This window comes from Schistocerca nitens, chromosome 1, assembly GCF_023898315.1.
Source record: "Schistocerca nitens isolate TAMUIC-IGC-003100 chromosome 1, iqSchNite1.1, whole genome shotgun sequence".
Lineage (NCBI taxonomy): Eukaryota > Metazoa > Arthropoda > Insecta > Orthoptera > Acrididae > Schistocerca > Schistocerca nitens.
In genome coordinates this window covers 152,232,717-152,304,805 of record NC_064614.1, presented here as the reverse complement: position 1 = coordinate 152,304,805, position 72,089 = coordinate 152,232,717, and the positions used below count along the sequence as shown (strand labels likewise).

The window sequence follows — 72,089 nt, the reverse complement described above, 5'->3', positions numbered from 1 at the left end:
TGGTTAATGTACTTCTGTATCATTTTCTTACAGATTTCTCTGAGTTCTTGCAACCAAAATTTTTCAAAAACCTCTTGAAAACGTTCTTAACTGTTTAGCCTTTAACTGGAATAGCCAAGCAAATTTTTAAAAAATATTGATTACAGTTCATATATATTTTATATTCTTTACATATTTTTGAAATTCCTTACAAGTTGCCTGAATTTCTACTAAATCTGCTTGCCAAAAATGATCTATACAAAGAGTAACATTTCTGTGTTAAAAAATTTTTCTCATTCGTTTTCATACCTTATTAATGATTTCTTCATGAATGCTTTCAATTTTTAACAGAGTTAACGGTTTTAGTTTTGTATACTGTACAAAGTCTTTCAATCTTCAATTTCTTTTCCAATGTTGTTTGAGGATGATGAGTTTCTCTAAATATTTTGCATTTCAAGCATTGGATGTGGTTATCCGTTCATAAAGATTTAATATCACCAAATAAAATTCTTTTTAAATCTACTGGTATAGGCTTTAGAGAATCTTTTAACTGGATAGAAGCTTTGAAACTGAAAAAGTTTTTTTATTGTGTAATTCATTTATCACAAACATATCGCAAAGTGCTTGAACTTGAACTATTTAGCAAGTTTTTCTATGTCCAGGTTACTCAATGCCTTAGGGAAAGCATCAATACTTTTTTTAAATTTTTTTGTTCCAGAACCCTTATATCCCATTGTCATATTGGGTCTTGTTTGTTCTTCTTCTTTATTACGGTACTAGCCACAGCAGCAACTCCTCCAGCCATCAAGCCTGCAGCAGCCAAAAATGGTAGTGCAGCCAGTAGTGAATGAAGAAATTCTGCTGCTTATTTTGTTAGTTCAAAGCCTTCTTTCCTTTTTGTTAGATGTACAGTACCTTTTTCACAACAGGTTTTCCTAGTGTTATGAGTCAATTTCCATCAGTTTAATCATATTTCTTTCTTTCTTGAGTAGCTGTTAAAGAATTATCAGTGCTCAGTAACTGTTTATTACTTATAAACAGAAGTGCAACATCAAATATCCAAGATTGTTATTGCACAGAATTTATTATAATTCCCAGTTTCAGCAAACTACATTGCCATCATCAGATCTTCTGCAGTATGTTTTGATGAAGCTTGATCAATTGTGTATTATACTGTACCATACGATACAGCGATACTTCATGAACATGAGAACAGTAGTATATCAGCAAATCAGGTATAAAATAGCTGTAACATAAAACAAGGAACATGCTGCACTGATTATACAAGCTCATAGTATATCAGCAAATCAAGTATAAAATAGCAGTAATATAAAACAAGGTACATGCTGCACTGATTATACAAGCTCATGTTTGTACATTAGCAGAATAAAGACTCATACAGTAGTGATCTTAGCTGTTTGAAGTTGTACTTCCATTTTTACTTTACTCAAGATTGTACCCTAGCTTCATAATTTCAAGCGTATATAGTGCATTATGGATTTTGATTTTGACTGACTTAGCTGTAGTTTTGCCAATGCATAGAACAGATCAGTCGATGGTGAAATTATGCATATATACAAAATAAAATTTTTATTAAGGTGATAATATTTATCATCAGCATCTTAAGCTGTCCCTAGTTTTTCGTTTTCTGTACATCCTTCCTCTAATTGCTGTTGTTGCAGAAGTATGCATTCTGTCTTTTGCAGCCAGCTGAAGTTGTTTATCATCTTATTGCCTTTTATTCAGGTTTGTATGGTCTATACAGGCAGTACCAAGTTGTTTATAACCTTAATATAATCGATTAAATTCTTGATCTCCTCTGGCTAGTATTTCGAATAGATTGGTTCCAGGACCGCTAAATATACAGCCAGATAGATGCATTATGAATGGAAGTGAGTTGATTAATATGTTTACCAAACCTGTTTCATGTTGTCCTCATTCCCTGTGAATGAGGTTAGTAAAATTATTTAAATGTTCCTAATAAAGTTTTATAAATTAAATTAACTTGAATATTGGTGGTGGTTGGCTACATCTAAATCATGCTCCATTGTACATGAGTTTTAGAATTATTCAACGTCATGGAAAAGATTAGCCTACATACAGCGAAAAAGTAATCGAAAAACAATTTATAACTACACATTGAAACTATTTAGGTTGTTACCATCAAAAAAGGTAATAATATTTGATCTAGAATAAAACTATGTGTTATTTCTTCTCCAGTTTGTTAAGTTTAATTCAATCTCTTCCTGATAAAATTCATATGGAAGGACATACACTCAATGGTGGTAAAATAAGGAGTAAGTAAAATAAAGTACTACATCCACTTAAGATTATTGGCGCCTTTTTTTTAAGATTATAAAGAGGAAGGAGCTATAACTGTAATTTTTATTTGGATTTCGAGTTCAAAGGACTGTGTTCTTAGATGGACCAATTACAATGATGCTGGTGTCAAAATAAAAAATACTTCACCAAAAGAGGGTAAAATTGTTGTTGAGAATATGGAAACTGGAGACCTAGTTGTGAAATATGATCCTGTATATGAACCTGTATTAGAACCAGGAAGACTAAAAAATCCTAAAATACCTGTATCTTTCTATGAATTACAAACTATAGTAGTAAATGGATTGGTAGTCAAAAAAAATTTAGCCAGATATCATCAACTCAGTAGAATTTGACATACAGTATGTTATCTTCGGTTTCATTCAAATTAATTGAAACAATGATCAGTTGATTCCTTCTTGATTATATGATCATTTTAGATTTCAAAATATTTATTTGTAAAAAGAAAAAGCAAATCATTTCAAATAGAATTGTAGAATTTAGATTCACCAAATAACTTTTTGTGATTTTAAATAAGTTATTCATGTGGAAAGAGATTTTGTTATTATTCCATATAATTTCATAACAAGTTATCCTATGTATACAATTAACATGACATGTAGAAAAAATATTGTAGTTGCACAAAAAAATAGGAAGAAATTGTGTGCTACATTTAGTGATATGATACCAAGTGATTCGCTTGCTTTGTAATTATTTATCATAAGAAAAACCTAAGCATGGATGATTACCTGAAAATTTTGTATTTTTTTCTGTACAGCCCTTTTCATGTCAATTGTGTAGGCTTTTAGAATGTTTGAAAGTTATTGGTATTAGTCTGAGTTACTTCAGTTATGTGTTTCAGAAACGTGGTAGTAGCATAGCTCCTGCCTCTGTGAGCCTTGTTGGCAGACTCATTTAAACAGGTACGATTGCCAACAGATATCCCTTGGTTTTGATATCTGCTGTTTCGACGATCTGTATCATTACCAAATAACTAGCGAATCAGATAGTGTAAATAAAAATCTCTTTGCCCCACAGAGCAAGGAATCTGCTTCTAATCTATATCTATGCTCAGCCCATGTAGTGTATGGTAGTATAGTGTGGATGTCATGTTGTTTGTTGACTTGCCATGGCATTCTAGATAGTTGTAACTTAATAAAAATCTTTATACAAGGACCAACATATTTGTTGTAGCATTTTCTAAGGGACTTCGGTAATACACCACTAACTTCTCATTAACCGTGGTCACCATTCACGGTTGTGTAAACTCGATATGATGAGGAATTTGTTAGAAGTTCACAAAAATATTGATTTTTGACAACATACTAGCCATGGGAGAGGAAGAAATGATCAAATAATAGGAGAAAAAGAACTGGGTAAAAAGAATCAAGGAGAAAGCCTCCTGGCTGTTTAGTCATTGCTAACACTTCGTTAAAGGATCATGAAAAGAAGTTGTATACTTGGAAGAGATTTGGAAATACAGGAAATTTAAAGTTATTTACATAACAGTAACACAGATATGTTTAAACCGGATTTTAAACTGCAAAATATATCCAGGTGAAGTTGTGAACTGCTATCATAATTTATTAGTTATGGACTAAATATTAAAACTAAAGAAACTGCAGGAGTTTAGGAAATTAAAGAGATGGGACATGGATAAATTGAAATAAAAACCTGATTTTGCTGTGTTTAAAAAAGGAGTACTAGACAACATTTCACTGAAACAAGGAAAGAAATGCAATAGAAGACAAATGCCGACCTGTGAGACATGGAATACATAAGGCAATGGAGAATCAAGTAACCCAAAACATAGAAGACCGTATAATTCCTTAGGGAACACTCAAGATACTGAAATTAACCAATGAAACAGCAAAGAAACATGTAAAAGTAAATGCAGATGCCTAAAATGTGAGATTGTCAGGCTCTTAGTGGTAGAAAAGGAATGGTTGCAGGAGAAGTGAATGCTGTAGATACATGAATGATTAGGAAAGACAGCAAGGCAATATTAAGCAAAGAAGGCTAAAATGTGGAAGGAATATACAAGGGAAACAACTTGAAGGCAATATAATAGAACATAAAGAGGAAGCATATGAAGATGAGATGGGAGCTATGATACTATGAGAAGACTGACACTGCATTGAAAGACCTAGGGTTTAAGGAAGGTTCCTGGAGTAAATGACATTCCTTCTGAATTACTGAGATCCTCTGGGTCAGCTAAACATGTCAAAACTCTTCCACCTTTCATGCAAGGTGTTTGAGACACGTGAAATACCCTCAGACTTCAAGAAAAATGTAATAAATCAAATTACAAGGACAGCAACTAGTAACAGGTGTGAACAATACCAAACATCAAAATAATAATTGTGGTAACAATATAATGACATGAATTATTTACAGAAGAAGGAAGAAATAGATAAAATCGAATATGAAAGAAGAGCAGTTTTCATTGTGGAGAAATGTAGGAAAGCTCGAGACAGTACATACCCTACAACTTATCTTAGAAGATGTGTTGAAGAAAGTGAACTTTTACAGCATTTTTGGATCTAAAGAAATTTTTTGCAGTGGTTACTGGAGTACACTCCTTGAATTTCTGAAGGTTGCAGGAGTAAATTACAGGGAGCATAAGGGTATCTACGAGGGCCGTTCAGAAAGTAACCTCCAGTTGATTTAAAAAAATACACCAAGTTAAATAAAAATATTTTAATATATACATCTTACAACTACATCTTTGCACTATTTTTCTACATAGTCTCCATAGCGATTGAGGCACTTATCGTATCTCTTCACAAGCTTTGAAATTCCTTCTGCATAAAAATCACCTGCTTGTGCCTGGATCCAGCCTGTGAACTTACGGTAACCCAATCTTGCTGTCACTATCTCGTACAAGAGAGTCTTAGAAATCTGTGGAAAACCAGTAGACAACTCCGACATTGAGAAACGTCGATTTTCACGAACATTTGCATCATCTGTCTGAACGAGTTCGTCAGTCACCAATGATGGTCTACGACTCCTCTCTTCATCATGAACGTTCTCTCGTCCACCTTTAAATAAACGTACCCATTCACGGACAACTCCTTCACTCATAACTCTTGGTCCGTACACGGCACAAAGCTCACGATGAATAGCTGCTGCAGAATATCCTTTGGCTGTAAAAAACGTTATGACAGCACGCACTTCACATTTGGCGGGGTTTTCTATTGCAGCACACATTTCAAACTGCCACAAAAACTAAACTAGCGCAGGTACGACGTTCACTCGACCACGGCTTGATGCCGACCGACCTGTTGAGTGCGCGAACGCACAGATGGCGTCGCTACTCCCCCCACAACCCGCACTGTGACCGATCGGAGGTTACTTTCCGAACCGCCCTCGTATAATATCTACAGGAAGCAGACTGCAGTTATAAGAGTCGAAGTGCATGAAGGGTGACCAATTACCAATTTTTGAGAAAGAAGAGGACAAGATTGTAGCCTATAGTCCATCTGTACAATGAACAGGCAATATAAGACACAAACGAGAACAGTGGATTCAGAACTGAAGTTCAGAGTGATGACAAGCAACATGGAAGTCCAGATGAACAGAATGCATAGTATCTTGAAAAGATGTTAGAAGGCAGGTAGGAGACGAGATACTGGCAGAAGTAAAGCTGTGAGGTCGGGCGTGAGTCGTGCTTGGATGGCTCAGATGATAGAGCACTAGCCCACGAAAGGCAAAGGTCCCATGTTCGAGTCTTGGTCTGGCACACAATTTTGATCTGCCAGGAAGTTTCACGTTAGAAGGTAGTTTAATCTGGCCAAATTACATCAGACGTTGGCAAAGGAACCAGATAAGGAAATATGACACTCAAAGTGGTAGGTGAGGTTAACTATTTGTGCAGCAAAGTAACTGCTGACGCCAAAAGTTACTGAATATAAAATGTAGACAGGTAATAGCACTGAATATAAATTTAAATGATTGCAAGGATCTTCAGAAGGTATTTTATTGGGAAAGTAGCGTGGTATGGAGATAAAGCAAGGGCTTTAAACAGTTCAGACAAAGGGAGAGCAGCTATAAACGAATGTCGATGATTACATGGTGAAAGTCTGTCTATTATCTGCGTGCTATATAACACTCTAATCCTCCTCCTAGTTGTAGGATCCTGATGGTAAGATGCCGTTCTGCCCAATTCTGATGGTTGAAGATTAACAAATCAACAAATGCGGATCAAAGACTGCTTTTATTTTAATAGTTTAATAGTTTATTTTAATAGTTTCCCTTGTGACCATTATTGATTTCCTAAAACATCATGTGGGACTAAGACACTGAGGGCCCTATGTGTAGTACTGCTCATACAAGACAGTGGCTAGAGAATGTAACTGGCGCCTGTGACAAAATATTTTTGCTATTCACATTAGGCGTGAAGCTATTGCTATAAACCCACTAACAGTTCAGATCTGAAGTTTCGTAAGAAAATAATATTGTAATAAGTGACATAACGCTGAAAAACACCATATAGTTGTCTTAATCATTACGTCTTATCTTGATCGATATGCAAATCGTCAGTGAGTCATCGGACAGAAAGATGTCCACCAGGAAGCTGAACAATCCCAGAGGGATTCCTGCAAATAATTCCACCTAATCATTCCATTTCTTCTAGGGTCTTCTCAATCATTATGATTTTTGCTGTTCTACATTTTACATTTTTAGGGGCAAACTAACGATATTCGTATACAAATAAAAATATGTTGTTGTTGTTATTAGTTTGTCAGATACCGTGGTTTAATCATAAGAAGGGTGTAAATTCACATCGCTACATAAAAATGATCGCTTTCACATTCGTATTAATGATATAAGACTATGTTCATTGCACATATAACGAAATATGCATAGGATTTACCTGCTTAAGTAACCTGCCTTAAAAACATAGAGTGGATATCTATCACTGGATGAAGATACAATAGGTTTTGTGTTTTTCCTGCCAATTTTTGTCCTTATGGCACGATAGTTTCTCACTCCTACCAAATTAATTACATCATAATGAGAATTGTAGAAGCTTGCTCTCTCCTCAATGGCATACCATTGGGTATAAATGCAGGGGGGGGGGGTAATTTAAAATACTGCATCCCATCATAAGCTATTACAGATCCAATTTTTAAAGCTATTTACTTTCTAAACCTATAATTGAAATTATAAAATGAAATTACTTCTCTAAATTCATTAACATTTACTTCAAAACTGTAGCACTTTACAGGGACTGCAACTGCTGTGTTCGGATGCAGGCTGAGTTGGCATCCCTTCGCTCCCAGCTTCAGGCAGTGTTGGCTTCGGTCACACAGCTTGAGGCTGTTGCCAATGGGCATCACTGCGGGGGTCCGGATGGGGGTTTGTCGGGGACGGCCAGCTCGTCCCACGCATCCCCCGATCGGACTACGACTGTGGTTGCCCGGGATACTGCCCACATTGAGGCTGATCCCTCACCTGTGGTAGAGCGGGAGGTCGTCTCAAGGTGTGGCAGGGGGCGAAAGACATTCCGGATGGCTGAACGCAAGGCCTCTCCAGTTTGTCTGACGAACCGGTTTCAGGCTCTGTCTCAGGCTGATACTGATCTTCGGCCTGACATGGCTGCTTGCCCTGTTCCAGAGGTTGCCCCTCTGTCTGCAAGATCCAGGCGGTCACAGAGGGTGGGCTTACTGGTAGTTGGGAGCTCCAACGTCAGGCGCGTAATGGGGGCCTTAGGGATATGGCAGCAATAGAGGGCAATAAAACCAATGTGCACTCCGTGTGTGTACCGGGGGGAGTCATTCCAGATGTGGAAAGGGTCCTTCCGGATGCCATGAAGGGTACAAGGTGCACCCATCTGCAGGTGGTCGCTCATGTCGGCACCAATGATGTGTGTCGCTATGGATCGGAGGAAATCCTCTCTGGCTTCCGGCGGCTATCTGATTTGGTGAAGACTGCCAGTCTCGCTAGCGGGATGAAAGCAGAGATCACCATCTGCAGCATCGTCGACAGGACTGACTGCGGACCTTTGGTACAGAGCCGAGTGGAGGGTCTGAATCAGAGGCTGAGACGGTTCTGCGACCGTATGGGCTGCAGATTCCACGACTTGCGCCATAGGGTGGTGGGGTTTCGGGTTCCGCTGGATAGATCAGGAGTCCACTACACGCAACAAGCGGCTACACGGGTAGCAGGGGTTGTGTGGCGTGGGCTGGGCGGTTTTTTAGGTTAGATGGCCTTGGGCAAGTACAGAAAGGGCAACAGCCTCAACGGGTCCGGGGCAAAGTCATAACATGCGGGGACCAAGCAGCAATTGGTATTGTAATTGTAAACTGTCGAAGCTGCGTTGGTAAAGTACCGGAACTTCAAGTGCTGATTGAAAGCACCGAAGCTGAAATCGTTATAGGTACAGAAAGCTGGCTGAAGCCAGAGATAAATTCTGCCGAAATTTTTACAAATTTACAGACGGTGTTTAGAAAGGATAGATTGCATGCAACCGGTGGTGGAGTGTTCGTCGTTGTTAGTAGTAGTTTATCCTGTAGTGAAGTAGAAGTGGATAGTTCCTGTGAATTATTATGGGTGGAGGTTACACTCAACAACCGAGCTAGGTTAATAATTGGCTCCTTTTACCGACCTCCCAACTCAGCAGCATTAGTGGCAGAACAACTGAGAGAAAATTTGGAGTACATTTCACATAAACTTTCTCGGCATGTTATAGTCTTTGGTGGAGATTTCAATTTACCAGATATAGACTGGGACACTCAAATGTTTAGGACGGGTGGTAGGGACAGAGCATCGAGTGACATACTGAGTGCACTATCCGAAAATTACCTCGAGCAATTAAACAGAGAACCGATTCGTGGAGATAACATCTTGGACCTACTGATAACAAACAGACCCGAACTTTTCGACTCTGTATGTGCAGAACAGGGAATCAGTGATCATAAGGCCGTTGCAGCATCCCTGAATATGGAAGTTCATACAAATATAAAAAAAGGGAGGAAGGTTTATCTGTTTAGTAAGAGTAATACAAGGCAGATTTCAGACTACCTACCAGATCAAAACGAAAATTTCTGTTCCGACACTGACAATGTTGAGTGTTCATGGAAAAAGTTCAAGGCAATCGTAAAATGCGTTTTAGACAGGTACGTGCCGAGTAAAACTGCGAGGGACGGGAAAAACCCACCGTGGTACAACAACAAAGTTAGGAAATTACTGCGAAAGCAAAGACAGCTTCACTCCAAGTTTAAACGCAGCCAAATCCTCTCAGACAAACAGAAGCTAAACGATGTCAAAGTTAGCGTAAGGAGGGCTATGCGTGAAGCGTTCAGTGAATTCGAAAGTAAAATTCTATGTACCGACTTGACAGAAAATCCTAGGAAGTTCTGGTCTTACGTTAAATCAATAAGTGGCTCGAAACAGCATATCCAGACACTCCGGGATGATGATGGCATTGAAACAGAGGATGACACGCGTAAAGCTGAAATGCTAAACACCTTTTTCCAAAGCTGTTTCACAGAGGAAGACCGCACTGCAGTTCCTTCTCTAAATCCTAGCACAAACTAAAAAATGGCTGACATCTAAATAAGTGTCAAGGAATAGAAAAGCAACTGGAATCACTCAACAGAGGAAAGTCCACTGGACCTGACGGGATACCAATTCGAGTCTACACAGAGTACACGAAAGAACTTGCGCCCTTTCTAACAGCCGTGTACCGCAAGTCTCTAGAAGAACGGAAGGTTCCAAATGATTGGAAAAGAGCACAGATAGTCCCAGTCTTCAAGAAGGGTCGTCGAGCAGATGCGCAAAACTGTAGACCTATATATCTGACGTCGATCTGTTGTAGAATTTTAGAACATGTTTTTTGCTCGAGTATCATGTCGTTTTTGGAAACCCAGAATCTACTATGTAGGAATCAACATGGATTCCGGAAACAGCAATCGTGTGAGATCCAACTCGCTTTATTTGTTCATGAGACCCAGCAGATATTAGATACAGGCTCCCAGGTAGATGCTATTTTTCTTGACTTCCGGAAGGCGTTCGATACAGTTCCGCACTGTCGCCTGATAAACAAAGTAGGAGCCTACAGAATATCAGACCAGCTGTGTGGCTGGATTGAAGAGTTTTTAGCAAACAGAACACAGCATGTTGTTATCAATGGAGAGACGTCTACAGACGTTAAAGTAACCTCTGGCGTGCCACAGGGGAGTGCCATGGGACCATTGCTTTTCACAACAAATATAAATGACCTAGTAGATAGTGTCGGAAGTTCCATGCGGCTTTTCGCGGATAATGCTGCAGTATACAGAGAAGTTGCAGCATTAGAAAATTGTAGCGAAATGCAGGAAGATCTGCAGCGGATAGGCACTTGGTGCAGGGAGTGGCAACTGACCCTTAACATAGACAAATGTAATGTATTGCGAATACATAGAAAGAAGGATCCTTTATTGTATGATTATATGATAGCGGAACAAACACTGGTAGCAGTTACTTCTGTACAATACCTGGTAGTATGCGTGCAGAACGATTTGAAGGGGAATGATCATATAAAATTAATTGTTGGTAAGGCGGGTACCAGGTTGAGATTCATTGGGAGAGTCCTTAGAAAATGTAGTCCATCAACAAAGGAGGTGGCTTACAAAACACTCGTTCAACCTATACTTGAGTATTGATCATCAGTGTGGGATCCATACCAGATCGGGTTGATGGAGGAGATAGAGAAGAGCCAAAGAAGAGCGGCGCGTTTCGTCACAAGGTTATTTGGTACCCGTGATAGCGTTACGGAGATGTTTAACAGACTCAAGTGGCAGACTCTGCAAAAGAGGCGCTCTGCATCGCGGTGTAGCTTGCTCGCCAGGTTTCGAGAGGGTGCGTTTCTGGATGGGGTATCGAATATATTGCTTCCCCCATACTTATACCTCCCGAGGAGATAATGAAAGTAAAATTAGAGAGATTAGAGCGCGCACGGAGGCTTTCAGACAGTCGTTCTTCCCGTGAACCATACGCAACTGGAACAGGAAAGGGAGGTAATGACAGTGGCACGTAAAGTGCCTTCCGCCACACACCGTTGGGTGGCTTGCGGAGTATAAATGTAGATGTAGATGTAGATGTACCAATAAAGTCATACCAAAACAGGGAAACAGAAAATATTAAACAGCAGGCATTTCAATATATATATATATATATATATATATATATATATATATATATATATATATATATATATATATATATTGCATTTATTTCAAATATTCTGGATTTTGTTCTTGCAACTTGTTCAATTACATAGTTGAAATTTACATTTATTTTTCTTTCACTTGATAAAACTACAAGGTTACTTAATTTGTCTTTGCTCATAGTCGATCTTGGATAGGCCATTATTAGGTTTAATTTGTAAAAACGTCTTCACAAGTAGGCTAGGACACTTCGCTTGTTCATAGTCGATCTTTGGCAGGTCTTTATTAGCTTCAATTTGGAGAAACTTCTTCACAAGTAGCCTATGAAACAGTGGTTGTTAAAAAATGGTTAGTCTTTACAAAAATGTTTGTTAATTCTTTTGCAAATTCCAATTAATTTTTCAACTTAATAGTTCTAAAGTTATCCACCCAAAAATTTTCTCTTCAAGATGTATGTTTTGAGCAATGATAGTTGAAGCATTCAATTCAGAATGTTTGTCACATAAATACTGAATGTTTCGGACAATAAATTAATCTTTTTCTGCGTCCAATATCATTTGAATTTGAAGGAAATCAAATTGTTTATGAAGTATATGCATTTGTAATGTACTTTATTTAAAATTCTGGTGTTAGTTTATCTACCGCCTCAAGCTATTCCCGGCGAGATTCCTGAATTAAGTTTAAACCAGAGTCGGTACTTTTCTCACCAGAGATTTTCTTTCGTCTTCCGATTTTTTTTATGTTGAAATAGCAGATATACTGCATATATCCAAGGGTCTCTCCGCTGCTTTCGTGATTGTTCAGCATGCACATGCAGAGATTCTGCTTTTAACTCCATCTTGTATCACAGGAATGTTTCACATTAATTGGAACATGGTGTTTAGGAAAATCATAACTGTGTGTAGAGCTTGAGAAAAATGTGTGCACATTTGGTAAGGTGCCAAAAAAAAGTCTCTGATTCCAACAGTAGCTGTATGTATTCCAGCAAGACTGAGTGAGTGACTGAATATGAAACAAACTCTGCTTAGAGGTTTACATCCAAAATACGTCTCCTAACACTACTAATGTTTCCAGCTACTGTCAGAGCATTATCATATCCTTCTCCATAGCAGTACTCCAGGTTTAGACCATCTGCTTGCAACTTGTCACAAACATAACAAAATATCCTATTTATGTAATTAAAATGGTGTGTAGAAAAATTGTTGTAGATACACCAAAAACTACCAAAAAATTGTGCACTACATTTAACATTATAATACCAAATGATTCTCTTGGTTACATAATTATTTATCGAAAGAAAAATCCAAGCATAGACGATAACTGAAATTTTTGTATTATTTTTCTGTGCAGCCATTTTCGTGTAGATCATGCAGGCTTTTTGAATTTTTGAAAGTAATCAGTATTTGTCTAAGTTACTTCAGTTATGAATTGCAGGAACACAGCAGTAGCATAGCACCTGCCTGTGTGAACCTTGTTTTCAGACTCAGATCAACGGGAAGGATTGCAATCAGCAGTGCTGCCCCTCACTATCAAACTAGGGCTTCCAGTGTGGCGACGCCTCTTATTATCAAATCACGCCATCTGCTTCACACTGCCCCATTATCTCTGTAATTCTTCCGCATTTTTCTGTCTTAGATCAACGCAAAGAGGAGACAGCTGATAGGTTCACTCACAGATGGTGTGCTGGGAAGCTCCATTTAGATTAACTTGGGAGCAAGCTTCTCATTTTACATGCAAGTTATTCCTTTTTAATAATAAGTTGATTGTCCACACACACGTTTACATTCTGTTTACTTTTCGTCTCTTCAGAATCACAGTAATGTGAAGAAACTCATGTAGCTGCATAAATATAAATTTATTTGCATAAATACAACAAAATAAACAAAAGAAAACAACACATTTTAGAAAGAGAGTTGTACTTCTGTAACGCAATATATAAGCACACTGGAAATGATTGCATTTGCTCCCAGTAAGGCACCCATGACTGGAATGGGTTTGGCTGCCCAAGCAAGTATGGATTGTAAATCAGCACCATCAAGACACTGCTAGCTGAGCTCTGCCCCCTAAGTTATAGACGATGAGTTACATACTGAAGAAGGCAGCTACCGTCAAGACGCTTGATCAGCACAACACCACAGTGTACCTGGACCTCGATTTGTAATTCCAGAAAAACCTCAGAGGCTTAAGGGATGAGAAATAGAAGAGAGGCGGAAGTTGAAAATTCCTTGAGGGTTTCCTTCATGAGGCTAATTGAGAATGAAATTTATTACTAAATATATTTTCTATCTAAATTGAATCCCTACTCAAGAAGCTCAATAGTGCAGGCAATTATAATTTGTTTCAAAAGATTTTTGAGCTACAAGTAAATTTTTTTGTACAGTGTTACTACATGTGATCATCTGACTACCAGAAACACAGAACGAACTTGTATGGAGCTCAGTAATAAGTTTAAAATTATTTTGCCAGAGAGATATTTGAAATTATTACTTTCCTCGTATTTTTAATATTTTGAAATTGGAGATGTTAAATGGAGACACAAGGGAATGAAGAAAGTTAAAAATACTAATAATTAATTTCATGACAAAGAATTTCTAGTTCGAAAATTTACTTTCTAATTGCAATTTTCCCTTTTATTTCATCCAGTTATGAAAAGTTTTGTGAAAAAACATTTATTCCAGTTGTATTTTGGAGTTCTGTGGTACAGATGTTACGACTACCACTAGTCAGCGCCCACCCATCTCACGTCTGTCGAGCATTTCAATGCTAGCTTTCCGTCCCACATTATTATTCTCGTGAGATTGTGTTAGGTATGAATTGCGGTCTTGTTGCCCAGTTTTTTTCCTGCATTTCTGTTGCCCATTCATTTTAGCCATTTTCTAGTGGCGGGGGGGAATCACAAAAAGCAGGCTCATGAGAAACCTCCCAAGTGTATCCACTTTTCCACTTACTATTTGTTGGAACGTCAGTCTTTTGGCTCGCTCTGAAGATGGCTGAACAATATACAGTCAAACTATTAGAAAAATAAGTTGAAATTATGTGGATTCACATCCGAAATTCAATGGAGCAGTGTGTGTTGATTAACCATGGAGATAACCTCGGTCGCAGTATGTATGCTGACTGATGCTTCGATGATTGCAACCAATAGAGTAAATATGTGCTAAGCAACGTTATTGTTACACATGAATGCAAGTATAGCGCGTATATTCATACAAAAAGTGATATATTTTCGTTGTCAGTAATTTGAAACTGTTTGTTTGACCAGACAATGCGAGAGACTATGTACAGCAGTGCGAGCAATTATCTCATCAGTCCACTTTTCCTCGTTTTTTTCCGTTCGTGGAAGTCTCGTTTTTATCTGTTTTCGAAAGGCTTTATCGATAATCTCACAGTACAGATAAATTTCATTTCAGACTACACTTAAGATAAACCATATCTTAAAACTGTCAAATAATCGATCATCAAGAGAAAGAAAAAATCCTTTATAATGGTATTTAAGTTTATTTCCCCAGAGAAATTACTCCTGCCCGTACCAAAACAATTTGCTGCTTTGGCGACGCCTTTACTGGCGCACTAGTTTCAGGGGAAAAATGAAGCATTGTCTCACTTGGAACTATGAGTCAGTGGTGATATGTCTCCTAACATAAATATGATTAGCTAAACAGAATTTTTAAATGATCCTTGATATGTATTTTTGATCAGATTTTAGAAAATACCATAGCAGCCTTACAGGCTGATAGGGGAAGGTTCACTTGTGTATGGAGAACACTGATCTAAAGATCAACAAATGGGAAAACTTAGAGAAAGGCTGTCAGATGGTATTGATAAAACATAACTACTGTTGAATAATGCTACTGTTATTCAGACAATACCACTAACATTTGCACCAGAGTCGTGCAGAATTGGCTATCGTTCTTTCTTTTTATTTTTTTGTGACTGTTCCATCAATGTGAGCAAGATGTCAGTACGCTGTTGTCAGGATATTATTTTCTACAGTACTTTTATTGTAACTATGCTGTACTGAGAAGCAGCAGCGTAATAGTGTGCTGTAAGCCCAAGATAATTATCGCACTTAGATAAATTTAAATTCTATAGTAGTTAGTTTCATGTATAATTTCCTAAATGTGGAATCACGGTTAGGTACATTTTGTCCGTGATCAAGCTACTTTATTAAGAAAGCAAAAGGAAGTCAATGATTAGTATTTGACACTACTTCCAACAGCGTAACATTTTATAAACAAAACATTCGACTGAAATACAATAATACATCTGCAAATCTGAACTTTTAGCTAGAACCAAAATATTGTTGCCTACCTACTGTCGTGTATGTAGTAAGTCATTCAAAATACTCTACATTGCAGTGTCTACAATTCTCCCATCTCTCCGGCAGGCTATGAAATGCCACGCCAAAACAAAACAGTTCTTCTTTTCAAGCGAACCAGTCAGCGAGACATTTTTGTACGTTGTTCAGCGAGAGCGTGCCCTAGTGCTACAAATAGATGACAATCGGATGGAACCAAGTCTGCAGAAGAAGCCGTATGCCCTGGTATTTCCCAACTGAACGCCTCGATCGTTTCCCTGACCCGTTTTGCTGTGTGTGTGTTGGAAGTTACCATGGAGCAATATGACCTTGTGTTGTCTTTTACCATATTCCGTTCGTTTTTCACGTAGTTCTCGATTTAAATCGATCATTTGCTGTTGGTAGGGATCAGTGTTAACGGTTTCACCAGGTTTTAGCAGTTCATAGTAGATCCAAAGCGATTTGGTCTTGCAGTGGATGTCGATGGTTTGCCGTGATTCACCCATGATTTACGGCGCTTCGGATCCATTTGTCATCACCTGTCACTATTCGATAGAGAAAGACTTTCTTTTGTGTATCTGGCGAGCATCATTTCACAAGTGGTCTTTCGAGTTGTTTCTGTCTTTCATTCAGTTCCTGCGGAACCCATTTTCCACTTTCTGCACCTTTCCCACAGCTTTCAACCGAAGAGAAACGGCTTTCTGAGTCACATTCAACAGTTCTGCGAGTTTGACTAGTATCTTAATAAGGCCTGCAGTTCGTTATTTTCGAACTTTTTCGGTGGTTTCCCGCGCTAGTCGTTTCTCACGACAAAGTCTTTTTTTTTTTTTTCTCTTTATTGTATTTCAATTCCACATCGGGGCGGGCTGGCAGCAGCACGACAAAGTCGGCACTTTTGAATTTTTTGAACCACTGGAAACACTGTGTTTCTCCAAGAGCATGTTCGCCAAAAGCTTCGATAAGCATTCGATGCGATTCTCCAGCAGTTTTCTACAAATGATAACAGAAAACCAATGCTGTCAGCAAATCGTAGTTTGTAGGCGCAAAACTCGATATTTTTACAGGTGTGAAACGCATACCGATGTATGGATTGGGATACTGTGTGTTGACATTCGTCGTCAGGAAGCAGATGGCGCTGCAGACGTGGTCTCACGGGCCCTACACTGGCGGCTGGCGCCATCTATAGGAAAATTCCGATTTCATATTTCTACACCTGGTTCTGTTGCATACGAGAAAGCAGTAACCTCTGTAATATTTTCTCACTGGCTTTGTCTCTCAACGACCACCGAGATGAACTTCCTATAGTTCAGCCAAATGATAAATCTTTCACTTTGTTCCAGGTTTTAACAGTTAGTGAATCAACAGAATTAACTGACATTGATATTTAAATGTGATGTTCCGACACTAAATGCAGTGCCTTCAGGATGTCCAAAAGTAAACAAAGTGCAGATGCCTAAACAGAACACACATCCGGATAACTAGGACTGTATGTTCGTCACGTGCGTTAGTACAATGAAATTAGATAAAGATGTATATCAAACAACTTTTGTTTTACTCTCGTTGTGGCAGTCAGTATGAAGGTTGGTTTGATGTGGTCCTCCAAACATGTCTAACTTTGGTAAATCTCTAGATATCTGAATAACCCCGGCCGCTGTGGCCGAACGGTTCTAGGCGCTTCAGTCTGGAACCGCGCGACCACTACGGTCACAGGTTCGATTCCTGCCTTGGGCATGGATGTGTGTGATGTCCTTAGGTTAGTTAGGTTGAAGTAGTTCTAAGTTCTAGGGGACTGATGACCTCAGATGTTAAGTCCCATAGTGCTCAGAGCCATTTGAACCATATCTGAATAACATGCAACAAACTTCTACCTGAACCCATTTACTCTACCCAAGCCTCGGTCTCCCTCCACAAATTTTTAATCCAAACTCTTCTTTCCATTAACTAATCACTGATGTTGCAATACATGTTCTGTTTAATGTAGTTATAAGCATGTTCCACACATCAAAATTTTGATCTCTCGCTATGATGCAGAACGAGTTAACTTTACAAATATATACGCACCTTCAGTGAAAAATATGATAACATGCTAAGGATTTACATGAGTGATTTAAGCTCTTGTTTTTCTCGTATAGTGTGTGGCCGGAAAACAGCTGACGTGCCAGCTGCAGCAGTTTCGGTTTATTACTATGGATTTAGTTTAATTTCTTTTTTCTCACGTGCTTCTGAGAAGAATTGTATTGGATTTGCGTATCTTACTGTCTTGATTATTGTACATTAACTTACTTCAAGTTTTTGCGTAAATTTTTGTGCATTTGCATTGTGTCGGCTGGCTCTGGACTACGGTAAAAACCGGAAACAGAGTAGCAACAGAACCTGCACCAAGAGACTGCTTAGGTTAGCATTATATTATGCAGTATGTGGTATAGTGGAAATTGACTGAAGATGGGAACTTTGCATGTTGTGTACAGCTGCAGGAGAGATAGGCCACTGTCTGTAAATAGCTGGAAGCTGCACTGGCACGTTCGATAATTTTCGTGTTACTGCCCTGGGATGTTCTGGCGGAGGGGACCTCATTCGAAAGCTTTGGCACCTCTGGAGCCTTTAGTGTGTCTGGGATCGCTAATGTCGAGAAGCCTTCCAGTGAGTGGTGAACAGTAGTGGGGTCCTGAATCTCTAGGTGGAAGGTGAAAGTGGGTACTGGCCACATGGCTGCCCCCTATGTCTCAAACACAGGTCATAGGCTTGGACCACTGCTGAAGGCAAATACGACCGAGGCCAGCATGGGACGCTTCCCTACTAGGACTGGAGCCGATCTTCCTGAAAGCTTTGAACAAGTGCAGAAAGTGGTATTGGTTGTGGCGGGGAGCTCCACGTTAGACGGATGATGGAGCCCCTTAGAGAAATAGCAGTCAGGTCTGGAAAGAAGGTCAGTGTCCACTCAGTTGGCTTGCTGGGTATAATGAGGTTACGTCCGACAACCTGGAGGAGGCTTTCGCAGCAGTGTTTCAGTCTACTGGTTGCTCCCATGTTGTCACAAATGGCGCCTGCCGCTGGGATTCAGATGCCATCCTCGGTTCCTAGAAACACAGCGTCTGGCCGCTTTGGTGAAAGCTAGCCGCTCCTGGGTGAAAGCAGAGCTAGCTTTCTGCAGCACCATTTCCAGAGCTTATCGTGGTTCTGCTGGTTCGGAGCAGAGTTGGAAAGTTTAATTCAGAGCCTTAGACGATTCAGTACATGGATTTTTCGACCTCTGCTGTCGGGTGAAGAATCGACCTCCGCTATCAGAGAATTGTAGGACGCCATTAATAGGTCAGGAGTGCACAGCAAACAGGAAATGGCTACAAGGATTGCAGAGTACATGTGGGGTGCACATGTTGACTGATTAGGTTTGGTAACTCTCTCCAGAAGCCTGACAACATAGGTTCTGATATCAAACAGGGAAGAAGACAATAGCATTCGCCACATCAGACCGGAAAAACAAAACATTAATACATTAATACTAGAGAGTCTGTGAAAACGTCCGAGAACTAATCTCCCTTATAAACGACAACAATCCCCACAGTTTAATAAGGACAGAAAGCTGGTTCACATGAGATATTAATGGCAACGAAATTCTAAATTCCAATTTTAATGTACATCGCGAAGACGAGTTGTACGCCGGTGACCGGTGTGTGTTTATAGACGTAAAAAAATACGGTAATGTCTACTGAGGTTAGCGTGGATTCCGAAGGCGAAATAATTTACTTGAAGATACACTATGTAATCAAAAGTATCCGGACACCCCCCCAGAAACATACGTTTTTCATATTAGGAGCATTGTGCTTCCATCCACTGCCAGATACTCCATATCAGCGATCTCAGTAGTCATTAGACATCGTGAGAGAGCGGAATAGGCGCTCCGCGGAACTCATGGACTTCGAACGTGGTCAGGTGACTGGGTGTCACTTGTGTCATACGTCTGTATGCGAGATTTCCACACTCCTAAACATCCCTAGGTCCACTGTTTCCGATGTGATTGTGAAGTGGAATCGTGAAGGGACACGTACAGCACAAAAGCGTACAGGACGACCTCGTCTGATGACTCACAGAGACCGCCGACAGTTGAAGAGGTCACAGTGTTAATAGACAGACATCTATCCAGACCATCACACAGGAATTCCAAACTGCATCAGGATCCACTGCAAGTACTATGACAGTTAGGTGGGAGGTGAGAAAACGTGGATTTCATGGTCGAGTGGCTGCTCATAAGCCACACATCACGACGGCAAATACCAAAAGACGCCTCACTTACTGTAAGGAGCGTAAACATTGTACGATTGAACAGTGGAAAAACGTTGTGTAGAGTGATGAATCACGGTAAACAAAGTGGCGATCTGATGACAGGGTGTGGGTATGGCGAATGCCCAGTGAACGTCATCTGCCAGCGTGTGTAGTGCCAACAGTATAATTCAGAGGCGGTGGTGTATGGTGTGGTTGTGTTTTTCATGGAAGGCGTTTGCACCCCTTGTTGTTTTGCGTGGCACTATCACAGCACAGATCTATATTGATGCTTTAAGCACCTTCTTGCTTCTCATTGATGAAGAGCAAATCGGGGACGGCGATTGCATCTTTCAACGCGATCGAACACCTGTTCATAATGCACGGCCTGTGGCCGACCGGGAGTGGTTACACGACAGTAACATCCCTGTAATGGGCTGGTCTGCACCAGAGTCCTGACCTGAATCCTACAGGACACCTTTGGAATGTTTTGGAACGCCGACTTGGTGCCAGGCCTCACCGACCGGCACCGATACCTCTCCTCAGTGAAGCACTCCGTGAAGAACGGGCCGCCATTCCCCAAGAAACCTTAGCACCTGATTGAACATATGCCTGCGAAGGTGGAAGCTGTCATCAAGGCTAAGGGTGGGCCTACACCATATTAAATTCCATCATTACCGATAGAGGGTACCACGAACTTTTAAGTCATTTTCAGCCAGGTGTCCGGATAGTTCTGATCACATAGTGTAGGTGTTTAAGATGGATGAAACATTGTGATTAGATGCATTGTACACCCCCCGCATGAGGAGCAGTAGTGCCGAAACTTTGGAGAAGAAGTTTGGAAAATGTTTCGCATAAAATTCCTGGCCATGCTACACACTGTCCAGCTGTATTAATGTGACCACCTGTCGAAACCTTGCAGTGCACACCACTGCGAGATCTGCAGGTAGACAGTCACTTAGTTTCGCGAAGGTACCTACAAGACCGTGTAGGCATGATGACACCAGTGCTGTGGATAGCTGTCCTAGGTTCCTCGATTGAGGATGCATGACACGAGCAGCCCGATGGAGGTGGTTTCTTAGATTCTCGACCGGGTGTAAATCCAGGGAGTCTCGTGGCCATGGGAGTACAGTAAACCCATCCTGATGCTCTTTGGACCACGCACGTACACTGCGAGCCGTGTGACTCGTTGCATTGTCCTACTGGTAGATACCATCGTGCCTAGGAAAAACAAACGGCATGTAGGGTCAGACGCGGTCCCCAAGAAATACATTCATACTTCTGTTAATCCACTGTGCCTTCTACAATGGCCGATTATCCACGGAATACCACGGAAACATATCCCAGACCATAACGCTCTCTCCTTAGGCCTGCACCCTGCCGACGATTGCTGCAGAATGTTTGCTTTCAGACGTTTCGCCCGTACACGCCAATTGTCATCAGTTCGATGGAGGAAAGAAACGTGACGAATCTGAAAAATCCACATGTCGGCACTCCGTGATCGAATTTGCATGTATTTTTCAACTTATTTAGGACGTCTTTCATATCTTTCTCATTATGCAAAAGTCCGCCAGAACGTAGTATTGTCCACGTTTAACAGCAACTGAATGTAGCATGAATACCTAATATTTTGTCATTTTTGTGATTTTATTTAAGGGATGGTTTACTATTGTGCCAGAAACTTTATTTAAATGTTGGTTGTACGTCCTATTAAGAGACTGTACTAATTTGTAGATTTGTAAATCCGTGGTAAGATTTTATTGGACCAAACTGCTTAGGTCTTCGGTCCCTAAGCTTACACACTACTTAATCTAACTTACACTAACTTACGCTATGGACAACGCACACACCCATGCCCGAGGGAGGTCTCGAACCTCGAGCGGTGTACTAATCTAAAAGTGGTCAGTCACATGCGTTGGTGGATACCACAACTGAAAAGAAAGTCAATAGAAGCTTCTGTCAAGAAGGCAGAAATAATTGTTTAAAAGATATTTTACGACAATCTACTGTCATTTATTATAAGCACACTTGGAAAGAATACTGGCGTATTTATTTATGGACATACCTTTATTTATAATTATTGTAAATTATGTGGGCTTGACAAAATGTTTATAACATTTCTTTATTTAAGCGTTGTTGTAGTAGATTAGTCCGGAAGTGATCAAGCGAATGAAATCTTGCCTGTAGAGCTTGAGAACGATGTATTTCTGGTGCGGATCGTCTGCGGCCAATGAGAGTCGCACGCTGGCGGAACCTTGATGGAATCAAGTGGAGATTGGGGTCTTTTCGAGGGAAGAGCTCAAGGGAGCAATAGTTTTGAAAGGAGACAGACCTTCTTGTGATAACGAGCGTGATTCGATCGTAGGGGCGTTTGATTCTGTGCGGTGAACGATCGTTATTATACTTCTGAAGGGACTGTATGATTCGAGAGGCCTGAATGTGCTCCAGAGTAGAATTCTTTTTCCGTTTGCAGTGCGGAACTGCGCACAGGCAGAGTATGAGGTACTACTCTTTGTATCGTGTGTGGTAATTTGTGAATCATCGTGTTGAACTCGGAACTATTTTGAACTGCTGAATTTTTCACGGAATTGACTTAGTTTTCGTGAATCTTTGAAGATCATTCGGTTTCAGGACTGTGCAATCATTCTCGTGTCGCTATCAACGTAACTTTACTGCATTTGATAACGGTATTTTCTGTCTGTATTTTAACTGACTATCGTAGGACCACTTCCCGTTTATTTGAGATGTCCTTTCGTGAATAAACATTATTGAACACAATTCTTTGCCACCTACATCAATTATAGGTGTTAGAATAGAACTCTTTTATTAAATTAATCATTTATCTTTTACCTTACAGTCGGCCGCTGTGGTCGAGCGATTCTAGGCGCTTCAGTCCGGAACCACGCGGCTGCTACGGTCGCAGGTTCGAATCCTGCCTCGGGAATGGATGTGTGTGATGCCCTTAAGTTAGTTAGGTTTACGTAATTCTCAGTCTAGGGGACTGATGACCTCAGATGTTAAGTCCCATAGTGCTTAGAGCCATTTGAACCATTTTTTTACCTTATGTTTCTGTGTATTTCAGTTATTTGCAATTCCAGCCTATACATAGACAATTTGACTGCAGGATCACAGCCACGGATTATTATTTGCAGCAAATTAGCCCCAGGGTTTGAAAACAGACAGAGCCGTGCATGGCGCAAGTACCTAACATACAAACAACGCAACTGCTTTGCTCGTATGGGATGCTGTGTGGAAGAACAACTACACTCGGCTGTAACCGTTAGGTACCGTCGCACAACGTAAGGTAAAGTAATGGTAACTCTAATTTTTCATCGCGTGACTGAGTGAGAGAGAGAGACAGAGAGAGACAGAGAAAGAGAGAGAATTTACTAGTGCATCCGTGAACGTGCAATTACGACAGAGCTCTTTAAGGTGGTTGGCTGAATAAGGCAGCTTTGGCCAGATGGAAACTTTCACCACCTAAGCTTGTCTCCCAATTCCAGTCACCTGATAATTCTTGCTTTTTGAATCAGCTAAGATTGATATCCCAGACTGATATCATCTCTGTGTTCCCTCATAGCCTACTTGATGCCATTCTGGGTTGATTGGTTCACTCGATTTGCGGATGAATTGGTAACTAACAGGCTGCTACAGAACAGTGGAAGTTGATATGATTTCAAAGCTATTGTATGTTGCCATAAGCACCAAGTAACAGTCATTTGGGCCCGCAGCTCGTGGTCGTGCGGTAGCGTTCTCGCTTCCCACGCCCGGGTTCCCGGGTTCGATTCCCGGCGGGGTCAGGGATTTTCTCTGCCTCGTGATGGCTGGGTGTTGTGTGCTGTCCTTAGGTTAGTTAGGTTTAAGTAGTTCTCAGGTCTAGGGGACTGATGACCTCAGATGTTGAGTCCCATAATGCTCAGAGCCATTTTTTTTGAACAGTCATTTGGTTTCAGGCAGACTCCAGTGGAGTCAATAACAACTTCTCCTGACAACGGTCTACTAGACCCTGGTGTGTTCCACGCCGATGAGGAGTACTTCATGGGCAACGAGAGGCGTTGTGTAGCTCTTATCTCCAGCCACGAGGAATTTGACGTCCGTTCATGCAGAGGGAAGTTACCGACCAAGAGGTAGGCTGGTTACAAATGTCGACAGAAATACGCTTCGTGACACGTTCAGAAATCTCGGATTCAACGTATGCTGTTGCGACGATCTAGACTTTTACCAAATAAGGAACGAACTGAGAGTTGGTAAGTAAAACCCAAGGGGAAAGGAGAAATAATTGTAATTTGTTTCAAAGCTATTTCTATTGCCTGCCAGCACCTTTAATTGAACCTTTTACGTTTGTTCAAACAAAAAGAGATTACTTTAGTAGAAATCGTTTTGCTACTTCTCTATATAATCGCCTTTAAAATTCATACACTTTTGCATGCGTTCTAAGAAACTGCGGAAATTTTTTTTCTATTCTAAGCTTAGTAGCTGAAAAACATGGTTCTGGGAGCATTCTACCGCTTCTTGAAGTAAAGAGAATTGATGTCCTGATAGTTTTCTATTCGATGTAACAGACCAAAGACGACATTAGGCGATATACGAGGTGAATATGTTCAGTGGGAAATTACTTCGATGCCTTTCGCCATAAAATAAATATTTTTGGTTACTTTTCCTAACATCGTTGATAACTTGTGGCAAAGAAATTGTTGTGCCAATTGAACATTAACGGTTCTTCTGTCTTACATACAGATAGTTGCTAGGCCTGGCATATCCATAACTGATAATGCTTCAAACCTTGCCTGCAAGAAATGGAAAGATTTCCTACAGAACGGAAACGATTATACACATCTGATATCAAGATGTCATCCGCAAAATAATCCCAATGATTTACATAATTGGCCTCTCAATGAATGATAAAGAAGTTAACGATTGGATAAAACCATTGCAACACCTGCGAAAAGAAGAACTAACGATGGAAGAGAAAGTAAGAAATACACTGTTTGTACTCACTGAACAGGTTGGAATTCGACAGAATGGCTGTGATAAAGGTTAGGGCGTGAACAGGAATATTCCCTTGGAGAAACTGTTTTGTTAAAATCACATCCAAAATCTTCAGGTCTACAGAAAAAAATAGGAAATGGCAACTATTGTGCACAAGGCCATAAAAGATCACACGACTCCCTTATCAAAGGACCTATCTTTCGGCTTTTCCGAAAACCAGCAGAACTGAAGTACTTTACAGTCACTAAAATTTGAAAAAGTATCTGCGTGAGAAGTAACGATGATTGCAATCCTCTGATTTGAGAAAATGTAAAAGTTGTAAATCATTAATTAATAAATTATGTTAAACTCTCCTTTAAGCAATTTCAGATCTGAATAATTTTACCAAGGTACAGCAATTTACGTACAGCAAATGCTACATTAAACTCTGAATTATTTCGGTTGAAATTTGTAAACAAATATTTTTCTATGCAACTAGACGAACCACAAAGAAGGAAACTATATATCTAGATTGTAAGGAAATGTGCTTTGTGTACACTGAGGCATACGAAAGATTAAAGAAGCGCCACAACGAAAACTCGAATAAATCTGAAAAGAGACTCTTATTTTCGTTGCTGTAAACAAAGTAAACACATTTTTGAAGTTGAAATAAATAGTTGTAGCTCCGTCATTATTTACAATGAGAAGTATCTATTCTTTTATTTCTTGGTGATGACTAGTTTCGGACACCTGTGTCCATTTTTAAACCATCCGTGCTGTAAATGTGACAAATACAGGCGATGGCCCATATACCGAAAATGCCCCTGCGTAAGGTCGACTTAACAACAACAAATTACACCACGTAGGACGGAGTTCTCTAATTTGGAAATTCTGCAAATTTGTGGTACGTTCCTATGGGACCAAACTGCTGAGGTCATCGGTCCCTAGGCTTATACACTACTGAATCTAACTTAACTAACTTACGCTAAGGATAACACACCCACCCTTGTCCGAAGGAGGACCCCGACGGCGGTAGCTGCACGAACCGTGGCAAGGTGTCTAAAACCACGCGGCAACCCCGCGCAACATCTCTCATTTGACCATGAGAGTAAAGTATTTATATGAGCTCCCAAGCAGAAAACAAAATAGAAATATTTACCATATAATTAATGGTTTGGTGTAGTAGTACTATTCTGTAGTGTACTGTTACCTGGAATAAGAAAATTCTTGAGCATGAATGAGGAAAATCTCTAGTTCATTAACTGTAAATAGATAAACAGATGTACTTGAGTGATGGACGAATATTTTAGTGTGGAACTTGTACATGTAATAAAATATGATGCTCTTCTGATTGAACATAGCCATAAAATTTCAATTTGATTTGTGTGTATTTTTTGCACAGGCACACTGTCATTATTCTGCCTTGAGCAGATTGGACCCCTTTCGAAAATAAGTAATGCTGTGTAGTCCAAACTTTGATACATGATGAATCCGTAGCGTAGTAAATCTTTCATAAGGAATCAGCTCAATGTAATCAGTAGCTCACCGAAAAACATGGGTACTTCATCAATGTAAAAACTTTTGTAAACAACGAAGAGAAGGTAATGATAGATTTGGAAATAATTTCCTTCATGTAAGTACCACGAAAAGACTTTTAGTTACAATAAGACTAACGCGATCTTGGAGATCATTTCAAGCATATCCGTGTAACACACCTGACAAGACGCTGAAGTGAAAACCACTGCCGGAAACAGTGCACGCTTAAAAAAGAAATAAAGGCTTGGGACTGCCATAAGGGTATTATACTGGCTAACGAACGTATCAATGGAATGCACAGTCTGGCACGTGTTGCGTAGTGCAACCAGACAGTTTCACTGATGCCGATGCTGTAAAGAGGCGAAAACTTCACTTATCTGGGTTCAAAGCAGTGAGTTGCTCGTTGCCGGTGGTTCGGTGCGCACAAGAAGCATGTCCTTGCATTGTCTGACATGGAATCCTACACAAGAACGCCACGAACACGGTACCCACCGCACTGTATCGCGAACTACACTACTGGCCATGAAAACTGCTACACCACGAAGATGACGCGCTACAGACGCGAAATTTAACCGACAGGAGGAAGGTGCTGTGATATGCAAATCATTAGCTTTTCAGAGCATTCACACAAGGCTGGCGCCGGTGGCGGCACCTACAAAGTGCTGACATGAGGAAAGTTTCCAAGCGATTTCTCATACACAAACAGCAGTTGACCGGCGTTGCCTGGTGAAACGTTGTTGTGATGCCTCGTGTAAGGAGGAGAAATGCGTACCATCACTTTTCCGACTTTGATAAAGGTCGGATTGTAGCCTATCGCGATTGCGGTTTATCGTACCGCGACACTGTTGCTCGCGTTGGTCGAGATCCAATGACTGTTAGCAGAATATGAAATCGGTGGATTCAGGAGCGTAATACGGAACGCCGTGCTGGATCCCAACGGCCTCGTATCACTAGCAGTCGAGATGACAGGCATCTTATCCGCATGGCTGTAACGGATCGTGCAGCCACGTCTCGATCCCTGAGTCGACAGATGGGGACGTTTGCAAGACAAGAACCGTCTGCACGAACAGTTCGACGACGTTTGCAGCTGCATGTACTATCAGCTCGGAGACCATGGCTGCGGTTACAGTTGACGCTGCATCACAGACAGGAGCGCCTGCGATGGTGTACTCAACGACGAACCTGGGTGCACGAATGGCAAAACGTCATTTTTTCGGATGAATCCAGGTTCTGTTTACAGCATCATGATGGACGCATCCGTGTTTGGCGACATCGCGGTGAACGCACGTTGGAAGCGTGTATTCGTCATCGCCATACTGGCGTATCACCCGAAGTGATGGTATGGGTTGCCATTGGTTACACGTCTCGGTCACCTCTTGTTCGCATTGACAGCACTTTGAACAGTGGACGTTACATTTCAGATGTGTTACGACCCGTGGCTCTACCCTTCATTCGATCCCTGCGAAACCCTACATTTCAGCAGGATAATGCACGACCACATGTTGCAGGTCCTGTACGGGCGTTTCCGGATCCAGAAAATGTTCGACTGCTGCCCTGGCCAGCACATTCTCCAGATCTCTCACCAATTGAAAACATCTGGTCAATGGTGGCCGAGCAACTGGCTCGTCACAATACGCCCGTCACTACTCTTGATGAACTGTGGTATCGTGTTGAAGCTGAAAGGGCAGCTGTAACTGTACACGCCATCCAAGTTCTGTTTGACTCAATGCCCAGGCGTATCAAGGCCGTTATTACGGCCAGAAGTGGTTGTTCTGGGTACTGATTTCGCAGGATCTATGCGCCCAAATTGTGTGAGAATGTAATCAGATGTCAGTTCTAGTATAATATATTTGTCCAATGAATATCAGTTTATCATTTGCATTTCTTCTTGGTGTAGCAATTTTAATGGTCAGTGGTGTAGCTGTGAGGCTTAACTGCGCACGTGCCTGGTGTCAATACCACGTGCAAGAGGAATATGGTTGTTGGTAACTGTGTTCCGCAGGCGGCACCGTTAAAACATGTTCAAACGACACAAAAGGAATTAATATGAAGGCAGATCCAATGAGGAGGCATATAGTGCCTGTAATGATTCTTAGTGAAATGAGAGACTGAAAACGAAGAGCCCGCATCTCGTGGTCGTGCGGTAGCGTTCTCGCTTCCCACGCCCGGGTTCCCGGGTTCGATTCCCGGCGGGGTCAGGGATTTTCTCTGCCTCGTGATGGCTGGGTGTTGTGTGCTGTCCTTAGGTTAGTTAGGTTTAAGTAGTTCTAAGTTCTAGGGGACTGATGACCATAGATGTTAAGTCCCATAGTGCTCAGAGCCATTGAAAACGAAGAGCGGTGCTTAGTAAGTAACTAATAATTCTACAACGAGATAAACGAATGAATACGCTGTTGTAGAAAATGAACTGTAAAACAATGTCCCCATTACAGTAATAAAGTAACATGCAGATCTCTTAATTTACAGTTTGTAAGCGAAAACTTGTGTTGTGTAATGATAATACTTTGTTTCAGTACAACCGTTATGAATTATGGAAACACATTTCTGATTCCACTGTACGATTTTTCCGTGAACTACGGCCCATGCTGCGCAAATGATGCCTTCACGAGATACTCGTACAATCCAGATGGTTCGAGATGCCACATTCCAATCCATCCTTGCAACTCGTCGCCTCGGTCCACTTCGTCTGATGGGCAACATGCGACAGCCACTGACGTCACCTACCACCTGTCATGTATCCCTCATCACCTGTCATCTGCTCGATGTTCATTTCGACTAGTGTTGACAATGTATCAACTAAACTGTTTTAGATTCTTTGTGACAACAATTCTCAGTTTTCCTTTAAAAAAATTGTAATGTGTGAAATGTGATGTACAGTGAACGATACTGTTATGACTGCAGATGAACTGTGATGTTAATAGAATATGTAAAATAATGAACTCATCTACATAAGTGTAGGTGTTGAGTGATGATCGTTGAATGGTGTTGTCAAATCAACTACAACAAACTGTGCCATCGCCATTCAAGGGAAATATATGAAGGAATTGTAGTTGTAAATTGTTGTAGTTGTGCTGGGGAAGTCCCTGAGCTTCAAGCGCTAATAGAAAGCACAGAAGCTGAAATCGTTATAGGTACAGAAAGCTGGCTAAAGCCTGAAATAAGTTCTGCAGAAGTTTTTACGAAGTCTCAGACGGTGTTCAGGAAAGATAGATTAGGCAGAATTGGTTGTGGAGTGTTTGTGTCTGTCAGTAGTGGTTTATCTTGTAGTGAAGTCGCAGTAGATACTCCGTGCGAATTGGTAGGGGTGGAGGTTATACTTAACAGACGAACTAAGTTAATAATTGGCTCCTTCTACCGACCCCCAGACTCCGATGATATAGTTGCTGAACAGTTCAGAGAAAATCTGACTCTCATAACAAATAAATACCCCACTCATACGGTTATAGTTGGTAGGGACTTCAACCTTCCCTCGATATGTTGGCAAAAATACTTGTTCAAAACCGGTGGTAGGCAGAAAACATCTTCCGAGATTGTCCTAAATGCTTTCTCCGAAAATTCTTTCGAGCAGTTAGTCCATGAACCCACGCGAATTGTAAATGGTTGCGAAAACCTCTTAACCTCTTAGCCACAAACAATCCAGAGCTAATAGAGAGCATCATGACTGATACAGGGATTAGTGATCACAAGGTCGTTGTAGCTAGGCTCAATACCGTTTCTTCCAAATCCACCAGAAACAAACGCAAAATAATTTTACTTAAAAAAGCGGATAAAGTGTCATTAGAAGCCTTCCTAAGAGACAATCTCCATTCCTTCAGAACTGACTACGCAAATGTAGACTAGATGTGGCTCAAATTCAAAGATATAGTAGCAACAGAAATTGAGAGATTCATCCCCCATGGTACACAAAACAGGTCCGAACGCTGTTGCAGAGGCAACGGAAAAAGCATGCGAAGTTGAGAAGAACGCGAAGTCCCGAAGACTGGCTAAAATTTACAGACGCGCGAAATTTGGAACGCACTTCAATGCGAGATGCCTTTAATAGGTTCCACAACGAAACATTGTCTCGAAATTTGGTAGAAAATCCGAAGAAATTCTGGTTGTATGTAAAGTACACAAGCGGCAAGACGCAGTCAATACCTTCGCTGCGCAGTGCCGATGGTACTGTTACCGACGACTGTGCCGCTAAAGCGGAGTTATTGAACGCAGTTTTCCGAAATTCCTTCACCAGGGAAGACGAATGGAATATTCCAGAATTTGAAACACGAACAGCTGCTAGTATGAGTTTCTTAGAAGTAGATACCTTAGGGGTTGCGAAGCAACTCAAATCGCTTGATACGTGCAAGTCTTCAGGTCCAGATTGTATACCGATTAGGTTCCTTTCAGATTACGCTGATACAATAGCTCCCTACTTAGCAATCATATACAACCGCTCGCTTACCGATAGACCTGTACCTACAGATTGGAAAATTGCGCAGGTAGCACCAGTGTTTAAGAAGGGTAGTAGGAGTAATCCATCGAACTACAGACCTATATCATTGACGTCGGTTTGCAGTAGGGTTTTGGAGCATATACTGTATTCAAACATTATGAATCACCTCGAAAGGAACGATATATTGATACGTAATCAGCATGGTTTCAGAAAACATCGTTCTTGAGCAACGCAGCTAGCTCTTTATTCGCACGAAGTAATGGCCGCTATCGACAGGGGATCCGTATTTCTAGATTTCCGGAAAGCTTTTGACACCGACTTCTAATGAAGCTGCGGGCCTATGGGGTATCGTCTCAGTTGTGCGACTGGATTCGTGATTTCCTTTCAGGAAGGTCGCAGTTCGTAGTAATAGACGGTAAATCATCGAGTAAAACTGAAGTGATATCAGGTGTTCCCCAGGGAAGCGTCCTGGGACCTCTGCTGTACCTGATCTATATAAATGATCTGGGTGACAATCTCAGCAGTTCTCTTAGGTTGTTCGCAGATGATGCTGTAATTTTCCGTCTAGTAAGGTCATCCGAAGACCAGTATCAGTTGCAAAGCGATTTAGAAAAGATTGCTGTATGGTGTGGCAGGTGGCAGTTGACGCTAAATAACGAAAAGTGTGAGGTGATCCACATGAGTTCCAAAAGAAATCCGTTGGAATTCGCTTACTCGACAAATAGTACAATTCTCAAGGCTGTCAATTCAACTAAGTACCTGGGTGTTAAAATTACGAACAACTTCAATTGGAAAGATCACATAGATAATATTGTGGGGAAGGCGAGCCAAAGGTTGCGTTTCATTGGCAGGACACTTAGAAGATGCAACAAGTCCACTAAAGAGACAGCTTAAACTACACTCGTTCGTCCTCTGTTAGAATATTGCTGCGCGGTGTGGGATCCTTACCAGGTGGGATTGACGGAGGACATCGAAAGGGTGCAAAAAAGGGTAGCTCGTTTTGTATTATCACGTAATAGGGGAGAGAGTGTGGCAGATATGATACGCGAGTTGGGATGGAAGTCATTAAAGCAAATACGTTTTTCGTCGTGGCGAGATCTATTTACGAAATTTCAATCACCAACTTTCTCTTCCGAATGCGAAAATATTTTGTTGAGCCCACTCTACATAGGTAGGAATGATCATCAAAATAAAATAAGAGAAATCAGAGCTCGAACAGAAATGTTTAGGTGTTCGTTTTTCCCGCGCGCTGTTCGGGAGTGGAATGGTGGAGATATAGTATGATTGTGGTTCGATGAACCCTCTGCCAAGCACTTAAATGTGAATTGCAGAGTAATCATGTAGATGTAGAACACTGAGAACTGAGAAAAATAAATCCACAGCGTCCCGGAGAATCAGATCCTATTGACGTTAAGACATTATATTCTCTGTAACTTTGTCGTTATGTTTTTGTCTGAAAACATTTGATGCTCCCAACTTACTTCTTCTTGTATCACTTGTCTCTTGGCGCGTTACCTGTCTGCGCGAATAGCAGAAGGTGATGCTGTTGTGCTGTTTAGGCTGATTACATTTGATTTTAATATGACGTAACGTGATATAGTGTTATTCATATTTCCTGTCCTAAACTTGGTTTTTGAATATAATTTTTCGGAGCTATAACCGGCAGCGAAAAGACTTTGGTGCTACTAATACAGTGAAGGTATTGATCGTCAGTCATTACTGCGGCCTTAAATGAATACTACATGGTCAATAAAAGAACCTGCGTTTTTTTCAGAATTTTGTTTTAGAAGTCTGATCGAATTAAAGAAGTTCTTCTACAGTAACACCTGCGTTGAAATACTTACATTACTTTCCACAGTCATGCATAACTTTATTTGTAACTGACCAAAAGATAGCGATTCTGGTGATTCAAAGAAAATTCGTCCCTGTTATTAAGGTAATTCCATCTTCTCTCCTTTTTGCTAATAATGTTGAAGAAACAAGTAACATTTAATCATTTACTCAGAAAAAGAGGATAAATTATAGCCCTTAGAAACCTAGTTGATAATATCATAGCACATTAGTCTATTATTTACAGTCCACGCTTTCCTGCGACCCCCTACGGATCTCAGGTGTTCATAGCAAAACATAGTTAGGAGCCATGTTTCTAGAAGAAATGTACAAATCTTTCTTTTTAGCAGTCATAATAGCGTACTACGACAAACTTAGACTTATAGTCATTAAATACCTTTCACATGCGACTCTGTTCTGATTTTATGCACTCGTGCACTGTTTAAAAATGACATATTCTATCGACCATGGCAACATTTTATATTTGTAGGACAAACTTCAACGATGGGGTAGAGTGTAAGATCAAATCAATAAATGGAACATGGAAAAGCAAAGTGAAATCAAAAGAAAACCTAGGCTCAAAGCTGAGCAAAATACATACTTACAAGTCGCGAGGAACTAAGAAAACTGTACTCCCTCAAAACCCCTTTACTAAACTAATATTTGCATGGTTTGAAGAGTGCTAAAACTAAGTCATTCCCTTAAGTTATCTCTGGGCTGTCCAGATATCCCAGTAAACTTTATTTCATATGTATCTGGGTATAAGTTTGAACTGAGGATAGAAAAACTGTGATTTTGTTCAGAACCCCTCATTTTATTCATATTTTATGTAAGCTTGTGCTACGCGACAGATAGAGCGGAGTAACATTCGTTTCACACTACCCGCATATATGATGTCATTTTGACGTCACGCGCAACATCGATGACAACACACCAGTTATCGACTTTGTTAGCGGTCGATACCGGCCTCACACAAGATTTCGTACACTTGTACGAAACGCATCATTCTTGGAATGATTTATTATAGTTATTGCTATAATTAAACGCCACTTAATAACTTATTAACGGTTAATGCGTTCATGTAAGAGTGCACTCTCAGGAGTTTTCTAGAGGCGATAGCTGAGACGGCCGCGAAGTTTATCGCCGTTGTTTATTCTTCGTAATTAACTGGTTGTCATGGTTTAGTGTTTCACAGAGTAATAATAAAGATTTGGTTTTCGGATTCGACATGATTCTATTAATCCAGTTATCTCGGTGAACAGTGAGCTGCTACGTTGGTGACACAGGACTGAAAAAAAAGTACAGTGCAAAATCAAAGCAGTGTAGCACAACGATGGCAGAGCAACGGGAAGGTATGAGCGTACAGCCGTCTTCGTCACAAATGAGCGATTCCACCACTACAGCAGCCTCAAGTACGACTACAACATTACGTTTTTCGAAATTTTGGATTACATTACCAAAAGAGTGACATCACTTCGGAGGCTTTTTTTTCCAACAATATAATGTGAACAGTGACAAACTAAGCTATATTTCCGCGAATATGGACCAAGAGCTAATAAAGGCAGCACAAGATCTCGTCATGAAGCCACTTCATGAGCAGTCGTATCAAGTCTTCAAAAAGACGATCGTAAAACGCTTTGTATTGCCCAAGGAACAACGCATGCAGCATGTTTTGTTTGAGGAAGCAATCGGAGATCGTACTCAGTCAGAATTACTGCGACATTTACGCAACTTAGTAGGACATAGTCTATTCTTGTACGAAAAATTACGTACTATTTAGCTCAACAGTCTTCCAACAAATATCGGATTAGTACTGGCAGCCCAAGATAACGTATCGCTATCAAAATTGGCGGAAAAGCGGACGTCATCTCCCCATTCTCACTGGAGACTACAACATCGAGGAAGTGTGTCGGAGCTAAGGGGGAATCAGAAGATAGACCTCAAGAGGACAGCACAGGAGAGAGGAAGATGGAAGTTACGTATATATAGGCTAAAACAGATGAAGACGACAAACTGTGTGCAGCCTTGAGAGACCTACAGCGCCGCTTTACGATATAGGAAGAAGAAATCATAGCTAGTCGGTGTCCAAGGGAGTTATGGTTTTCTCAACAGTACAACCACAGGCCACGTTCGAAAAGGAAAATTTCGGTAGCGTGGTGCTGGAATTTCAGCAGTTTCGGTTTACGTGCTAAGAAGTGTGAGCAGGCACCCAATGTCAAGAGCTGCCGATAAATGGCGTTTTTGATCCCAACAATTATTTTATCTAGCAACAAAACTCAACGAGAGACAGGAGCAAGATCGATTGACTGTACAGCGAAGTGCTAATCAACAAATCAGCAATACCAAAGGTAGGCGTATTTTTGTCAAGGACACTTCGAACGGGAAAGAATATCTTGTCGACAGCGGATTAGATATTAGCTTTCTGCCACAACAACCGCGCGGGGTTGCCGTGCGGTCTCGGGCGTCTTGTCACGGTTCGCGCGGCTCTCCCCATAGGAGGTTCGAGTGCTCCCTCGGCATGGGTATGTGTGTTGTCCTTAGAGTAAGTTAGTTGAAGTTACATTAAGTAGTGCGTAAGCCTAGGGGCCGATGACCTCAGTAGTTTGGTTTCATAGTCCTTACCACAAATTTCCAAATTTTTTGCCACAACAGTGCATTGCCATGATGCAACCCAGGCAAATGAATAAGACAAAGCAGCGAATGAGACGATATGGACGTTCGGAACATCTCGAACGTCAGCGACACTAGGTCTAGAGATTCAGTGAACATGGAATTTAGTAGTGGCTGCAGTCGCCGATCCCAACTTGGGGACGGACTTCATAGAAGATTTCAAGTTACTGATATACATAATCAACAACTAATTACTTGCGATTCCTCACGCAAAATTCATGCCATCAAAGTGGTGGAATGACGACCAATTTCAACAGATAATGCACGACTCCTCGGAGTTAGTCACGCCGACGACACGACGGAAGCAAAGTCAACATTCAACGATGCACTACATCAGAACTGTACCTGGTCCGCCGGACTACGCACGGGCCCGCCGCCTAGCACCAGAGAAGCACGCAGCGGCCAAACACATCGATAGAAGGTCAGTAGTCGTTCGGACAGGCCCTGGTCATCGCCTCTACATCTGGTGAGTAAGAAAGATGGTGCCTAGAGACCTTGTGGTGATTTCAGGGCATTAAACGCCAGGACAGTGCCAGACCGTTACGCAATCCCAAACATTCGGGACTTCACGGGTACTTTACGGGGGGCAGCAGCATACAGTGCCATAGTTTGTGATAAGGTGTACACGCAGATCCCGATGGTTCCCTGTGACATTCCAAAACAGCTGTTATAATACCTTTCCATTTGCACTTTTAAGACGTGAGATGAGTTCACACTCATAGCGCAGCACCACGATAGTAGTAGACTTTTAGCTACCTTTCGGCATTGCCCGGGGTCTACCACTTGGAGGCAGTCTACTTTTTACTTTTACACCCCAGGCCGTATAGCCAATATGTCCAGGGCACCTCTTGACAAAGAAACCGCCAGAAACATTAAGAAACTAATTAAAACACGGTGGAGACAAGCTACTGAAAGATCACATCCTGCAGCACCTTTCACAGTTGAAGAACTGGCAACGGCTATCTCGAACATCAAAACTAGGAAGGCAGCTGGGCCAGATGAGTTATACCCAGAATTTATTAAGTCTAGTGGGAAAATGTTATCAACTGGCTCGTGAGCTTCTATAATAACATCCTTGAAGAAGGCCGAGTGCCTAAGATATTCAAAAGATCTAAAGTATTGCCAATATTAAAACCTGGGAAAACACCAGACAAGCCTGAACATTTTAGACCAATCTCTCTCCTGGGCACCTGCTTCAAACTCTTGCAGAGACTCTTGTATAATCGTATTGGGACGACTTTGAATGAGAGAATCTCCATCGAACAGGCTGGTTTTCGACCACAACGTAACTGTTGCGACCAAGTACTAGCTTTAACAACACATATCGAGAACGGTTATGAATGGAAACTTAAAACAGCTGTTGCATTTGTAGATTTAACCGCTGCGTACGATACTGTGTGGCGGCATGGTCTTCTTAGCAAGATACTTTAGATTATCCCTTGCCAGACCTTGTACAAATTACTAAGTGATATGCTCAGCAATAGAACCCTTGAAGTTCATCTAGAAGAAAAGAAGAGTCTAACCATTGTCTCAAACAACGGCTTACCACAAGGTTCTGTACTGGCACCATTACTTTTCAATGTGTACATAAGCGACATACCAACAACAAATGAGCGGAGGTTCTGTTACGCAGATGACATGGCCCTGGCTGTGCAACATGAAAGTTTCGAACAGTGTGAAAACTCCCTTAACCAAGACCTCGGAGTAATGGGTAAATATTTCAGATCTTTAATTCCTAACCCAATAAAGTCAGAAGTTACAGTGTTTCATTTAAACAACCAACAGGCAACCCGATCCCTTGACGTTACCTTTGCTGGTAGAAAGTTAAAGCATAACCCAAACCCAAAATATCTTGGTATTAAATTGGAAAGGTCGCTTACATTCAAATCACACCTAATAGATACTGCTGCTAAGATACGTACAAGAAATAATATTATTCAAAAGCTCGCCAATACTAACTGGGGAGCTTATGTACTTACTCTGAAGATTTCTTCTGTAGCGCTGGTATACTCTGTTGCGGAATATTGCAGCCCTATTTGGCTTAACAGCAGCCACACGGCTAAAGTGGATACTCAACTAAACAATACCATGAAAACCATAACTGGGACCATTAAATCCACCCCACTACCATGGCTTCCTGTTCTCTGCAGTATAGCTCCACCACATCTTAGGCGGCAAACCGCCTTAGTTAATGAATGGCGTAAAATCTCCTCCAATACCAACCTTCCAATCCATCAGGACATTGCCCCAATCTTTCCCGACTAAGATCTAGAAGACCACCATGGAGAACATAACCTTATGGCTACGTCTTACGATGCTGTGGATTCATGGAAAAATGGTCTCGGACTGGACTATCCAAGAACTGCAATGAAATATCACCTGGTGGAAACCTATTTGCAGGGAGGAGACCCCCCAAGAGGATCATTGCTGACAAAATTTTATTAAATAGAAATTTCCATGCATAATGTTCGGCCGTAGCCGGCTTGGGCATACTGTGGTGGAAGGTGCTGGCCGGAAGACCATGGTCGGCACATTCCTGCCACGTGCTCCTCGGTCAGACTCAAGTCCCGCGGGTTGGTTGCGCTGACGGGGGTACGCTACTAGCAAGGCGCGTTGGCGTAATCAATCCTCCAATCAGAGACTAATCGCGTTATCACGTGGGGACGCGGCCGGGAGCGGCGAGGGCGGCTTGGAAACAGCTCCACGCTCTCTTAGCTTCTGACCTCGGCCCCGAGTAGTCGCTCCTCTAGCCTCTGCCTCTCTGATGAGCAGACGGCAACCCCTCTTGGGGCTGCTCGGCCCTACGTAGGCACCACTGTACCATCATTACAAGAATAAACTGGGTCCATTCCATTTCAATTAATTTTCATTTTACAACGCCCTCCGCTCCTGACCTCTATCCTGACGAACCAGTGGTGTCAGAAGTGGGATGCGACCCACCTTACGGTTGTAAAATCAACTCATCTGTTGAGTATGAGTACTACAAAGGGGCCGAGTCTGAGCAAGTAAAGGAAACTAGACCGAACGTGGCGAGGCTGCAGCGCGCCATGCGCGTGCCAGCCACAAGTGTGATGCAGTTCGCCGCCGGACGCGAGCCGAGGAGGTTCCGTGATGCAGTCACGCTCGCGGACGCCGCCGCCGCCGCCGCTGTCCGTAGCTGCCACGGGTCACCGCCTGCGCCAGGGTCCGGGGCGCGGCCCTCGCGCCGCCCCGCCGTCGCAGCTGTCCGCGCTGTCGCCCACCGCCTGCTGCGCCAGCGCGTGATCAACGCGCCTGCCGCCGCTCGTCGACACCGCTGCCGTCCGTCGTCTGCGCGCCACCAAATAATGTAAGTCGCTAGCGACGCTACGGTGGTGTAGATGCCCACACTATTGTAACATGCCGATCACCAGGCAGCAATCGGAGGCAGGAGCAGCCGGAGCGGATGAAGATCCCCTCTTGGCGCTGCAGTCCCAGTTAAATCAATTAATTCTAACTAACGCGGAGCTTAAGCAACAGATAGATGATCTTAAAATGGCTTCTCCGCAATCTAATGTTGCTAAGCAAGTGCTAGTGGAAGAACAGCCGAAGCAGGTGACTCCACCACTCACTAGTGCAGAATCACCTGTGGCAGTAGCCACCTCTACTTTGGTGCAGAGCTTTCCAGCCGTAGCGTTTATTCCGGCGTTCGCATGAAAACCGCACGAGGATATTCAAACGCTTGTCCAGAATATCCAGGACATCGGAAAGCTTTGCGGTTGGCCAGATGAATTTCTCTTAAACGTGATGAAAATGAAACTCACTGGCGAAGCGCGGAACTACGTGCAGTCGGTCGAGAGCTTGAAAAATGCCCCTACCTTCCAGTCCCTTGCAACAGGGTTGATTGAAAGGTATACAGACAAACGTGGTACTAGTTACTATCGCGACTTGCTTTCCACCCTTAAGCAAAAAACGGGTGAAGATTTAGAAGCATTCGCGGACAGGATTAGAAGCGTCGCATGCCACACGTACGCACTAAGTGCCAGTTCTGCTCGTAACGAGGTTCTGTTGGAAGAATCAGAATGTCGTGCGATAGACGTGTTTATTCGTGGCATAAATCCTCAAATAGGGGGCGAAATCAAGGTAGCTTCCCCCCGCACCTTACACGAAGCCGTGCGATTAGCACTCTTGAGAGAGGAGGCGAGCCGATTTGTGGCCGTCTCCGCGCGGCAAAGCGAGCCCCGACGTGTCTTTTCGAACGATACTAAGTGTGGGCGCTGTAATAGACAAGGACATGTGGCAGAGTAATGTCGCGTGCCATATTGTCATCAGTGCAGGAACATGGGTCACCAAAGCGTGCATTGTCCAAATAGTAGGCCACAACCGCCTGCAAATTCCAGGCGAAATGCAAACCAATCACAGAATTCGGGAAACGGCCGCGGGGCAGGAAGTGCCACCCCTCCCGGCCCCCGTTAAAAATGGTGACCCCCCTAGCTAATAAGGGAATCACACAGGTGGCAAGCGTGGTTGTCGATGGTGTTAGAGGCCGCAAACCAATACGCGTGCTAATTGACACAGGCGCACAAATCAGCTTGGCATTTTTATCGAAGAGAGATAAAAGAACATTGCAACCGCCGCGGTACCATATCAGTGGTATTGGTCCCGGCATAGTGAAACCTGATGGCAGCTGTTACGTTGAGTTCATGTTGGACTCCACAGAATATGCTTTTACGATGGAGGCTGTACGGAACAGGCGCACGGATTACGACATCATCCTGGGAAGTGACTTTCTGCGTCATTTCCAGGGGGTTATTGACTATAGGTTAAATACCGTCCAATTCGGCGACAACGTGCACCGTTTTGGACGTGACTGCACGTTGCGGGCGAGCGGAGCTGGGAAAAAAGGATCCGTTTCCCAAGTTTCGGAGTCTCCCGTAACGATGCTAAAAGCCGATAATCCCGTGGAGATACCAGAAGGCACAGGAAAGATCCTTTGGGTGCCTGTCGGGCTACGTGAATCCGAAGAGGTTCATTTCTTGGTAGATCCACTCTGCCAGAATGAAACTCTTGACCAGATGCTGGTCCACGTAAAACGCAGCCAGTGCAAAGCGCAGCAAGTATAGAAAGAAAATTGCGTACCCGTGTGTTTAGACAATTTTAGTCACAAGCAAGCTTTAATACCGCGTGGTACAGTATTAGCCAGCTTACAGGTTATCACAGAAGATGAGATGCCAATGAGAACCCCTTCTCTGAAAAAGAAAAAGACTGCTGCCGCCTCTCAACACCTTTTGACAATCACGTCACATCTGACAGATAAGTTTAAAGCTAAGCTTAGTCACCTCTCATTGCATGAACAAAAGCTAATAAATGAAGTATTGAATGAGTATTCATGGTTGTTTGAAGACAGGAAATATTTACCAGCAACAGATCTAATCCAACATGATATTCCAACCGGAAATGCTAGGCCAATAGCTCAAAAAGGGTACCGAATTCCCTACCATCTTCAGTCAGTGGTAGAGGAAACTATACAACAGCAACTAGAAGCAGGAATAATACAACCCTCTTCTAGTGCGTGGTCTAGCCCAATTGTAGTCGTTCCAAAGAAATCTATAGACGGAGAAAAATCCTATCGCCTCTTTGTAGACATGCGAGCAGTAAACAAAGTTACTACTCCAGATCATTATCCATTACCCCGGACCGATGAAACACTCGATCTTCTGGGCAATTGCCAGTACTTTACAACATTAGACATGCGCAGTGGGTATCATCAAATTCCAATTGCTCCTCAAGATCGAGCTAAGACAGCTTTTGTAGTTCCTGGTGGCTTATATGAATTCTTAAGGATGCCTTTCGGGCTTCGCAACGCGCCAGCAACCTTTCAGCGATTTGCAGATCTGCTATTACGTGGGTTGAAACCTACTATGTGCCTTGTGTATCTTGATGATATAATTATATTTTCAAAATCCATTGCTGAACATGCTGAACATCTACGCAGTGTACTGTTGCGCTTGCAAAATGCTAATTTAAGCTTAAAATTAGAAAAATGTTCTTTTGCTCAATCACAAGTGCAGTATTTAGGTCATGTCATCAGTTCCAACGGAGTCAAGCCAGATCCACGATTAACTGAAGCAGTAGACACTTTTCCTATTCCAACAAATTTAAAGGAATTACAATCATTCCTTGACCTTGCAAATTATTACCGCCGTTTTGTTAAAGATTATGCTACTATTACCAAACCACTTACTAAATTGTTGAAAAAGGATACTCCTTTTGTCTGGACGGATGAATGTTCGACCGCTTTTCAAACAGTGAAAACTATTTTAACTAGTTCACCTCTACTTGTTTACCCAGACTTCGCTGAACCTTTTATTTTATCTTGTGACGCATCTGATTTTGCTGTAGGATGTGTCCTAAGCCAAGTGCAAGATGGTGAGGAAAAACCCGTTGGTTATGTCTCTCGTCAACTGAATAAAGCAGAAACTAATTACGGTACTACAGAAAAGGAATTGCTTGCCCTTCTTTTTGGAATTAATTATTTTAGATGTTACCTTTATGGCCGCAAGTTTACAGTTCTTACCAATCACTCTGCTCTGCAGTGGTTATTGAATCTTAAAGACCCTAGCAGCAACTTACGCGCTGGGCCATGAAACTGTCAGAATATGATTTTGAAGTTCGGCACAAGCCTGGTCGGTTGCATCAAAATGCTGATGCGTTAAGTAGAAAAGTGCGTGTCATTCAATCAGATGAGGTATCAGTTGAAGAGTTAATGAAGCACAGCAGGTGGACGTTCATTGTCAAAGATACGCCACCTTGCCAGAATTGGAAGTAATAGACGACCTTTTGTATCGAAGAACTCCCCGTGGAACTCGTTTGGCAATACCGGAATGCTTGCAGCAACGTATAATACGACAATGCCATGATACAATCCAAGCATGTCACAGCGGAAAACGCGCTACGAACGCTCGAATTGCGACACGTTATTGGTGGCAATACCGACAACGTGATGTGGACAGGTATGTAAGATCGTGCCTGCCGTGTGCACAACGAGCACAAAATAGGCATCCGCGAGTGCCGCTGCAAACACTTCCTCAGGCATCTTCACCCTTCGAAATTCTTGCTTTAGATTTCCAAGGTCCTTTTCCACAGTCGCAACAAGGTAACAAATACATTTTGTCTGTTATTGATCACTTTTCACGTTATCTAATTTTGGTTCCCCTCCCCGACATGACAGCTGAAACTGTGGCGAGAGAGTTTGTAAATCGTGTGATACTACCTTTTGGAAGTCCTGATGCCATTTTAACGGATCAAGGAACCAATTTCATGTCTGCTTTATTTGTACAAGTTTGTAAATTGCTAAGAATCAAAAAATGGCGTACAACTCCCTTCCATCCTAAAGCCAACGGTCGCGTTGAACGCGTACACCGTACAATTTGTAAAATGTTATCCTATTATGTTGCAAAAACGCACGCTGATTGGGACAGATATGTACCGTATATTTCTTCTGCATACAACACCCGAATACATGAATCCACGGGGTACACCCCTTACGAAGCTGTGTTTGGACGGCCGATGAATTCACCGTTCGAAATAGACAAACTACCTCAAGGTGTAGAAATAAAGGAAGTAAAAGGTTTAGCCCGCCGGCTAAAAGCGATATGGTATAAGGTAAAGAGGAATAATATCAAAGCTACTAATAAACAGTTGCACAGGCAGAACAAAAATGCTGTTTTACCGACTTATCAAGCAGGTGATTTAGTGTTACTACGAAACCCGGCAATCAAAAAGGGACGAACTAAAAAGTTCTCTCCCCGCTTTGAAGGCCCGTATCGGATTGTACGGTTGACCTCACCAGTCAGTGCAGAACTGCAATTAACCGATCGTACGGTGATAGTGCACTTTGACCGCCTGCAACCTTACCACGGTAGGGCTGTGTCACCACAACAGGTCGCAGCCCCCGATCCGCCTGTGTCACCTCTACCTCAAGTAGAATAAAGACGAAAGAAAAAACGGAGGAGATTACCTCCACAGGATTGTAGATACCCTTTGCGGAATCGACACCCTTATGGGTTGAGGTCGCGTGATTAATCACGCCTAATTAAAGTTTTATGTTATGTTTTATTGCAGCTTAGTTTAAGTGATTTTCTCCAGGGACTTGGAAGCAAGACGTGCCTGGCCACCACGGAGTTCCCAGCCATTCTCAATTGTCAATTTCCAGTCCTGTCATGTATTTTTGCTCATTTTATATGTATGATTATGTTTTATGTTTTGCAAGCATTGCCACGCATTAGACGTCACGCAACTGGCTTTCTTCAAATGCAACCAATGCTGTTCCAAGATGGCCGCCGAGTAAGTGACGCCAGAAACCATTTCCAGAAAGTTAAGTGATTTAGACAGGAATATAATTTGTTTAACGCCGACAACAATTTAAATACGTGCATTAGTGTATCGTTTAGTCTTGCCATTAAAGGTTTGACTTTTCTTTGCGTATTTTTTCAGAAAACACGAAAAGATCGTAACTTCCCGAAGTCGCGCTTAGGCTTAAATTTTGTAAACGTGTTTGTTTATTGTTTCACGGTAATTTAACTAGTTTCTCGGTAACAAATAAGTAAACTACCGTAAATAGCGTGTAACTTCATTGTTTTAATACAGATTTCAGAAAAACAGCGTAACTTTATATCAGAAACTTGCCTATATACATTTGTTTATAGGCCTAATTCTCGTAACGTTTTTGGAGAATCAAAGTTAAAGTACCTCGTTTAATTGTCCTTTTTTTCATTCAATCGAGTGAAATATATAATAAATAGCGTATACCTTCATTGTTTTAATACAGATCTCAGAAAAACAGCGGAATTTTAAATCAGAAACTTGCTTATATACATTTGTGAATAGGCTTAATTCTTGTAACGTCTTTTTTGCTTTCCGGTAATTTAATTGATTTATTCTAGCTAAAGTATTATTTTTGCCATGAGTGAAAAGTGCCTGACTTGCCGTAGAATTGTTAGTTCCGGGGTTTGGTGTGATGGATGTAGTAGTTTTTTTCACTGGGGGGATTGCAGTGGCGTGGGTGTTGGGAAAGTGGATCAGGCTCATCAGTGGTTATGTAGGATTTGCAGCAGAGATAGGAAGATAGTGGAACAGGAGGGGAAAATTGCTGCCCTTCAGGCTGAGCTAGATCAGGCTAGGGAAGATCTGGACAGGTTAAGGAGGGAGAAGGGCAAAGAGAGGTGGGAAGTGGCAACAGGTAGCAGAAGGAACAGGCCTAGAACTAAGTCTGACAGTTTTGTGGTGAATGTCAAAAATCAGTTTGACCTGTTGCTTCAGTTAGAAACTGATGAGCCTCAAGCAGAGGTAAGTGTAGACAGGACACAACAAACTTTCAATAGGAAATTGAAAAAGAATGTAGGAAAGTCATCGAAAAGGAAGAAAGATTTGTTGTTAGGCAGTTCTCATGCCAGAGGTGTAGGCCAACTTCTGCAGGAGGAATTAGGACCAGAATACCAGGTCACAAAATTTTTTCAAACCAAGTGCTAGTCTGGATCAGGTGACAGAGGATGTAGGTTCACTCTGTAAAGGATTTACCAGGGAAGACACCGTGGTTGTTGTGGGAGGGCCAGGGAACAGCATCGACAGAGATCCTGGGTACAGTATAGAGTGTGACCTGGTAAAGATTGCGTCGGCATCGAGACACACCAATGTTGAATTTGTATCTGTCCTGAGACGCCATGACCGGCCTCATTTGAACTCTTCTGTTGGGAGAGTTAATTTGGAGTTGGAACGGCTGCTTGGGTCGGGTGCGGGGGCTCATATTGGTGTGGTTCCTGTTGATTATCTCAGTAGGTGGGACTATACCAGGCATGGCCTACATCTCAACAGGAAAGGGAAGGGGAAACTGGCTGGGGTAATAGCAGGAAATTTAAGGGGGGGAGGCACTGCCATGAATGGTAAAATACCAGTGGTTACAGGTGTTGGAGCAGCACCTTTTTTAGGATAGGTAAGACAGAAAGATGTCAAGTTCTACGAGAGGTCAGGATTGAAACAAATCTTCAGTTTAGGAAAGAAATTAAACAGAACAATTCTAGCACATTGGATCACCAATCACAGCTATCAATTATAAATTTTCACCAATCACCAGAAATTTTATCTCCACCAAGTTGTATCTCAGTCCTAGGTAATTGCATTGATGAATTAAAGTCACCCAACCCAGTTGACATAATCTGCCTCTCTGAACACCGTGTGACCACTGGTATAGGAACTAGGCCTAAGCACAATGAGAAACTCAGACAGGAGAGTACTGCAAATGTTAGAATAAGGAAAGGTTCTCATAAAAGTATAATTAAAAATAATGTAAGTATATTTCATCAAAATATTGGGAGTTTAAAGAATAAAGTAGATGAGCTTCTAGTTTGTTTAGAAGATTTAGAAGCTGAGAATGAAATAGATATACTATGCCTGTCTGAGCATCACATTGTTACTGATATGGATAAGGTAAATGTAAGTGGATATAAGCTCTCTGCACATGTAATGAGAGAAAATATGGAGAAAGGAGGAGTTGCCATATATGTCAAAAGTTATCATTGTGCAAAAAGTATAGAAACAAAAAAGTTTTGTGTAGAGAAACATATAGAAGCATGTGCCTGTGAGCTTAAATTAAATAAAGGCACATTTATAATTGTAACTGTATATAGGTCCCCATCAGGAAATTTTCATCTATTTCTGAAAAATTTGGACTCCTTGTTGTGCTATCTGTCAGACAGGGGGAAGTAAATTATTATTTGTGGGGACTTCAATGTAGATTCTCTGAAAGAGGGTAATAGGAAAAATGACCTTGAAGTATTACTCGGTTCTTTCAATTTGACACCCGTTATTGATTTTCCTACTCGGGTGGTAAAGGATAGCAGCTCACTGATAGATAACTTCTTTATAGACCAAGATAAGTTTAACCAGATAAATGCTCAGCCTGTTGAGAATGGTCTTTCTGATCATGGTGCACAGCTAGTTACAATATATGACATAGCTCCATTCAGCAATACTAAACAGTCCTCCAAAGTAGTACGTCCAGTCAACGATTTAACAATTGCAAATTTCAGGGAAAGCCTACAGCAGTTAGACTGGGATGAGGTGTACCGTGAACCTGATGCCAATTTAAAATATAATTTATTTCATGACATTTTTGTAAATGCATTTGAAAACTGCTTCCCCAAGAAAATAGTTAAATATACTCGTAAGAAACCTTGTAACAAGCCATGGCTTACTAAGGGTATAAAAATATCTTGTAACCGGAAAAGGGAAATGTATCTGACAGCAAGAAAGAGTAGTGACCCAGAAACTATCAAAAATTATAAAAACTACTGTGTTATATTAAGAAAAGTTATTAAAAAATCCAGGAGTATGTGTATCATATCTGAAATCAGCAACTCTGATAATAAAATTAAAACAATTTGTAATATTATTAAAAGAGAAACAGGTCAACCAAGAGCAGAGGAAGACAGTATTACCATCAAATTGAATGAAAACTTTACGAACAAAAAGTCAGAAGTGGAAAATATTTTTAATAATCATTTTCTAAATGTTGTGGATATAGTAGGATCCAGGTGTTCATTAGAAGATGCTAGGCTGTTAATGGAAGAGGCCATACCTATGCAATTTGATACAATTGAAACCTCACCCACTTCTCCCTCTGAAATTAGGAAAATAATAAACTTGCTTAAAAGCAAAAACTCACATGGAATTGATGGCATTTCCAGCAAAATATTAAAAGATTGTTCTCAACAGATAAGTAAGATTCTCAGCCACCTGTGTAATAGCTCTCTGGAACAGGGCATTTTCCCTGATAGGCTGAAATATGCTATTGTTATACCTTTGCATAAAAAGGGGGATAGATCTGATGTCAACAATTACCGTCCAATCTCCCTTCTAACAGCTTTATCCAAAATTTTTGAGAAAGTAATGTATTCAAGAGTAGCTTCACATATCTGTAAAAATGAAGTACTAACAAAATGTCAGTTTGGTTTCCAGAAAGGTTTTTCAACAGAAAATGCCATATATGCTTTCACCAGTCAAATTTTGAATGATCTAAATAACCGAACACCACCCATTGGGATTTTTTGTGATCTCTCAAAGGCTTTTGATTGTGTAAATCATGAAATTCTGCTAGACAAGCTCAAGTATTGTGGCATGAGTGGGGCAGTGCACAAATGGTTTAATTCTTACCTAACTGGAAGAGTGCAGAAAGTAGAAATAAGTAGTTCTCGTAACATGCAAAGATCAGCACATTCCTCAAACTGGGGAACTATCAAGAATGGGGTTCCACAAGGGTCAGTCTTGGGTCCTTTGTTGTTCTTATTATATATTAATGACTTGCCATTCTATATTCATGAAGAGGCAAAGTTAGTTCTCTTTGCTGATGATACAAGTATAGTAATCACACCTGACAAACAAGAATTAACTGATGAAATTGTCAATACTGTCTTTCAGAAAATTACTAAGTGGTTCCTTGTAAACGGACTCTCACTGAATTTTGATAAGACACAGTACATACAGTTCCGTACAGTGAATGGTAAGACGCCATTAATAAATATAGACCTTAATCAGAAGCATATAGCTAAGGTAGAATATTGCAAATTTTTAGGTGTGTCCATTGATGAGAGATTAAATTGGAAGAAACACATTGATGATCTGCTGAAACGTTTGAGTTCAGCTACTTATGCAATAAGGGTCATTGCAAATTTTGGTGATAAACATCTTAGTAAATTAGCTTACTACGCCTATTTTCACTCATTGCTTTCATATGGCATCATATTTTGGGGTAATTCATCACTGAGGAATAAAGTATTTATTGCACAAAAGCGTGTAATCAGAATAATAGCTGGAGTCCACCCAAGATCATCCTGCAGACATTTATTTAAGGATCTAGGGATATTCACAGTAGCTTCTCAGTATATATACTCGCTTATGAAATTTGTTATTAACAACCAAACCCAATTCAAAAGTAATAGCAGTGTGCATAACTACAATACTAGGAGAAAGGATGATCTTCACTATTCAAGATTAAATCTAACTTTGGCACAGAAAGGGGTGAATTATACTGGCACTAAAGTCTTTGGTCACTTACCAAATAGTATCAAACGTCTGACAGATAACCAACAAGTATTTAAGAAGAAATTAAAAGAATTTCTGAATGACAACTCCTTCTACTCCATAGAGGAATTTTTAGATATAAATTAAGAAAAAAAACGAAAAAAAATATAAAAAAATTAAAAAATAAAAATAAAAATAAAGAAAAACAAAAAAACACAATAAAATAAAGTTGTTATATTAACTTAAGTATGTTGTTAAATTAACCTAATTATGTCATGTATTGGAAAATTCGACTCGTTCCACATCATTACGAAATATCGTATTCATGATCCATGGAACTAGTATTAATCTAATCTAATCTAATCTAAACACTTGGTGTTGGCAGTACCGCGGCTGCTAACTCCGAATAATATTCTTCAATGTCCTCTATTGCCATCTATTTGGCAAACCAGTACATGTGGAGTATTTTTACTCCGAGCTTTTCTTAATTCTTGTTACGTTGACGTCTAGTGTATTGTACTATATGTCGTAGTTCTGTATTTGCTGCAGCTAATCGTAAGTAATCGAAATAGAAAAAGCCAGGACTTGAAATGCATACGCCTCGTAAGCTTTGTTTACGGGACCAGCCGTTGGCGGGGCAACACATCAGCTGTCGCCTCCCCTCCTCTTTTCAGCGCTGTCCCATCTCCTCGCCAAGAACTGGCCAGCGGCCATCATTTTTTCTCAGCCAGTAACAGCGCTTCGCGCGATGACGTATCTTATCACCACGTGCGCTGCCGCCTCCAGCGTCTCAACACGCGGCGCGTCCGAGTAGTTACAAAAATAAACCGCAAATTACTGCCCTATCCTCCGTGTATGACAGACTACATGCATTTACCATCATTTTATATAACTAACAGCCTTTTTAAAAAACTCTTATTCTAGATAATTAGCTATTTCTAATTCATCGTTATTTCTTGTACACGCTAAGCGCGTGATACTTGTCTCTGCAGTAGCGGCCGGTCTCTCGCGGCTACACGCCGTCTCACATAACCGCTGACGTGCCGGTGCCTACTCCGCACCTACGCGTGTGCTGCGCGCTCGCTAACAGCTCCATGCTGGTTTCTTTCATGCAGCCGGAAGACACGGCAAACAAAATTCATTCAAACATCCCAATAAATCTTAACATAAATATTAAGTAGATGTGATTCATTGTTTAAATTCTTTTCCTTGTTTTGTTTCACATTGGCTGGATAAATCACATGAAGTTCTTAACGATTTACATTATTCTGCATACCTTAGTCTGCCAATCCTATAAGTGAAGTTTCACTACTGCTTTGATTCATTGTATAAGCTACAAACTACAGCCCTAACCCTCTTACACATCGAACTGTGAGGACATTTAACGTTATCTTCCTTGGACAAGGCCAGATATGGGCAAACCAATGCAATGCCACGGGTTTTTCACGCTACTGACGAGCCACAAACGACCAATCGTCCGGGCTGCCGTATATCGGTGGACGATTGTTCCTTGGTTGCTACGCAGTTATTTTTGCCCTCCCCATTTATTTTACTCTACCGCCGTGGCCATTGTTCTATCCTGTTTTCCTTCTTCTGTCGATGAGGAGGCCCCTACAACATGTTAGGTACCCTCTTCCGACAGTACCGGTCTTTTAATCTTACCACCCATTTACACCGAGATATTGCTCTCCCTTGTTGCAGTCTTGCCCCAAAATATCGGCCGATGATCCATTGTGAGATACGTACTTTGCCTCTAATTAGCCGGTGATGTAAGCGCTACGGGAACTGTGCCTAGTTGTCCTTTCAGTTCAATTTGTTATCGTCAGTTTTAAAACTAACACACACGCAGCCTAACAGCCAGCCCCAGGTAGCCAGTGTTACATGTTAACGTTGGGCGTTCCGACTACTTACAGCGTTATTATTATACATCATTGTGTTTTATTTTCCTGTCAATATATGTCATTGTGTTTAATTATGTCATTATGCTAGCGCTAGTGATTTATAGTTCATGATTTTCATTTTATGTAGTGTTATGTACTGCGCGCACAAAAAGTGACGCTATTTATGCATGTATGCTATTCTAGCTTCGGAGCTATTTTTATTGCTTGAACAGTCGACATCTTCCTAGTACAGCAGGTCGCTAATAACACCGCTGATACTTTTATTCCATGTATCGCAGGAAACCCATGTGCCTACACCAATTCTTATTAAGTCAGACGGACGCCCTTAGGCCCGCTGAACCACGGTATCGCAGATAGCTCCAATGCACTGCCTACCCCTCAATTATTAGACAGGTTGCCTTAGCACTGTCCGCAGTTTGCTCCATTGCCCTGCAAATTATATAATCATCAATCCAAGTCTGCAGATTGCACTAATGCACTGCTGAACTTATTAGTCGAGTCACTCGCAGGTAGCTCATTCGCACCGCGAACTTGTACTTACACGTCACCGAATCCTAGGCTCCTCGGTTGACCACAAAACAATTCATACATCAATTACCGTGAGACAATTTGCGCTCACACTACGCCTTTGGCACTCAACCACAAATGAACTGAGCCCCAGACGCTCTTTTATTACATTTTATACATCGCCATTTTCTTCTACATGGCAATTCCATTGCAAAATCATCGGATTCTGCCAACGATTCAGATACCGTTCCCCAAATGGCAGCCTTTTCCGTTGCTGAACGGATTCGTTGCTTTTCACCATCTGACAGTGCAAACTGCACTTTTAAGAACAATGTTGTTATATACACACACTGTCGGATTCTACTGACATAGTCCCTAACGCACTTCGTCAACCGACTAAACTAAACTAAAAAAACAACTTCCCCTGACGGATTTCGTATCCGATTCGGAAGTTTACATTCGGGAAATATTCCCTTTATTTTATTTCTTGTCGATTATTACTACTTGAATGTCATGTTTTATTGTTATCAATTTATAGTTATGATTAATGTTAGTACACCTTATGGTTATACGTTATTTTTGTGTCCTATTCGGTATTCCCTTTTAACTCTCATTGTTTCTCGACTGGAAGTATCTCTGATAGCACCTATTGGCCTTCAATTCGTATCCGCCATCAGCTACCATTAGTCACACATTTACACAACACTTCATACGCCCAATAACAACTTACAACACACTCACACTGTTCATATCCACACTACCTTGGTGTAACTTGTTGATGTTACCAGACCTCTATTGTCATATACTAAGTACATGAACAAGGCTTTTATCGTTTATGCCCTCCGCTCTTCGGAAGGGGAAAGGGAAGTACGTACGTATGTACGTTATGTTCAGTAGCAGTTTCTTTTAATCAACAACGTAATCAATTTACCTGTTGAACACTTAAGTTGTTCTGTTAAAATGGAATCAAACGTCTTTGTGACATCAGCTATTCGTGTATTATTTCCTTGCAATAAACTGTTACTTTTAAGTTGCACTTACAATGTCTTAGTCTCGGACGCAGAGCCACTAGCGCTCTCCGACGCTGTTATCTGAGCTCAGCACTCTGCCGGCTCAGCACTGATAAAGCTGCGCTGCGCCGCCTCCACTGCTTCACGCCCAGCCTCTGTATTCACGAGCAACAGACTCGCTCTCGCTAACATTCATTTCCGACTTCAGTACAGTTAATCTCTCTATTGACCACTTCTGTAAGTAAAGACCCTATGATTGTTGAGTTAACTTGAGTTGTCCTACCCTCATTCGGGTTTTCTACAGCTGAAAAACCACTCAATATTATGAAATTCATGAAGTACTTCACCTGTCTCGCCGTGTCGAGCCTTAGCGGGGTGGGTGCTCCTGCGTAGTGGCCAATGCGTGGGAGGTGCCTAGGCTGTGCAGGTTTACACCGCGATCACAGGATTCCTTCTCATTTTACTCATTAAAAAAAAACTTTCTTCGTACAAAATCTCAAATTAATTAACGACACTTGGCCTTCGTCCCATAGCAGGTTGAAAAATTTTTCCAGCGAGTTACGCTAAGTCTGCGCTGCGTAGTACTGCCTCCGCGTTCAGCGTCTTTTTTGCTGGCGCGTGATTGATCAGCGGATACTCAGTGTTGAATTACACCATTGTCTTGCCGCCTTGCTACCCCCACGGCTGCCAAACTGTTGGTTGCCTGCCGTGATTCTACTTCGTGGCGTTCTTCATCAGTATGCGTGACTGAACTGGTCCATCGTCGCTACTTGCCAGGTAATTATTGCTACAACGTTGTACCCCCTCTGTCATCTCTGAATTACTCATCAAGTAAGCCAGGAAATTTTTACTTGTAGGGTCACTAGTACATTCTCTCGCAGTCGACCGTTATCAACATCGGAAGCTGAAAGCAACCTCCGTTCAAATGGCTGTCAATTTATCATCCGCAATGGGAAGCATGTTAACCTCAATGGTTGTCGTTGTCGCCGTTAAGGCGCCTCCATTTCACGTCTACCCTTCCACATCTGGCGTGCTTTTTGGACGTCGTCATAATCTGGTGCATACTCCACATTATGCTATTGTGTTAGCTGATGTCAACATTATTTGAAGAGGAAGACCGTGCTTTATATGATACAGCTCAGCAATTGTCAAAATATGAAACCTTCTTGACGCAGACGAAGGAACATGAGTTTCTCCGATCTTTGTGGGAAGTGACTAGAATTATTTCAACCCTTCGAAGTCAGTTGAACAGTATTATGGATGCAGTACCACGGCCTCGTTTCAACCGAGCCTGGTTGCCCGTTGGAGGTACATTATTCAAATCTGTCTTTGGGACTCCTAACGAAACAGACGCAAAACGCTGGGATTTGGACACACAGCAAGCGCTTTCGGAAACACAAGTTAATCATGAAGTGTTGGTACATCAACAGGTGCGCCTGACACATCTTGAGAATAACCTGTTAGCCACAACTAGACAAATACAAGTTGTAGCCGACAGATTAACACGACACTATGGTGCACTTGAACAATCCTTTAACCAAGAGTAGACTCATCTTCGCTCGGGATTACGTAATCTGACTATCACATTGGACATTGTGAAGACCACGCAGATTCTTTTATTTAATATACACACAGCACAGTTACACGTGCACATGTTACACTCGGCCATTCAACTCGGACTGCAAGGAAAGCTCAGTCCACATCTGTTACCCTCAGAGCCCTTCTTGCACATCCTACACAATGAATCGTCGCAAATTTTGGCCCCTAAACAAATGCTTTATGCCGTGCGGGAAAGCAACCTCCCCTTTTACTATGCTGCATTGGAGGTCCGACTTACCCGTAATTCTGACGGTATTCGGATGCGAATGAGGTTACCAATCACGTACGCAAATTGCGAATACGAGTGCTATCAAATATACACTTTTCCAGTCTCTTGGGCTACCCTTCACCACCATATTGTTTGGCAGACTCAAGAATTTTTTATAGTTAGTCGGAATCGACAAACTCACGCCACTCTCTCTCACGCTGAACTATCCAGTTGCTTCCATACAACACATTACTTATGCTCCACGCTAATTTTACACACTAACACTACTGAGTGCGAGATGTCACTGTTTTTAGCTGAAACTACTACACCTCCATGTCCTCGTGTTCTAGTTTCACTTCGTCAACCAATTATTCGGCCCGTTGGCAACAGTTTTCTGTTCGCTGTTCCACAGACTGTCACCGCCACCCTGGTGTGCCACCGTTCAATGTCAGAGACTGAATCGTACCGGGTAACACTGAATAATAGTGGCTTAGTGTACAATAGTTCAAGATGTGACGTATACGCTGCTTCTATGAGGATATCAGCTCAATTGCACTCCAACTTTCATGTCACCATTCCCACATTTACCTTATACCTTCCTGAACTCTCTTTTAAACTCCATCACCAAGAAAAGCTAAAGAATTTACCGAATACCAATGATTCAGATCTACTCCAATCGATCAATCATCTCCTTACCCAGGAACACAACCAAGTTGCTCTTGACCGAGTGGCCTCACATATTGCTGATTGGCACCAAACCAAGCGATTAATCACCGTTGTATTACCCAGCGCCGGTTCGGTAATCATCATTGTAATGATTGTGATTATAGTATCCTGGATACTCTGTAAAAGAGGGTTTTGCAAATGTTTCACTTCCTTCCGAGAAGTAGTACCACCCCCACAACCTGAAGGTGAATATCACACCTGAAACTACCTGCCAACCTTGGTGCATGCGATCAGGCATGACCCCCCCCCCCCCCCCCCTTAGAATTAAGTTGTAGTCTAGGTGTCAGGTCAATGAAATAATTTTGTAATGGATTTGTATTTCTATGTAAAGTCTATGGAATCACAATTTAACTGTCGAGTCTTAAACCTCATGTAAGTCATTTTGTTTTCTCTTTAAATTTTTGTCATTTTGTAATGTTCTCATTCACCCACTTGGGAAATTACCATTGTAATCCTAGATTTAAGAACTCAAAGTAATATTACGGGGAAAAACCCCCTTGTGACTGTTAGGCCTGGGAGCATTCTCTCACCCCCACAAGGGTGGAGTGTTTCAGTGTGCTGTGCTCTGGTGCCCCTCATCATCGCCTGGGTACCCACCACCACAGATACCGCCGACACACATACACACACACACACACAGCATGGCGCCGCCCCACTGCCGTCGCACCAACTTCACAAGTTTGTTATTCAAGAGCTTTCCTTCAGGCCCTTCAGGCCGCTTCGTAACTTTTGCACATATTGATCATCTTTTTTTTTTTTTTAAATGGAATAATCAACTAGAATAAGCTCATTCATTTTCATCCAGAGAGCCTTCTTAGGAAGGGGAAAGGATGTGCAGGGAGGAGACCCCCCAAGAGGGATCATTGCTGACAAAATTTTATTAAATAGAATTTTCCATGCATAATGTTCGGCACGGGCCCGCCGCCTAGCACCAGAGAAGCACGCAGCGGCCAAACACATCGATAGAAGGTCAGTAGTCGTTCGGACAGGCCCTGGTCATCGCCTCTACATCTGGTGAGTAAGAAAGATGGTGCCTAGAGACCTTGTGGTGATTTCAGGGCATTAAACGCCAGGACAGTGCCAGACCGTTACGCAATCCCAAACATTCGGGACTTCACGGGTACTTTACGGGGGGCAGCAGCATACAGTGCCATAGGTTGTGATAAGGTGTACACGCAGATCCCGATGGTTCCCTGTGACATTCCAAAACAGCTGTTATAATACCTTTCCATTTGCACTTTTAAGACGCGAGATGAGTTCACACTCATAGCGCAGCACCACGATAGTAGTAGACTTTTAGCTACCTTTCGGCATTGCCCGGGGTGTACCACTTGGAGGCAGTCTACTTTTTACTTTTACACCCCAGGCCGTATAGCCAATATGTCCAGGGCACCTCTTGACGAAGAAACCGCCAGAAACATTAAGAAACTAATTAAAACACGGTGGAGACAAGCTACTGAAAGATCACATCCTGCAGCACCTTTCACAGTTGAAGAACTGACAACGGCTATCTCGAACATCAAAACTAGGAAGGCAGCTGGCCCAGATGAGTTATACCCAGAATTTATTAAGTGTAGTGGGAAAATGTTATCAACTGGCTCGTGAGCTTCTATAATAACATCCTTGAAGAAGGCCGAGTGCCTAAGATATTCAAAAGATCTAAAGTATTGCCAATATTAAAACCTGGGAAAACACCAGACAAGCCTGAACATTTTAGACCAATCTCTCTCCTGGGCACCTGCTTCAAACTCTTGGAAAGACTCTTGTATAATCGTATTGGGACGACTTTGAATGAGAGAATCTCCATCGAACAGGCTGGTTTTCGACCACAACGTAACTGTTGCGACCAAGTACTAGCTTTAACAACACATATCGAGAACGGTTATGAACGGAAACTTAAAACAGCTGTTGCATTTGTAGATTTAACCGCTGCATACGATACTGTGTGGCGGCATGGTCTTCTTAGCAAGATACTTTAGATTATCCCTTGCCAGACCTTGTACAAATTACTAAGTGATATGCTCAGCAATAGAACCCTTGAAGTTCATCTAGAAGGAAAGAAGAGTCTAACCATTGTTTCAAACAACGGCTTACAACAAGGTTCTGTACTGGCACCATTACTTTTCAATGTGTACATAAGCGACATACCAACAACAAATGAGCGGAGGTTCTGTTACGCAGATGACATGGCCCTGGCTGTGCAACATGAAAGTTTCGAACAGTGTGAAAACTCCCTTAACCAAGACCTCGGAGTAATGGGTAAATATTTCAGATCTTGGAGATTAATTCCTAACCCAATAAAGTCAGAAGTTACAGTGTTTCATTTAAACAACCAACAGGCAACCCGATCCCTTGACGTTACCTTTGCTGGTAGAAAGTTAAAGCATAACCCAAACCCAAAATATCTTGGTATTAAATTGGAAAGGTCGCTTACATTCAAATCACACCTAATAGATACTGCTGCTAAGATACGTACAAGAAATAATATTATTCAAAAGCTCGCCAATACTAACTGGGGAGCTTATGTACTTACTCTGAAGATTTCTTCTGTAGCGCTGGTATACTCTGTTGCGGAATATTGCAGCCCTATTTGGCTTAACAGCAGCCACACGTCTAAAGTGGATACTCAACTAAACAATACCATGAGAACCATAACTGGGACCATTAAATCCACCCCACTACCATGGCTTCCTGTTCTCTGCAGTATAGCTCCACCACATCTTAGGCGGCAAACCGCCTTAGTTAATGAATGGCGTAAAATCTCCTCCAATACCAACCTTCCAATCCATCAGGACATTGCCCCAAATCTTTCCCGACTAAGATCTAGAAGACCACCATGGAGAACAGCTCAAAACCTTATGGCTACGTCTTACGATGCTGTGGATTCATGGAAAAATGGTCTCGGACTGGACTATCCAAGAACTGCAATGAAATATCACCTGGTGGAAACCTATGTGCAGGGAGGAGACCCCCCAAGAGGGATCATTGCTGACAAAATTTTATTAAATAGAAATTTCCATGCATAATGTTCGGCCGTAGCCGGCTTGGGCATACTGTGGTGGAAGGTGCTGGCCGGAAGACCATGGTCGGCACATTCCTGCCACATGCTCCTCGGTCAGACTCAAGTCCCACGGGTTGGTTGTGCTGACGGGGGTACGCTACTAGCAAGGCGCGTTGGCGTAATCAATCCTCCAATCAGATACTAATCGCGTGATCACGTGGGGACGCGGCCGGGAGCGGCGAGGGCGGCTTGGAAACAGCTCCACGCTCTCTTGGCTTCTGACCTCGGCCCCGAGTAGTCGCTCCTCTAGCCTCTGCCTCTCTGATGAGCAGACGGCAACCCCTCTTGGGGCTGCTCGGCCCTACGTAGGCACCACTGTACCATCATTACAAGAATAAACTGGGTCCATTCCACTTCAATTAATTTTCATTTTACAACGCCCTCCGCTCCTGACCTCTATCCTGACGAACACCTACCTGGTACAGACCTGCCAAGAAGAACTTGGGTTATACTCAATAGACTCAGAACTGGTCATGGAAGAAGCGGCGAGATGCTCTGTAGATGGGGCATACGGGATTCACCACAGTGCGACTGTGGACATCCAGAGCAAACTATCCAGCACATCATTCAGGAATGCCCTAAACGTGCGTTTAAAGGATCCATTCGAGAACTTTATGCAGCCTCCCCTGCAGCCGTCGAGTGGATGGAAATCCTAGACATAGAACTTTAAAGAGACTCTATAGCAGGGCTTAACAACTGGCCGGTTTTGAGCGCCAGTACTCGCGTCTGCTCAGGCATGTGCTCGCAAGCAGGTGCAAGGTCGCGGAGTAGGGAGGGAGGGGAGGGAGGGTAAATGCGCGCGCACGTTTGAATAGGGCCACAACGTGCCTATTCAATTCGCGCTGACTGTGTAATGTTTAAAGTATTACGATCAGCTCTAACAGTCACTTCGCTGGTTAAGAATCATGTCAAGTCGCCGTTGTGTAACCCCAACCATGCTTTCGCAGTTCAACCCCCATTGGGAGGAATTGTATTTGTTTACAGGAAAAGATGATGTTGCAAAATGTTTAGTATGTCACAAAACGCCAAATTCTTTTAGGAAATTTAATTTGCAGCGACATTATATGTCGTACCACACGAAAGACTACGGAAGTGGAAAATGTGATGGACCAGATCGTGCACAGGAAGTTATTAAACTTAAAAGGAACCTATCCGAAGAAGATCTGGACGACGAAGAAAAATCAACTGAGGCAGCTCTCAGAGTGAGTTACAAAATTGCTTTGCTTTTAGCAAAATCCCTGCGCTCCTTCACTGATGGCGATTTAATAAAAGAATGTTTGGTAGTTGCAGCGGAACATTTGTGTCCATCTCAAGTTGAACAGTTTCGGATTGTGCCATTATCTAACATGACCATTATGCATCGCATACAGGACATGGCAGACAACGTCCAGAGCCAGCTTGCTAATATCTGTAAAGATTTTATGGCATATTCTCTAGCTCTGGACGAAAGTGTTGATATCACTGGAACAGTGCAGCTTGCCATATTTATTAGAGGTGTTAATAGAGATCTTCAGGTGAGGGAGGAACTCCTCGATGTAGTAGCCATCAAGAACACTACAACCGGAGGTGATATTTTAAGTAGTGTTGAAGAAAGTGTTGAAAATATAGGATTGTCGTAGAATTCTTTAGTTTCAGTGTCTACAGACGGTGCACCAACGATGACAGGGAAAAAATGAGGTTTCGTTGCGCTGTTGAAGGAGAAAATGCAAAAACTGACCGTGCCGAATGAAATAAGGGGCGTTCACTGTGTGATCCACCAGGAAAACTTATATGCAAAGAGTATCACTCTAAAAAATGTGATGAGTGTTGTTGTTCGTACAACCAATTATATAAGGAAGCATGGGCTACAACACAGGCAATTTAAAAGCTTTCCTGAGGATGTAGAAAGCCAGTATGGTAGCCTGCCTTATTACAGCGAGGTCCGCTGGCTTAGTCGTGGCGAATTATTAAATCGATTTTTTTGCCTATTAGATGAGATAAATATGTTCATGGAAATAAATAACCTGTGTGTTCCTGAATTGAAAGAGCCTTCATGGAAATGTGATCTCGCGTTCTTAGCAGATTTAACTAGCCATCTGAATGCTTTCAACATTTCACTAGAAGGTAAAGATCTGCTAATTACTCATTCCATAGATCGAATACGAGCTTTTAAAATGAAATTGACACTTTGGGTGAGTCAGCTGGAAAGAGGAAATCTAGCTCATTTTCCTAAATTATCATCCATGCAAGATGTTCACAAAGACTGTGAACGTTATTCACATAGTTTAGTTGCCCTTAAGGAAGAATTTGATCAACGCTTTCAAGATCTGACAGCACTAGACAGTGATTTTGATCTGTTCTCCTCCCCATATTCAGCGAATATTGAAGAGATTCGTCCTGAGCTGCAACTAGAAATTATTGGCCTGCAGTGTGACAGATAATACAGAGACAAATTTCAGAACAAGAAAAACATTTTGGAATTCTGCAGACACTTCCCTCAGAATAGATTTCCTCGTTTGCACAAACTGGCGGCTACAATAATATCAATGTTCGGTTCCACGTATGTTTGTGAACAACTGTTCTCTGCAACGAAATGTAACAAGACGCGCCTGAGAAACGCATTGTCTGATCGAAATTTAAACTGCACGCTGCGCCTACAATGCACAAGAACAGTTACTCCGAACATAGATGGAATTGTAAAGGGCAAAAAGTACAAGATAACCGAGAATCCCACACTTCAGTGACACCTTTTATTGTGTAACAGTTCACAAATTAATACGAATGTAGAAGCATACACTAAGCTAATAAAATTATGTGGCACCTGAACATTCTCCTTTATTTGTTTCATTTGTCGCAGTAATAATTCGTGGGTGATATCCCTGCAGGTGGCCGCGGATTTACATTGACTGGCGGCAGCTGTTGTGTGCCCCACGTGACTCCCCCCACTCTCCGCTCTGGTCCGCTAGTGGGGGTAGCGTGCTCGCGCTGCTCCGTGCTCGCGCCTTGCTGCTCACAGCTTGCTCCGCGAGCACGTATGTTGTGAAGCCCTGCTCTATAGATTCCATATATGTGATTGCTGAATGACCTTATAGCAACAATTTCTGTATGATAATTTTATCTTATCTATGACAAGATACCTTATTGTAACAACCTGTGTATGCCTTCTTTATCCTTAATTGAATGTCCATAAGACGAGACATTATTTATGTGTTATAATGTATGTTGATTTTATCTTTATCTGTCTGTATGTATTTAAACATGAAACCATTTGTACTTGAAAACCACATACGCTAAATAATAATAATACTTTTCGGTCCAGTTTATGCCATTTGGGTTACGGATGCTGTGGAAAGATGGCAACGATTTAGAAATGAGGTCTTACGTGGATTAAATTTTTGTTTCACATATATCGATGATATTTTCGTGTTTTCACAAGACGAGGAAGAACAAAGAGACATTTACGAAAATTGTTGATTGTGTACAAACATTTGACTTCCTTTTAAATCCTGATATATGTTCATTAGGAAAAAGGAAGATCGAATTTCTGGGGTAAGAGGTAACAGTATAGGGTATGAGATCCCTTTCAGAGCCTCATTTCTTGGGACTGAAAAATTATTACAGACGTCACTTACCACATGTCGCTGAGATTCAAGAGCCCCTTTATACAGTGCTAGAAGGGAAACATACCAATGGTAAACGTCAGGTGCCGTGGTCACAGCAGATGACAGGAGCTTGCTCTGAACTCTAGGCTTCTTTGGTGTCGGCTACTCTGTTATGTCACCCCAGTCATACAGCAGAGCTGTCTGTAATGGTTGATGCAAGCCGCCTAGCGCCAATGGTGTAGCAATGAAGCAGTGGGTAGTAGGGATATGGCAGCCATTGGCATTTTTTTCAAGAAAGCTCACGCCAGCTCAGACGCTGTGGTCAGCTGTTGATAGGGAGTTATTGACAATGTAAGAAGCAGTAAAATATTTCCGTACAGATTTGGAGGCAAGACGCTTCTCTGTTTACCGGTATACAGACCACCACTCACTAGTCAACGCCTTTGAGAGGATCCACCAAGAGAGTTCCCACGTCGCATCAAACACCTGCAAACCATAGGACAATTTACAACGGACATACCTCACACCGGTGGTTACGACAACATTGTGGTGGAATGTCTGTCAAGAACTGCAAAGTTTTCAAGGAATTTCATGGTCAGCTATGGCGTCGGCACAAAAAGTCGACGAAGAACTGCAGAGATTAAAGGAAGACAAAAATGCGAGTTACGAACTGAAAGAAATTTACGAAACGGCCTCGCAAACGACGTTGTGGGGCGACACAGCTCGCGGTCAGATTCGCCCCTGCATGCCTCAACGACGGTTCACGACCTTTCACAACAAGAAATTCGCGCGTCGGCACACGCAGTTACTCAGCGTTTTACTTGGCCGAAAGCAGACAAGGATTTCGCCAGCTGACAAGAGAATCAATACAGCGTCAACAGTGCAAGGTCGGGCAGCATGTTTTTGCACCCATTGGCAATATCAGCACTTCAGCAACAAGATTTACCTATGTACATGTAGACATCGTGGGACCATTACCCTTGCCGGAATGATACACACGTATGTACCTACTTACAATGATTGACCGCTCTGCACGTTGGCCAGAAGCTGTACCGATTACGGACATCTTGGTGGCTAGGAACTTTATCAGTGTATGGATCGCCAGATGCGAAGTCGCAATCACGCTGGCAACAGACCGAGGATGTCGGTTTGAGTGTGAACTTTTCTTCAGACCTTTTCCCATTTGTGGACTCCAAGCTATCACCCTGCCAGCAATGGCATAGATGCCGTTGAACTCGTAAAGCTCCACTCATGTGTCACCAGGAGACATGGTTCGAAGCGTTGCTGGTAGTGCTTCTTGGGATACGAACAACTATTAAAACAGATATCGACCAGCACCAAGTCAATTGGTTCTTGGCCAGCAGATTCGTATTTCCGCCGATTTAATGGAGCAATGAAATACAATGATACGTACAGCAAGCGTGCAACACGACTTCTACCACAGCCATGAGAACAACAAAGGAGACGGGCACCGGCTGCGGAACCTAGTGAGACACCTCGATCAACAACGGAACAGCGCAGAGAAAGTTTCTCCAGAGCTGGAGGTCGCATTCACCTGACGCGTCCAAAGGTTCCAGGAGCACCAAGTCTCCAGAAGACAATTTTTTACGGTCGGAAAAGAAGAAACAGCAGCCACGACCTTCAGAGAGTCGCCACACAATGGTACCTGCATGCCTCACATAAAAAAAAAGTGGGAGGGGGGGGGGGGTACTGTGACGACGTACTACAGTGACAGTAGTCCAGAGACGACAGTTAAGAGACGGCTGAGAAGTTCACTGCCGTTATTTATTCTTTGTAGTTTACTCGTTGTCACAGTTTAGTGGTTACCATAGTAATAATAAAGATTTGGTTTTTGGGTTCGACACGAATATATTAACCAAGTTATCTCGGAGAATAGTGAACGGCTACAAGTTGTTATGTCACCATTATCATTAAATCTCAGTTAATAACGCATCAATGATATGAGCCTTCAAGAGATAGCATGAAAAGAAAGAGAAGAGTCAAATGTTACAAAAGCATGTTGGCGTACTGAATAACTTCGTCGTATCTGGAGTCGACAAATGTAGGTTCACATTTCCACCGTACTCAGAAATTTCTTCTGTCTTCATGTCAGGATTGGCAACACATTCTGGGACTTTATTATGATGGAAATACAAGTAGCTTACGTTCTGATGTATTAAATGTTACTTAGATTTCGTCTGATTAGAGAGTCAAGGATGAAATAAATATTTAAGAGATTTCCCAGAGTGTGGTTAGTCAAGAACCTACGAGCGCATCTTAATTTTCTGCGACTGAAACGAGCAGCAAAAAAATTCATATTCTTCCTTCTCACAAATATTTGTCTCTGTATTTCCGGACATGTGGTGATTTCCAAGAACCTAAGAGGACAGCTGTAATTGCAAGTATTGGGGCTAGGCCATTTCTAGCCCAATGTGCCGTTATCCAATATTGCGGCGATGATGTCATCGAAGATGGCGGCGATGACGTCATCCAAGATGGCGGCGATGATGTCATCCAAGATGGCTGCGATGACGTCATCCAAGATGGCTGCGATGACGTCATCCAAGATGGCTGCGATGACGTCATCCAAGATGGCGGATTTTGATGGGAAGTTTGAATTTTGGCAGGAAACTGCCACACCCCACTCCCCCAGAAAAATGGTGGGAAGTTCAAATTCCAACAGGATAATGCATCACACCAAGGAAAATGGCGGGAAAAAGGGACTTATCTTTATTATTTAACCAGTTTCAAGCATGTATGTTCTCCACGAGCTCTAGAGCCCAACTGGCTTAGTTGATATAGTCGCCAGCAGAGAGCGCCCCCGTGACGTCATCCAAGATGGCGACTATGACGACAATCAAGATGGCTTTACCCAGTGTATCCAACACGTAGTGTAAGATCGGACACTTGGCCTACGTCCACTAACCTAACCGCCTCTCCAATAAAAATCGCATGAAGTTCAAATCCCAACATGATAATGTGGCACACCTACGATAATGGTGCGAAAAACGGACTTCGCTTTATTATTTAACCAATTGCAAGCAGATGTATTCTCCACTGGATCTGGACTCCAACTGGCTTCGTTCATATTGGTGCTGCCAGAGGGCGGTCTACTGACATCAGATCATGATGCAAGTACCGTTATTCAAGATGGCTGCAACTGATGTATCCACAACGAGCTCCAGGGCTCAAGTGTCTTAGTTCATATCATGACCACCAGAAGACGATACCATGTGCATGCATTATAACCGGACACATGCCACGCCGCCAGACAGCGAGCGTCCGACCGCTTACGTCACACACCCTAGACCACCACCTCCATACACGTTCCAGACATTGTCTTCTGTAAATATGCTAATACCCATATTATGCATCTAACCTATCAATTACCCGTGTACTTAACTACATTTCAATTTTAATCATGTTAAACAATTCAATTTACAATTTGATATAGGTATTAAAAGATGTTCAACTGCTTTTCAAGGTCCACACCACTACCTCTTCCTAGGAACCGGCGCTGAGTTTGAATTCTGGCAGTAAAGAAAGGTCACTTGCGTTCTCGCTACCAACGTAAGAAAATTGCTGCAAACAAAGCTCACCATCGCCACTAACCCAAGTCACCAGACTCCAACCTCTTCCTAGGGGCGGGTGCTAAAAGGACAAACCCCCACTAGGCTAATGGAGAGAGGAAGGAGTATACTTTATTTATTTGGGAGCAATTTATTTATGTTTGGAGTATATCTATCACGGAACACACGCTCTGACATGCCCAACAGCATACAGACCTGCAAACTACTCCTACATAACTCATGTATAAGGCTCTACACTCACTCTTGCTAATTGAAAACCGTCAAAAATAACACATTGCACAACCTTAACACATACGAACCACTCATAAATAATGCAATACATTCACGTCCAGATAGCCAAACAACTCTTCAATTCTCAAAATAATAATCCAACTAAAACACTCCGCTTGCTGATCGTCAACTGTCTAAATCATACACCAGCATTTACCTAAACAATTAGAGGCAGCACCGCCACCAAGTGTATTTGCCACTGAGTCCATGGCCCAACTGACTTACTTCATATCGATGCCACTAAAGGACGCTGTAGTGATGCAAGTACCGTAATCTAAGAAGGCACCACCTAGCGGGTTCACCATGAGCTCCAGACCCCAACTGCCTTAGTACGTTTCCTAGCCGTCAGAGGATACCTCCGCGACACCACCTGATGACGCAGGTACAGTTATCAATGACGGCGGCAAACAGTGTGTTCTCCACGAGGTGTAGTACCCAGTACAACCGGCAGAGAACGCTGTCGTCTTTTTCGTGACGTAAACCAAGATGATGACTCAGCCTGCTCTGAGCTACTGTGGAGAGTAAGGACCTACTACACTATATATTATCGAACATTTTATTTAGGCATCTATTATATTTATCACACTATCACAAAACAGCCACCCAGTTGTGCATGAGGTCATGTTGCACAGCCCACAGACACGCAAACAACTCCTAATTTCAGTACACAATAGCAAACTGCTCCTAAACAATGCAGTACACATATCTGCAAACACGTTCAGTGCCCATAAACTGTCCAAATAATGCGCAGAACAGACTATAGGGCCGCTCGCAAGATAACGCCATAGACGCGAGCAAGCACAGACCACAGCCCCTCTGTCCATTGAGTACACAGGAGGTAGCGCTAAGTGATGCATGCTTCAGATGTCAAACTGCGCACAGCCCCTGCTCGGCTTCTGCAAACATTAGGTGGCGGCACCTCTCATTCATACGTAACACCTGAGAAATTCCAATCCAAATACGTGTTCACCTACCCACACATGTTGACGTGATCGGGCGGGAGCGCAACCGCGAGCTGCAGCCGAACGCAGGCCAAAGTAGTGTGTAGGCGCCGTAAGTGACCGGCTGTTTATATTCATAGCGTGCAATCCAAACAGAGCCGCGAGCATTCGGCGTTCCTCGCTACTCTTACTCTAACTGCGGTCTGGCGAAGACGTCGCAGAATTCCATTCCACAATAACAGAACCTGCTTTCTCCTTAGCTATTCTAACGGACCCTACGTCACGTCTGACTGACGCTTCACCACGCTTAGCTACAGACTACCGCGAAGTGAGGTTCCGCTTCGTCGTACACCGGTGAAAGTTGCATTCCAAGCATCACTCGCACCGGTCTCATATGAGAGGCATCTCCAGGTGCCAATTGTCTCTATCATTGAAGGCAGGGTGTGTTGACACACACACACACACACACACATTTAACGATACTTAAGTACACATCACGGCTCTCGCCTCACCCCGAAATGCCTGCGTGACGACTCGCCATCTAAAACGTTCTCAACATTATTCTTACGTCACATCGTTCTTTACAAAAATAACACCCAGGTCAACCTCTTGGAAATTGTATAATGCCCCATAAATAGTTAACGCTCGCTTTCTAGATGTCTCATGTTGTGTGCACCGATATTCTTCCCATAACAGAACCTGTTTACGAAAATAACATCGAATCCACTCTTCCCAACGCTCGTAACCTGGTACCCTTCCAGCCCTCAACATACGCAAACGTTCCCGCCTATATCCCACCACAACCAATCGAGCATTCTGATTCGCTCTTATCGAATTTACCCGCCGAATTAGTGATGCAGGCGGTATCGAAGCAAGATCCACTTTTTCTTTCTGAGGCTTTCTGTGCCTATGTTGCACAGATCGCTAAATTCCACTGACAGTTAATAACGCAAAATTGGCTATACATTATCAAATACATGTCAGATTAACAAGGATGTTGGAAGAAAGGAAGACAATTGCCGGTGTAACTAAAATTAAATATTGCCATTGCTGCTATATTCTGACACCGGACAATGTACAGTTAATGTCTCCGCTTCACGACTGCGCCTCAGTATCTATAGCGCATATAATTTTCCACGTAAAAAATCGCTCACCGTTATCCATGTACTCAATCTATACGCCCCTCACAATAGTACACACAGTCATCTTCTCTAGTCATTACATAACATAAACAATACTAACTTAACAGTGCAATATATACACAGCTCACATAGTGCAAGCCACTCTAACTTTAAAATACAATATATGCACATTCTACACCAAAAGTGCAGTTATCTTTTATATCTGTACAGCACCCGAACAAATTAAGGTATGCGCCACTCACACTGCCTATACGTCACGATGCTCCCCCAGTCATAGGGAAGCACAGTAATCCTGCTCTTTCTTTCTACAGCCGCTACACTCCGTGGTAGCAAACTATTTTACACTGACCATCATTTTGCACCAACAACTAAATATAGCAGTCTTGTCTACATTTCATCAAATACATACCAGACTCGCAGGAATATTGGAACGTCAAATCGATCTCCGACCAGTGAATATATCACCGAGTACCGTCTCGATCTAGTAAACATGCAATTTGTCATCCTTCAAAATATCGAATCATCCTCTTTACATCAGGATACCGGAGTCGCTCTCAGAACTGATGTGCGCGGAGGAGGGTGCTACCCTGTAGCACAAACGCGTTACGGTTTCCGCTTTCTTGCTCACATTTCTACAGAGGTCTCCACACTCGTCTATTACAAGAACACACATATTTTCTCTATAATATTACACCATTTTAGCTGTACTTCTCGATAACAAGCACCAGGCAGCATCCTACCCATGACGCATGCAAGATAGTTCTGGACATATAGACTGGGAATTATTTCTTTACAAAAGGAAACTTTAGCTAAGTGGAGCCTACTCTAGGCCGGCCGCGGTGGTCATGCGGTTCTAGGCGCGCAGTCCGGAACCGTGCGACTGCTACGGTCGCAGGTTCGAATCCTCCCTCGGGCATGGATGTGTGTGATGTCCTTAGGTTAGTTAGGTTTAAGTAGTTCTAAGTTCTAGGGGACTAATGACCACAGCAGTTGAGTCCCATAGTGCTGAGAGCCATTTTGACCCTGCTCTAGACAGCTCAATAACTAGAAACAAACAGCCAATCCAACCTCGTCATAAGATTGGTTAATTCTGAAAGTCGTTCGGCTAAGGAACGCGGTATGTGCCCGGTATTTGCAACTCCCTCACACCGCTAGATATTTATCAAGTATGTGTAACATATTCTGTCTAGATACCATGTCAGAAGCTTTGTTATATATCCACTCTGTTAAAGGCGATGACTGATTGACAAGGATCACAAACACTAGTAAATCGTATACTTACTTGACGTCGTAAGAAATGTACACTAGCTTTTCACACCTCTAGTGTTGCGCTATCCACTAGAAATGATGTCTATGATTTGGAATCAGGTGCTCCCTTTAAGCCACATACCTGCGCCAGATCACAGCCACAAGTGAATATCATCTCTGGCGCTTTCATATCTCGAAACGAGTCACCTTTCTCAAACCTATCTGCTGCAGTAAAAATCCATCATGATCTTAGTCAGTCCCTACAAATCTTGCGACTGCTACCATTTCTACAGCTTTGCGCACGTGATCATGTCATTTTAAGTCCGGATTGAGCAGAAGTCAGACAAAGCCACATCCACCACCTTCTGCAGTCCGTCTAGATACAGAGCGAACTGAGTTACTGGACAGGACCGTGTTTTGACCATTCGGCGGAAATGCACGCATTGTTTTGCGTTCCCAAACCACATACAAATACTACCGATCCACGTCCATTCAAATCTATAAGCCCAACATCCTATCAACGTTATTCTCTACCCCTCTCTCCCCCCCCCCCCCTCAGCACAAAACAATTAACAACTATACAAGCTCAAATAACTTCATCCGATATAGAACTCACATAGACGCCATTACTCACGCGATGACGCAGAGCTGCGTTGGGAGTCCAGCACGGAGAGACACACACAGACACGGAGAGAGGGAGAGGCGCGGAGAGACGGAGACGCAGAGGGGCGGAGGCGGAGACGCAGAGGGGCGGAGGCAGAGACGCAGAGAGGTGGAGGCAGAGACGCAGAGAGGCGGAGGCAGAGATGCAGTGAGGCGGAGGCAGAGACGCAGAGAGGCGGAGGCAGAGACGCAGAGAGGCGGAGGCAGAGACGCAGAGAGGCGGAGGCAGAGATGCAGAGAGGCGGAGGCAGAGACGCAGAGAGGCGGAGGCAGAGACGCAGAGAGGCGGAGGCAGAGACGCAGAGAGGCGGAGGCAGAGACGCAGAGAGGCGGAGGCAGAGACGCAGAGAGGCGGAGGCAGAGACGCAGAGAGGCGGAGGCAGAGACGCAGAGAGGCGGAGGCAGAGACGCAGAGAGGCGGAGGCAGAGACGCAGAGAGGCGGAGGCAGAGACGCAGAGAGGCGGAGGCAGAGACGCAGAGAGGCGGAGGCAGAGACGCAGAGAGGCGGAGGCAGAGACGCAGAGAGGCGGAGGCAGAGACGCAGAGAGGCGGAGGCAGAGACGCAGAGAGGCGGAGGCAGAGACGCAGAGAGGCGGAGGCAGAGACGCAGAGAGGCGGAGGCAGAGACACAGAGAGGCGGAGGCAGAGACACAGAGAGGCGGAGGCAGAGACACAGAGAGGCGGAGGCACAGATGCAGAGAGGCGGAGGCAGTGACGCAGAGAGGCGGAGGCAGAGACGCAGACACAGGTTGAGACAGAGGCAGAGACGCAGACACAGGTTGAGACAGGGGCAGAGATGCAGACACAGGTTGAGACAGAGGCAGAGACGCAGACACAGGTTGAGACAGAGGCAGAGACGCAGACACAGGTTGAGACAGAGGCAGAGACGCAGACACAGGTTGAGACAGAGGCAGAGACGCAGACACAGGTTGAGACAGAGGCAGAGACGCAGACACAGGTTGAGACAGAGGCAGAGACGCAGACACAGGTTGAGACAGAGGCAGAGACGCAGACACAGGTTGAGACAGAGGCAGAGACGCAGACACAGGTTGAGACAGAGGCAGAGACGCAGACACAGACAGACACAGAGACAGACACAGAGACAGAGACAGACACAGACACAGACACAGACAGAGACAGAGACAGAGACAGAGACAGAGACAGAGACAGACACAGACACAGACACAGACTGAGACAGAGAGTTCGCAATGCTTCACAGAATAGCACAGCGTGCAGCCCCCTCACTGAATTTGCCCGTCAAAGTGCAGCTGCTACTGATCCCTGTGTCGAACAAACCTATTAAATACACACTTATTGATACAATATACAGGGTAGTTTAAAGTTTCATCACCTCTACTCTAGGAGAATGGTCGTATCCCAACGTGCTATACTGTATATCGCAAGAAACGCCCACTGTGACCCTGTTTAGTTCTTTGAAACACTGTTTCCTAATACGCTTTGTACAATCCCAATCATGTCTTTTTTCTGCCACGACTTCGACCTCTATGTCAGATTCTAAACTGGCAGTATGACGCTCTGAACCACGACCTCCAGAAGAGTTCGTCAGCGTTGTGGAGAGTTTCCACACTACCGTGCGAATGTCTTTCATGACCTCTACATTTAAGTTCATATGTCGCCGTGACAGAACAGATGACGGCACAGCGTTCCATTTCGAGTTAGTCGTAATTTTGAAATCATGTACGTGATCGCTGTTCAGCTGCTAGCAACCCTCAGATGTTGTCTACCACCCACAAAACTTCTCCCCCAACTCAAACAAGATATGTTACACAATCATTATGTGGTAACCGATGCGCGGATGTGATAGAAAAGAGACCTTCGATGTACTGTAATACAGACTTAATAGTGCGAAAAATTTTACACTAATTTCAGCACCGGCCATTGATGTGACAGCATGGCATCCGGTTTCAGTATCACGGCTAAAACGACCCTTTCACATCACTTTGCGACTATGATTGCGAATGTGGGTAGATTACTGTGCAGTACGAGCATTCGTTGTTAATTCTCGAACACATTCATTATAAATGTACAGTCGTGTTCAAAAGTATCCGAACGACCTGAATTGCATTTCGCCTGATTCGCATGCAACCCACATAACGCAGCTGTCTAGCAGGTCCCCTAATCGCTTCTGGGTACAGTCGTTTGACTATTGAAAATGGTCCCAACAAGTCACCACTAGAAAACACTGCTCTGTATTCCAATAACTCAAGATGTACAGTAATAACACGATACTACAAGTATCAGGGAACACCTTATCACAGATAAGACTGTCCTTAAGGCTTGTGAGCTCACATTTATTACAATAAATGACATACCTGATACGTTACCACTCTCATTATTATTTCTGATAGGTAATGTACGTAGTAAGTTCGTCGGATTCATGATATCCTCTTCAAAGTAACATACCGTACTTATTATTTAACACAATATGAGAATAAAAATTTAAGTTATTCACTAGCAGCTAGTTGAGGATATGTATGAACTTCAAATGACACGACGAACCGTCGCTTTCTGCATTTGGATTCAAACCCAGGTCATGCAGACTAAGCAAAGATTTCGTGACTGACGGAAACTAACAGTCACTCCTGATTAAGCACACAGAGAGTGATATACCTCGATCAGTTAGCAAATATCAACTTTGAATTACATAACGCAAGCATTTTTAATGGACGCGAATTCCTACCCAGCACCTATTGTCCCTGTTAGCGAATTACGAGAGATGTTAAATATTGCTTCTTAACAAGTAAATTACTTGAATTGCCGTGAGGTAAAGCTTTTGGTTGGACAGGGATTCGAACCCAGAACCTGATCGGATAGATATCGACGCACAATCAACTGTGACATTTCGGATTTTTTCGGCAGTAGCTAGATGTTTTAATGAAATGAAGGGACGAAACATTAATTTTTTTCCTTGCCAGGACTCCAACCCGTGTTATTTAAACATCACAAGACTGCACATAGATGCAATCGATTTCGAGGTGCAAAGTGTTTGTTATCTTACTTTTGTGACTGGTGGGCATAATTGATTTCCAAAAAATTTTATCGTACTGAAATAATCTTTTGTCACAAAGTATCAAGGTAAGTGTTTTATTCGCATATTTTTTGTAGGAAACTAATCGTGATGGAAGATTATACACCGTGTAACGGAACA

At 42.4% G+C, this 72,089-nt stretch overlaps 1 protein-coding gene across 1 annotated transcript; it reads left to right on the top strand.

Annotated features, from left to right (window-relative positions):
• Positions 1-43,730: 43,730 nt before the first annotated feature.
• LOC126232311 (octapeptide-repeat protein T2-like) lies at positions 43,731-69,673 on the top strand. Its single transcript, XM_049942805.1, has 2 exons — positions 43,731-43,741; positions 68,941-69,673. Exons 1-2 carry the CDS (start codon positions 43,731-43,733, stop codon positions 69,671-69,673), a joined length of 744 nt encoding a protein of 247 aa, XP_049798762.1.
• Positions 69,674-72,089: the final 2,416 nt, after the last annotated feature.